The sequence below is a fragment of the Jatropha curcas genome, chromosome 6, assembly GCF_041381405.1.
Source record: "Jatropha curcas cultivar XTBG-Jc1 chromosome 6, XTBG_Jcur_1.0, whole genome shotgun sequence".
NCBI lineage: Eukaryota > Viridiplantae > Streptophyta > Magnoliopsida > Malpighiales > Euphorbiaceae > Jatropha > Jatropha curcas.
In genome coordinates, this window is record NC_143156.1 from 8959138 (window position 1) to 9028060 (window position 68923).

The 68923-nt window shown below is 31.9% G+C and overlaps 3 protein-coding genes across 3 annotated transcripts; 2 read left to right on the forward strand and 1 right to left on the reverse strand.

The window, feature by feature from the left end:
- The first annotated feature begins 22690 nt into the window (after positions 1 to 22690).
- LOC149495511 (desmethyl-deoxy-podophyllotoxin synthase-like) lies at positions 22691 to 25474 on the forward strand. The gene is made up of 2 exons (XM_089723558.1): positions 22691 to 23713; positions 24679 to 25474. The coding sequence occupies exons 1-2, from the start codon at positions 22721 to 22723 to the stop codon at positions 25306 to 25308; spliced, it is 1623 nt and encodes a 540-aa protein (XP_089579684.1). The 5' UTR covers positions 22691 to 22720; the 3' UTR covers positions 25309 to 25474.
- Positions 25475 to 42013: 16539 nt separating this feature from the next.
- On the forward strand, positions 42014 to 45232 carry LOC105639494 (transcription factor bHLH95). Its single transcript, XM_012223573.4, has 3 exons — positions 42014 to 42588; positions 43955 to 44425; positions 44935 to 45232. The coding sequence occupies exons 1-3, from the start codon at positions 42157 to 42159 to the stop codon at positions 45028 to 45030; spliced, it is 999 nt and encodes a 332-aa protein (XP_012078963.1). The 5' UTR covers positions 42014 to 42156; the 3' UTR covers positions 45031 to 45232.
- Positions 45233 to 54134: 8902 nt separating this feature from the next.
- LOC105639489 (U-box domain-containing protein 26) lies at positions 54135 to 55758 on the reverse strand. Its single transcript, XM_089723483.1, has one exon. The coding sequence runs from the start codon at positions 55595 to 55597 to the stop codon at positions 54347 to 54349; it is 1251 nt and encodes a 416-aa protein (XP_089579609.1). The 5' UTR covers positions 55598 to 55758; the 3' UTR covers positions 54135 to 54346.
- Positions 55759 to 68923: the final 13165 nt, after the last annotated feature.

Consider the following 68923-nt stretch of genomic DNA (forward strand, 5'->3'; position numbering starts at 1 on the left):
ATAACAAGTAGCGCTGATTGGCAGGTCTCATTGATTATGTCGACGGACAGCCAAAGCGTCCTCCCTGTTACCGCAAACTGCCCCTAATCCTTTTGGGGGTGGCCCATGGGTATGCGTACCGTTGGACTCACGCGAAACTCTTTGTTTCACATGTGGTTAGGTATATCCATACTCAAGGTTCAAGGTTCCCTTATAAGCCGATTCTCTATTTGAGTCATAACCTATAGAACTTATCCTTTAGGACTGTATGCACCCAATGATGTGAACCATACCATTAAATAGATTATGACGTGTTGTTATGCGCATTCACGACATATCATAAACATGAGGTAAACACAAAGAGAGCATGAAACACTCTTCTCATTCATGCACTGTTGGACAAAAGAGTCGATCTACATCAGTTACCCTGACACACCAACCACTGTACCTAATCTAGCTACCCTTATCCTTACAGGTGCCCACGATCCAAGTGCCCACATCTATGCCAGCCACACCTACAGTACTATCACCAGCTTCACCAGCTTCACCAGCTACACCAGCTTCACCTACAATTTCGATAGCTTTACCTGCACCAATGGCATCGCTTGCTGATATCCAAACCCTCATTGAACAACTGGAGGCCAGAATGGAGGCCAAAATGAATGAGGCCCTGGCCGCCCAGAGGGCCGCCCTGATAGCTGAATTGGGTAATGGGAATGGTAATGGAAATTCGGCCGGGGGAAGTGGACCTGCTGCCTCCAATCAGGGTCCTGCTGCTTAACCGACAAACCCTACCCTAAACCTGGATGATGTGCCCTCCAAAACTGCTTCTGAGCTGGAAGCTCAGAGAGTGAGAGAGAAGCTAGAACTCCTGGAAAGATCTATCACTGCTCTCAAAACCCACAAAGAAGTGGTGGACATGGACTCCTTGTCCTTGTTCCCTGAGGCAAGACTGCCAACCAAATTCAAAATGCCCAACATGGACAAATTCGATGGAACCACTTGTCCTAAAACTCATTTGAAAATGTATGTGGGTGCCCTTAACCCATTTGGATTGAGCAGCGAGCTCCTTGCTTAGTTGTTCCAACAACCTCTGACGGGTGCTGCTTTAAGATGGTTTGTCAGCTTAGCCCGCTCTAAGATGAAAACATGGGAAGACATCTGTAATGCCTTCAATTCACAGTATCACTATAACATGGAGGTGGATGTTACTCGTAGGGAACTAGAAACCACCAAACAGAAAAACAATGAGCCCTTTTCCTCATTCCTTACGAGGTGGAGGGCCAAGGCTGCCCAGATGATTAACCGGCCTTCTGAGCAAGAATAGGTAGACATAATAATAAAGAACCTGCAACCCGTCTACCAACAGCAGCTACAAACCCAGTACCTACCAACATTCCAGTCACTCATTGCCACTGCTACGAAGGTAGAAGATCTGATTCAAATGGGGCAACTGAAAGAAGACTCAGGAACCTCAAAGTACAAGAAACCTAGCCAAGCTAGTAAAGTCCACGAAGTGGCAAGCATCACCCCCACTAACCCTTTGCGTGTGGGGAACATGAGAAATGGCAATCAGTCCAGAAGAACCTATACTGATCTCGGGATGCCAATCCTTTTGGTTTTCCGAGAGGCTGTCAAGGCCAACTACATCAAGCCCTTGGAAGCAAGGCCACCACCAAACCCATTACCAAGAAATTACAAAGCTGATGAATACTATGAGTACCATCAGGGGTATGGGCACAAGACCGAAGCGTGTTGGACGCTTAAGAACCGTATCCAAGACTTGGTGGACAACGGCTCTATTATTCCAAGAAGTAAGCCAAACATTAGCACTAATCCCTTACCAAATCATGGGGTAAATGCTATTGTTGTTGACCAGGAACTGATCGATCCTTTCGAACTGTCCCTAGAAATGAATAACATCTGTGTCTTGGATCTGAATGACCTAACCGAAGAGCTTGATGCTATAACCAGGAGCGGGAGATAATATGAACCGTTAGTTTTGGACAAAATCCAAAATAAGCCCTACCAGAGGGCAGAGGAGCTAAAAGAAGACCCGGTACTTGCACAGCTAAAAAAGACACAAGCTAGGGTATCAATCTGGGAACTTCTAGCTTCATCCTTTCTTCATCGCCAAGCTCTTTGCAAGGCTTTGAGTCAACTTCAGACATCAGTGGAGGTTAGCCCCGAAGTGCTAGTATCCACCCTTACCCAATCATAAAAAATGCAGAGCATCGGGTTCTCTGACGATGACTTACCCAAGTAGGGAGGCAGTCACAACAATGCCCTCTATGTTACCGTCCAGACCAGAGACAAAACTGTGCCCATGGTTATCATTGATAATGGGTCAGCACTAAATGTCTGCCCACTAAGGGTAGCCAGCTGTCTAGGGTTGGAGGAAACAGATTTCACTCCATCGGACCAAATAGTGAAGGCTTATGACAGTACCCGGAGGGAAGTGTTGGGGGTTGCTACACTGAAGTTAACAGTTGGGCCGACTACGATGGAAGTCCCATTCCAGGTAATTGATGTACCGACTAGCTTCAATCTGCTCTTGGGCCGACCCTGGATACATCACACTAAGGCAGTACCCTCATCCTTGCACCAAAAGGTCAAGTTTCCCTATGAGGATAAAGTTATCACCATTCAAGGGGATGACTACAGCCAGCTGAATAAGTCAAAGGGCCAGCCTCTCTTTGAGGTTAACCCTGAAACTGCCAATTTACCCCTTTCTGGATTTCAATATGACACCGTGCAGTTCATAGAGGGAAAGACTGCAAGCTCTCGAATTCTCTTTGATTTCGGGACGGTGCAAATAAACTGTATAGTGCCTCTGATGCTAAAAATGTCCTATCTGCCAGGAATGATTATGGCAAGATCCGAAAAAACATACCCCGCACTGCAAGCATGGGAGTGTCCAGTGAATAAGGGGACCTATGGACTAGGCTACGAGCCTACTGACGAGGACCGGGCTGAAAGAGGTAGAAGGGGAAGGAAGGAGAGTATACAGATGCGGCCTTACCTCTTGACTCTGAATGGTTACTTCTGCAAACCGGGAGAACCGATTCCTTATCGTGGCTTCCAGGAACCATTTCGCTGCCCGACTGCTAAGAAGATGCTGCCTGGGTTAGAGATATTCTCGGATGTCTGGGGCAACAAGCCCGAAACCATAACTGAAGTGGAGGCGGAAGACTTCATGCAGCCTAGTCTCTTTGACGAGGTTGCAGTTATCACCGGAAGTGACGAGAATCGAGACTTGCTCAACCTGATCAAGCCAAGCAGAGGACCTCTCACCAACTGGTACGCTAAGGAGGATCGCACTGCTGATAGACCCCCTCCCGAGTCAAACCAAGAGTCAAAATCTCTAACAAAGTCCTGTACTGAGTTCGAGTCTGACCCCGAGTCTGAAGCCGAGTCAGAGTCCAATTCTAGTTCTGAGTCGTCTGTGTCGGATCTAGAGGATCCAAATTTCAAATTTGATGTAATTTTTGAAGACGATTCCGTCATAATCAATAAAGGCTTGCAAATTCTTGACTACCCTGCGTGTCTATCTTTCCAAGCATTTCCAAGCAAAAATAATCAAATAAATGAAATAAAAAATGAAAAGGAAAAAATAATAATTGGCAAAGAAGAAAATGAACATACATACATTGCATCTGATTGTATGAACAGGGATCAGGTCAGTGAATGTTTGAAGAAGTTTGTCGATTGTTTCATGTGGAAGGCAAGTGACATCACGGGAATCGACCCAGCAATAGTGGTGCACAAGATTCCGATATACCCTGAGGCTAAGCCAGTAAAACAGAAGCTTAGAAGACTGAAGACAGAATGGTCCTTGAAAATCAAGGAGGAAGTTGCCAAGCAACTGGAGAACAAGTTCATAGAACCCATTGCTTACCCGACATGGTTAGCAAACATTGTGCCGGTTCCTAAGAAGGATGGAAAAGTCAGAATGTGTGTGGATTATCGGATTTGAATAAAGCATGTCCGAAGGACGACTTCCCCCTGCCGCATATTGACTTGCTGGTTGACCGAATGGCTGGACATGAGATGGTCTCCTTGACCGATTTTGCTGTCGGATACAATCAAATAATAATGCATTTGCCAGACAAAGAGAAAACGACATTCATCACAGAGTGGGGAACCTACTGCTACAGGGTCATGCCTTTTGGGCTCAAAAATGCCGGGGCAACCTATCAAAGAATGGCGACAACCATCTTCCATGACATGATTCACAAAGAAGTCGAAGTGTATGTGGACGACATGGTTGTCAAATCAAAAACAGCTGAAGAACATACAACAACACTTGAGAAGTTCTTCCTTAGACTTCGAAAGTACATGGCGAAATGTCTATTTGGAGCTACATCCGGAGTATTTCTGGGGCACATGGTCAGTCGGAAGGGCATAGAGATTGACCCTTCAAAAGCCAAGGCCATTTTGGAAATGCCAGCACCAAGGACGGAAAAAAAAGTTCGGGGTTTCCTGGGAAGGCTACAGTACATCAGCCGGTTCATTAATCAATTGGCCGATACTTGTGGTCCGATCTTCAAATTACTCAGGAAAGGAGTAGCGGTTAAATGGAATGAGGATTGCCAGAAAGCTTTCGACCAAGTCAAGCAATATCTGCTATCCCCACTAGTTTTACAGCCACCAAGGCTAGGAAAGCCTTTGTTATTATACCTATCAGTGACAGAAGACGCGATGGGTGCAATGCTAGCTCAACAAGTAGAAGATACAAGGATAGAAAATGCCGTGTATTACTTAAGCAAAAGGATGATAGAATACGAGCTTAAATACAACAAGATAGAGAAGTTGTGTCTGGCTCTAGTTTGGGCCTGTACAAAGCTGCAACACTACCTCTCGTCTTACACAACCTATGTCATTTCTGAATCGAACCCCTTGAAATTCCTTATGGAGAGGCCGATTCTTGACTGTAAGATGGCTAAGTGGGTGTCGGTGCTCGCAGCCTATGACTTAAAATTTGTACAACGGAAGGCAGTGAAAGGCGGAGCCTTAGCTGATCAGTTAGCAGAATTGCCGGTCGAAGACCAAATGCCGGAGGTAGAATTTCCTGATGAAGACTTGTTGAGCTTAGAAAGTGAAGGCTGGGAAATGTACTTCGACAAAGCTTCGAACTACCATGGAAATGGGGTTGGAGTCGTATTCAAAACTCCTTGTGGAGAATACGTCCCAATCGCAGTCAAATTAGATTTCGACTGCACCAACAATGAAGCCGAGTATGAAGCTTGCATAAAGGGGTTAGAAGCAGCCCTGGAGAAAAAAATAAAAATCCTCAAGGTTTTCAGAGATTCCAATCTAATAGTCTCCCAAGCTTTGAGAAAATGGAAAATTAAGGAAGAGCGTTTGATTCCTTACCTACAACGCCTGGACGAATTGGCGCAGCAATTTGAAATTTTATCCTTCCACTATTTGCCGCGAGCCAAAAATCAATTTGCTGATGCTCTGGCTACTTTGGCCTCCATGGTAAATATAGGAGAGGACCAAGTCATTCGACCTCTGACAGTTCGACTACAGAAACAGCCAGCTCATATCATGAATGTGGTGGATGACAAGCCCTGGTATTGGGATATACAGAATTATCTTCAGAATGAAGCCTACCCGGAGGGATCCACTAAAACTGATCAACGGACATTGAGACAGTTAGCCTCTGGATATTACCTTACTAAGGGAGTTTTGTATAAAAGAAGTTGGAACGGTCTGCACCTAAGGTGCGTTGATGAAGGAGAAGCTTAAAACATCATGGATTCCTTACATAATAGGGAGTCCGGTCCACATATGCACGGGATAGCCTTGGCTCGAAAAATCATGAACCTAGGTTATTACTGGTCAACCATGAATGCAGATTGCGTGAGGCACGCGCAGAAGTTCCATGAATGTCAAATTTTTGCTAAGCTGCAAAAGCAGCCTCCAGTCAATCTGAATCCCATTACTTCACCATGGCCTTTCGCGACTTGGGGCATAGACGTGATCGGAAAGATCCATCCAAAGGCTTCCAATGGCCATCAGTTCATCCTGGTTGCTGTTGATTATTTCACTAAGTGGATTGAGGCAGCCTCCTATTCAGTCTTGAACGCCAAGAAAGTAGCACAGTTCATTCGTACCAACATCCTTTGTCGGTACGGAACACCCTTCGAGATCATCACGGATAACGGATCTCACTTTCAAAGTGAATTTTTGGAGCTACTGAAGCAAAAGAAGATTCAGCACCACAAGTCTTCGCCCTATCGTCCATAAACAAATGGGGCGGTGGAGGCTGCAAATAAGGTTATAAAGGTCATTTTGCAGAAGACAGTTCAAAAGCATAGAGCTTGGTATGAAAAATTGCCAAATGCCTTGTGGGGATACAGGACTTCAATCAGAACACCTACTGGGGCAACCCCGTATTCCTTAGTGTATGGTATGGAAGCAGTGTTGCCTATTGAGCTGGAAGTTCAGTCGGCAAGAATTATCCGAGAAAGCCAGATCAGCGAAGCAGATTGGGCTGAGAACTATCATTTGCAACTCTTGGGTATGGATGAAAAGCGATTGCAGGCAATCCACCAAACTCGAGTTTATCAAAGAAGAATGGCGCGGCACTTTAATAAGAAGGTCAAAGACCGAAAACTAGAGGAAGGCTGTTTGGTCTTGAAAGAAATTAGACAGCCAATCATAGACCCACGTGGGAAGTTTTGTCCTCATTGTGCTGGACCCTATGTGTTGAAGAAGATTTTGTCCGGCGGAGCCGTCATCTTGACTGATTTAGATGGGTTGGAGTTCACAAATCCATGTAATTTAGATCAGTTGAAAAGATATTTTGTGTAATTGTAATCGTTTGCATAATGTAAAAATGAACTACATTAGACCTGATTCTCTTCGAAAACAAAAAGAAAATTATATATCAGAGATATGTAGGCAGCCCTCATTGGGTACGGTCTAAACGTCAATAAAAAAATTTCATTCCATTATTCTTTCTTCTTTGCCAATAATAAAAAAAAAAAAAGAAAAAGAAAGAAAAACGCGCTAAGTCGAAAACCCGAAAGGGCGGCTTAGGCAAAAATCAGGGCCCGCTAAGTTGAAAACCCGAAAAGGGCGGCTTAGGCAAAAATGGGTATCTCGCTAAGTCGAAAACCCGAAAGGGCGGCTTAGGTAAAAATTAGAGCTTGAATAAATGAAGTTGGAAAATGCTTGGAAAGTTTAAAAGTCAAAATAACATTCTAAATTAAAAGCAAATAAAGTCAAGCAGAAAGCCAAAGAGTCCAAATAAATAAATAATGGAGTCTAAGCCCAGTCTAAAAAAAAATAATACATCCAAAGCCAAAAAAGTAAAATCTAAAGTCTAAACCAGAGTCTCAAATAAAAAGCCAAAAAGGCAAAACATCCAAAAATCCAAAGCTAACACAAAAAGTAAAAAAAAAAAGCAACAAAGCCCATGAGCCTATAGAAATCTAGGTGCCCCGCCTCCTCCGTGGAGCAGCATCCTCTGAGTCATCTCTAGCAAGTAAGCTCTGTCCAATCTCGCCTGTCCGAGGAGCCAACACAATTTCCTCACCTGTCCCAACCTCCTCATCAGCATCAGCCTGAACCCAACCTTCGAGTACACTCAGCAGTGCAGTCCTCCTCGGTCTCTCAATCGGCCAGACAGCGGCAATGAACCAAGCCCGGTACTCAGGAGAAGTCTAAACACCGGCAGGGTTAGGTAAAGGCCTAACCATACGATGATCTCTAACCCAAGCACTAAGGACAGCACGAGTAACGCCCGGGGTAATGGCCGAATCAGTTGGGATATCATCTACAATTGAGACAGTCTGGTCTATCCCCATTTGCCTCAAAACGCACGAAGCACAGTACCAAGTACAGTGAGTGAAGCCTAAAAGATAGACCCGAGAATGGCGAAAGCTGACCTGGATAAAACGGGTGATGTTGTACCAGGAGATGCACCACAATATCTCATCGGGACCCAACTTAATCAACCATGAAGTCCGTGCATCAGTGGATGGATGTGTGATCAAGATCCTCCGCATACGATACTGAGTGGGACTATAGGGCAAGACAGTAGGAGTAGCAACCACTTGGAGGTGGTCTCTCAACCAAACCTGAGTAATAGATCCTTTCTATTACAAAGAGATGAATTAAGAAAAAGTGATGAAGGAAAATAATGAGGGAAAGTACCTGGAGAATGATAGGAGAGACTATCCAGTCATCGAACCCTAAAGCAGCCCTGTCAAGACTTCTAATAGTCTCTGCCAGCACAATGCTACCAATACAACCCATATCCTCCATTTGCCGAACCATGGGGCAGAGGCGCAAATCCCCAAAACCTGGGTCCTGGTTAAATAAGAAGCCAGCCAATAAACAGAAAACCAAGGCCCGCATCCTCAGCCTCATCCGGTTTGGGTCATCTAGGCAAGCCTCTGAGAATTCGTCAATCAGAGGCAGCAGAATTGCTTTTTGGTCATCAACGATCATAGCCTTAGCTTGGGGTCGGCTAAACTGAAACAGGGTTTCAAATGACCTAACATACCCAATTTTTACCTCATGCTTGACCAAAGGGGCATTGGGGTCACACCCTATAATGGCACAAAACTCCTCAAAGAGAGGGCACATTTCCTCCATCATCGCCCCAAATCGGAAAACGTGGGTTTCAGGGTCCCAAGTTTAATATAGGCCCGTAAAAAATCCCAATCAATTACTACACCCCTAAGAGTAACAATAGGAGAAAGACCGTACCTTCTTAGGTTGATCTTTTCGACTTTGGAAAGACTCCTGGTCCAGCTGTGCATGCTATGGTTGTAAAAGGGATTCATGGTTTTTTTTTTCTTAAAAAAAAAGGAGAAAAGAAGAGAGAGAAAAGAGAAAAATTATGGAAAACTGTTTTCTGGCACGAATCGCGAGAAAGAATAAAAAAAAACTGAAACAGCTTTTTTATATAGAAAGACGCGCCCGAGGGCGGTTGCACCCGCCCTCTGAGGCGGGCATACCCACCTCGAGGGCGGGCAGGCACGCCCGCCCAGCCAAGGCGGGCACGCAAAAAAAAAAAGGGGGGGGCAGCAATAGAATTATTTTTTTTTCTTAACTGAAGTAAATAAACATGCATACACATAAGTTGTTAAGTACTAATCAAGTGCAGGTACAGTCAAAGTTCAGTACAAATTACAGCAAAGAAAATAAGTAAAATCTAAGTATCAGCGATGAGGTTTCCTCCTCCTCTGGTCATCAAAGGCCCGCAGAGTCCAGGCTGAAGTTAGTTCCTCCTGCATACCGAGAACTAGCTCCATCATCTGACTGACTAATCCGACGGGAACCTAAAAAAAAAAATTTTCTTTTAAGTCAGTATCAAGTCTCTTATGAATCCTTTTTGGGAAAGTTTTATTAATCTGTACCTCAGTGATGTCATCAGGAGGAAGAGCTAGGCGATTCACATTTCCCAGAGAGACCTCCCGAAGAGACGAAGTACCATCAGGAGTGTAATAGGGAATGCTGTATGGAAGGTGCAAATTGGCCAAGCCCGGATGAACTGACCCGGTAGCCTCTAAAATAGCCCAGGGAACCCTGAAAGCGCCAACCGAATGGCTAGGGCCAGCCTGAGACGGACCCTCCACCGGAGTGGAAGAAGAGGGACGGGTCGTAGGCCTCCTCCTTGGAGTCTTGGCCGAGGGGCCTGAAGCCCGAGAAGAACGAGTGCCAAGCGGCTGGGAAGGAGTCGACCTCGGAAGACTGTCAAGCCGAGATCCAATAGGCTGCATCAGAAACATCTGGCAAAATTCATCATAATCCCCACTCCGGATAAATTCCATATGCGGAATACCCTCAGTATGGGTATCGGTAAGAATCATCTGTTTGCCCGCTCGCATGTCCTCAGGAGGAGGATGAAGAACGGAGCGGCAGCCCCTAATCTGGAAGTCCACTCTCTCACCCAGATAATAGCATCTCAAGACAGGATGTGACAAGATAACCCGCCGCCGAGACAAGGCCTCTGATCGCCGGAAATGGGGATCAGTCTCAATCAAACTTTGGAGTCGGGCATTCATCGCCCCCACCTCAACCTATGTAAGAGAAGCAAATGTGTTAATAAATCTTTTTTATTTCCACATACTCAAGGAAAATTAAAAGGCACTCACCTGCTCCATGGTACAAGTATCAAAGAAGGTCCGCAGGTCCCCTAAAGACTTCTTGCGTAGAACAGACCGGTGATTTGCTCGGTACCACCTCCAAGCCAAAGGTACCAACCCTAATCCATGATCAGTATGAGTCAGCTCTGGGCGGATGTAGGGAAAATACTCAAAAGCCCAAGTCTGCAAAACGAAGGAAAGAATCAGAGAAAAAAAAAGAGAGACAACACAGAATGAGGATATGTTACCTCCCAGAAATAGTAGGTCCCGCTGAGCTTACAGTGGCCTCGACTCAGATCGCACATATCATCATACATGCGGCTCAGAATAGCGCCGGCCCAGTCGTACTCAGTAAGATGGGCCAAGTCTTCCAAACTCTTCAGAATAGAAGGATTAAACTTCTCTTTCCTGTTAGACCAGAAGGTCGAAGCAAATAGCAGCAACAGAGTGAATCTAGCTACCTGAGTAGCCGTTAGCTCTCCCTGCCTGTGTCTAGCATAAATATCGGGGGCCTGGAGGGATAGCCAGTGTCTCGAAATACTCAGAATAGGGGCAAAAGAGCTAGGTCTGACAATTCGGGGCAGGTCAATCCCTGTCAGCTCCATCATCCGATCAGGGGTGACCTCAGTCCTCCAGTCGTCATACAGCTCGATCGGCCGAGTGCCGAAAGGAATCCCGAAGATCACCGAAAAAATCAGTCGGGGTCATCGTTATCTCACCCCAAGGGAAATGGAAAGTGTTGGTGGTGTCCCACCATCTCTCAGCCAGCGCACCCAGTAGGCTCTTATAATTCTGCCTACCCAACTCAAGATGTATTAAAAAGTCCAGATGAGAGGGACTGATGATGGCTCCGATCGGGTTGTTGTTGTCAAGTATGTCAATTGGGATCTCAGCAACAGAGGACTCGCCTACATCCAGCCTAATGTATGAATCCTAAAAGGTAAAGTGGCTTAAGATTATTCTTTAGTTCCTTACTAAGGATAATGTCTTAATTCTCTCCTAGCATGCATACTAATAAGACGGTAAGTGCAGGAAAATAAAATTTGTCTTTCTCTTCACAGTTTGGCCACAGAGGCCCAAGAAATCACGATTTGGCCTAAGGCCCGAAAATTCACAATCAGGCCACAGAGGCCCAAAATTTTCACCATTTGGCCTAAGGCCCAAATAATAAATAAATGAGAGTGACAGGGAACTGACCTGGGCATAGACACCGGTGATAGAAGCATGAGTGTCGGCGTCTGCTATCACACGAATTTCGTCAAGAGAAATCCCCAGGGATTCCAGAAAATCCTCATCGCTACTAATACTCGAAGAAGTCATTGATGAAGGAAAGATGAGAGAATTTAAGAAAGATCTTTAGAGTAAAAAGATAGAAATGAATGAAAAATGAAAAATTTGAGCTATTTATAAAAAAAAGGGGCCAAAAGGCTGGTCTTCTCGACGCGTCTGTTTTTCGCCTCCAAAATTTATATTTCAGACAACCACCGACTCCCATAAATCATCTTTACGGTGGCCGGTGGGGGGCAACTGTGAATACTCAAATTTTGAGGCTCAAAAAGCCTGTTTTCCCGGACTGCAAACAGTTCGGCCGGGCCGGAAGCCATTCGAGAAGTTCACCAGAACTATGCCAATATGGTACTTGAAATGTCCGAAAAATTATGAGGATCGCGGAACTGGTCCCGGAATATTTTTTGGAGGTCCGGAACTCCCGAAAAAGCCTCCGGAACGAGAAAAAAAGCACACGGGTCGATGTGCCCACCCTCAGGGGTGGGCACGCCCGCCCCCATGGGGCGGGCATGCTCGCCCTCCAGGGCGGGCATGCTCGCCCTCAAGGGGTAGCACGCCCGCCCCCTCTGGGGCGGGCAGGACCGCCCTCGGGTCTCCTTTTTTTCTATAAAATTGGCCCCGGGGCCTCCGTTTTTACTCACTCGGTCTGTGTTGACGGACGCTCCTTCTCCCTTGCGCTCCTTGCGATTCTGTACTATTTTTCTGCATTTTTATTTAGCTTTATTATTTTCTTGTTTTGCTATTTGGTCATTTAAAATTAAATTAATTAATATTCCCTTAACGAGGAGCTTAACCTGGAGTTAAGAAATGGCCGTCGATTAAATCAGGTACATGAACTAAAACTCTGCCTATTTAATTTTAGCATGTCATACATTCTTCTCTTCTACTCCTAATAATTCTATAACTGCATAAATGCATTCATGACATCTTTAGGCAAATAAACTGCCTCAATTAAATAAATTTAGGCTAAATGCCCGGTTAATAAATAATCATGGTATTAAAGCCTAAACCCGACAATATTGGCTTAAAATACCTAGTTAATTAATAGCTATGGTGTAATTGCCTTTATTTCGAACAAATCTAGCTTAAGTCCAATTAATCAATAATTGTGGCTAAAAAAGCTTTAATTCAAACACGTTTTTCTCGGCAATAAATTGCCTACATTACAATTCGGTTAATCGATTTTCGGCAAATACATTGCCTATAAATTAGATTAACTACTTTCAGCGACAAATCGCTTAAATCAATCTTTTGGCAAAATGCCTTAAAATTAATCAACTTATTTTGGCTAAAAGCCTTAAATCAATCATTTTGGCGACAATCGCCTAAAAAAATCATCTTTTGGCAAACTGATTGCCTAAATCAACCTTTTTGACTAAAAGCTTTCAAATTAATCAATCTTTTGGCTAAAAGCCTTAAAATCAATCAATTTTTTGGCGACAATCGCCTAAATAATCATCTTTTGGCAAACAATTGCCTAAAGTAAATCTTTTTGGCTAAAAGCCACTAAAATCAACATTTTTGGCATCAAATGCCTAAAACAATCAATTTTCAGGCAAAATGCCTAAACAAAATGCATAAAGCATACACACACTCATGCATTAAGCATACCCATTCAAAGCCCTTCAAAGAAGGCCTATCGAACTACGTCGACTTTGATCTTCCATTCAAACGGAAGTACGTAGGCACGTTTGGGATTTAACCCCGAGCGGCAAGTCAAAATCACATTTCATTGGTCTAAATCACATTAATCACCCTGCAAAGCATTCATTCATAGGTTAATTCATCAGCATGACATAGTCTCGGGATCCATCTCGGGTTTATAGACCATGCTTTAACATTGGGTTAATTAATCTAGTAATTAGGTTAATTAAAATTAGAGTCAACTTAGGGTTTTTTCCTAGTTTACCCTAAAATAATTAAACAAGGTGGCGACTCACACATCACGTGCATTTCTTCCTTAGTCACATGCATCCATATGCATTTGATGTTTTGGGGAGGGGTTCACAATTAGAAACAAGATTCTGTTTTGAAATGCTATCATAGTTAGAACTTGTCTTTTCTTTAGAAAACGATTCTGAAATTGACTTTAGAATTCTAATCTCAGTTTTCAAAGATTCATTTTCAGAATTCAGATTTTTACATTTTTCTTCAAAGTGTTTCAGATTTTCAGAAAATTTGTCATTGCAATCTTTAAGATCTTTGCATGTAACTTCTTGATAAAAAGCATCTTTCAAATGATTACATTCAGTTTTCAATTTTCTGAAGTCTTTCTTTAGAACTTTATGCTTTCTAACAAGCTTTTCAAATTCAGTGCAAAGGTTATTATAAGTATTTAGAAGATCACTTTCTGATTCAAGTTCAGAGATACTTACATTGCTTTCATCATGTTTTTGGCATATTGCATTTGCTTCACTACTTTCAGCTTTCTGTGTTGAAGTCGGAGTTCTGATTTCCTTGGAGTCAGAATCGATAGTGGCCATTAGACAGATATTCGCAGTTTCCTCCTGGTCACTTTGACTTTCAGAATTAGAATCGTCTGAGTTACTCTAAGCAGCTACAAATGCTTGCTTCAGTTTTTCTTTCTTTGATTTCTTTTTCAGCTTAGGACAATTAGGCTTGATATGGTCGGGCTTGTTGCACTCATAACAAACCACTTCAGAAAGTTCTTTCTCAGGCAAGTTGCTATTTTTAGGTGAAAAGTTCTTTTTGATAAACTTTTTCTGTGGCCTTCCATCTTTTTTATAGAACTTCTTGAATCTCTTAGCAACAAGTGCTAAATCATCACTATCAAGATCAGAAGAACTTTCTTCACTAGAAACTACTTTCAAAGCTAGTCCTTTCTTTTTCTTATCTTCTACAGACAAAGAAGATTTCATCTCTTCTGAAACAAGAGCTCCTATCAAATAATCATACGTTACTGGAGTTTCTTTATAGTTCATTATAGTTCCTATAGAATCCCATTTTTTAGGTTGAATTCTAAGGATTTTCTTAACAAGCTCATCTTCTAAAATTTCCTTTCCAAGAGTTCTCAAAGGATTAACTATATTTGTAAATCTAGAATTTAGTTCAGCTATAGTCTCTCCTTCTCTCATACTAAACATTTCATATTCTCTCCAAAGGATATTAATTCTGGATTCCTTCACTCGGTCAGTACCCTCATAGGTAACTCTAAGTTTTTCCCATACTTCCGTTGCAGACTTACATCTAGACACTTTGTTATATTCTGTTGGATCTAATGCATAATGAAGAATATTAATGGCTTTTGCATTTATAGATATGTCATTCCAATCAGCATCATTATATTCTTCTTTTGTTTTTGGAACTCTTTCATTGTCAACAGTTTTCATAGGAATACGAGGACCAGTTATAACATTCCTCCAGCAATTTATATCAACTGATTTTATAAAGTTTTCCATTCTGGTTTTCCAATAAGAGTAATTAGACCCATTGAATAGAGGTGGTCTAGAAACAGATTGACCTTCTAAAGATGTAAGAGGAAGTAGGGCTGCCATGGGATCTTTTCTCTCAAGCGGTTAAGCTTCGGTAAGTCAAGAGCCAAGAGCTCTGATACCAGATTGTGGGTCCCGTTTATATATGGCACAACCCAAGAGGGGGGGGGTGAATTGGGTTTTCTAAAAAATTAACTTTCAAAAATAAAAATCAGAATTCTATTGCAGCGGAATTAGAAAGTATTTGTGAGAGTTAGTTATCAAGTTTAGAACTTCCTCACAAAGCTTATTGCACGATTAGAAAGACTCTGTGAAGAACAATTATTGCATTTAGAACTGCTTCACAAAGCTTAAGCAATTTTAGAATAACTCTGTGAAGAACAACTATTGCGATTAGAACAGCTTCACAGAGCTTAAGCAATTTTAGAAAGACTCTGTAAACAACAGTTATTACATTTTAGAACTGGTTCACAAAGCTTTAAGCAAGATTAGAAAACTGATTATAATTCAAATTGTGAATTATACTGAATATAGAAGGACAGATTAGAACTTGGTAAAATCACAATATAGAAATCCAGAGTTCTAATGTTCCACATAGATAAAGCTTATTCACGATTAGAATCAGAAACTCATTAACAACATCGCATTTCTAAACAGATTAACAGTTGCGTAAATAGAATATAATCAAGCAGAACTTCAGAAAGTAAAAGAAGATAAACACAGAGATTTATAGTGGTTCGGCACTAACTCGCCTACATCCACTCCCCAAGACGCATCTTGAGATCCTCCACTATGTTATCTCTTTTCAAGGGTAAGAGACAAACCAACAATACAAGGAAATAGATCAACACCTAGATCTAACCTTTATCCCACTAGATTTTCCAAAGGTTCTAGTTAACCTCAACCCCTTCTGTTTTTGCAGAGAACAGAAAATCAAATCAAGACATTAGAATCTCATACAAGGAGAAGGTCGCTTGATAACATATAACACCATAGCTTTTCACCTAAGCTATTACACAAAAGTTTTCAAATAAAGAGCCTGTCTACAACAGATTACAGAATCTATATAGACAGAGAGAAATGCAAATATAAGCACAGGAAGAACAGAAAACGAATTTAGAAAACATATTTAAAGATTAGAACTGCTCTTCAGAAAATATTGTTAATAAATTTTCTTTTCTCTTAAAAATTTTTCTTGAAGCAAAGTGACGAAAAGAAATAGGGGGATTAAAGAGAAAGCTTTGAGAGATTTAAGCTTTAAACAATAGACTCATACTCTTTTGAAAAACCCATTCTTTTTAAAAGAGGAAATGATTTTTATATGAAAAGATGATATTCTCTTTTGAAGTTAACGTTGAGATTATTTTTGCTTTAATGAGCAATAAAGTTTCTGATGTTTTTAAACTAACGAGGCAATGCATGGGTTGCAATTAAAAGGGCTATTTGACCACATTTAATATTCACACATGCAAGGTTTGAAGATGAAAGGTTCAGTTTAAAAAATAGTGTAACATTTATATCAGAAACAGCCAGCTGTATTAGAAACAGACAGCTGTATTAAATCAGAAACTGCTTTTTAGATCAGAAAATACTTTTTGCAGAATTTCATTTAATAGCAACCAAGAATATTTACTCCAAAGATATTTTAGATGAAAAAACGTGAAGAGTAAAGATTTTGGCTATATCCTCTTAATAAATTTATTCAAAAACATTTCAAAACAATTTTGAGAGAGATAAAATAGATTTGTGCTTATAATATTATTTACTCTCTATCCTACAATAATTTCCTAAGACTTATTATAATACTAACCAATAGAAAATATCTTCATTAATCTTCATGGTCTTCAAATAAAAATCTTAGGATATAGGAACTTCATTTCTTCAATAATTTTCAACAATAATTTCTGCATAAAATAATATTAGCACATACAAGAATATTAAATTTATTTTTTTTGTATAATCATCAAAATCTCAAGATAAAATTGACCCTTGAGCCAACAAATAATAATCCCTAAAAATAAAATGACGCCCTAATGAAATTCCTTGCTTAAAAAATTGCAAAACAAAAACTTAAACTAATATTTTATGCTTACAACTAACTAATATTTTATTATTTTGTTTGGCTTTTTATGAATTTAAATTTCTAATTAATATTAGTTAGGAAATTGTTAGATAGTGAATTTTTAGTTAATCTGACCATGACAGAGAATAGAGGTCTAACGAAAATAATATCTTATATATTAAATTAGATACAATTTGATATTAGAGTATTATTGTAACTAAAATTAAAATTCACGGTACTAGGAGAAGAAAATTGAATTCAGAGTATAATTAATATTACTCGCAAAATTTGGGGTATTTTTAATAATTTAGCCAATATTTTTAAATTAATAATTATTAATGATATCTTATAAAGATAATTATAACTTCGGGAGTATTTAAAATTTTTTGTTATATGTCTTACATTTGGAATGCTTACCTTGTGTTTCCTATATAACTGCAATCTCACCCCCAAATATTCTAACATCTCTCTCTTTTTCTCATTCATATAATTCTTTCCGCCGTTGGCTTAAAAGACACTTTCTCTACATCTCATGTGTAATCATCTGCAGATTTAATATAAGACGGAAGAGGCTTCTAGATTTAATAACAATGTCTAAATGTAACATATGTAATATTACGAAGGTGAACATGCAAAGCTTTCTATAGTGGTCAAAAACTAATTTTTATTTTACAAGAATAAGAAGGTGAGTTTCATTATTTTTATTAAATACAAAATATTGCAATTTTTTTATCATCTTTCCTGCCTCTCTATTTATCGCTCTGACTTGTGAAATTTTTTTTTGTCTTTTCTCTGTTCTTTTGCTGGTTTGTCTTTTTGCTTTGTTTCTCTGATCTTTTATGTGTAACAAAAACACAGACTCTCTACAATGGACTTTCCTCTTATTTATCTTTATTCTACAAAGAAAACCCAAAACCTCCACCAAAAATTAGCCCCAAGGCCATGGAAGCTACCAGTAATAGGAAACATGCATCAGCTCCTCGGCTCTCTCCCTCATCGCCGCCTAAGACATTTATCGGACAAATACGGCCCTGTAATGCATCTCAAGCTCGCCAAGTTTCCAATATTGTCGTTTCTTCGCCCGAAGCTGCCAAACAAGTAATGAAAACTCACAACATCATTTTCTCCCAAAGGCCTTTTCTCCTTGCAGCGGAGATTCTCATATATAACTTCAAAGACATCGCTTTTGCCCCTTACGGCGATAGTTGGCGACAGATGCGTAAAATTTGTACGCTTGAGCTATTAAGCACAAAACGCGTAAGATCATTTAGAGGAGACATCAAATTTTATTAGATCAATTTCTAATTTATCGGAAGTTAATATTAGTAAGATGGTGTTGTGTTTATCTAACGCCATTACTTTAAGGTCTGCATTTGGTAAGGCTTCGGAATGCAACGAAGCTTTCTTGTCACTTGTGCAGAAAATTGTAGAAGGTTTTAGTGTTGCTGATTCCCTTTTGTTAAATTTCTTCATGGGATTACTGGGATGAAGAGTAAATTGGAGAAGTTGTATCAAGAAGCCGATATAATGCTTGAAATCATAATTAATGAACATAGAGAAAATAAGAGATTGGGTAGAAGCAATTCTGAGGGCAAAGAAGAAGATCTTATGGATGTTCTTTTGAATCTTCAGTATGGTGATAGCTTTGAATTCCCCTGACGTTAGAAAATAGAAAAGCTGTCATGCTGTTGAGTACACCATATTTAAAATGTCAACAAATAACTGTAACAAATAACTTTTCAAATGTCAACAAAACACTATTTCCGTAATTACATATTTTTCAAAACACCATATTTGTAAAAAGCCCTAAATAACCCGTGTCAAGAAAGAAGCTCTAATGCATATTTGCATTGGCAAACTGAAATGCTGGCTAAGGATCTAGTAATTTCAAGGCCAAGAAAGAATTTAAAGTGTTCCCAAATCCTTAATTTGAAAAGACCAGCAAGGAGTTTAATTCTTTCAATGTCCTCAAAATCATTACCTGCCAAAATGATGTCATCAACATAGACTAAAAAAGGAATAAAGGAATTGTCATGTTTGAGATCAAACATAGAGTGATAAGAGAAAAATTGGAAAACCAGCTTTGACAAGCTCTTGAGAGAGCTTGAAGAACCATTATCTACTGGCCCATTTATGGCAACAGAGAGACCTTTGGAGTTTACAAACCTGATTTGGTTTGGAAGTAATCGATGAAAAATCAATTATGAATAGATGCCAAAGCTAAAAGCAATCTCATTATGGTTATTTTAGACTAGATTTAGTTTAATGTAACATTACATAGTTGATTGCGGTGTTTGGATAAATTTTTTTTTTACTTCATGATGTAATGAAAATTACAATGTATTTCCATTACTTAAAATAAGGTAATAGTCATTTTATAAAAAAATCAATGTAATTGTCATTCCATTACAATGTCTTATTAAATATTGAATCATAATTAAATTTAACATTGAACTCTATTGTTTACGATTATCACTACCACCAATCCACCGCCACCACTACCACCACCACCACTACAACCATCATCACCACTATTGCCACCATCTTCATATCATTATTAATACAAGAAATATTTGAAATAAAAATATATATGAAAATTTGGTCTCATTCAACTTCCAATTGATAAGAATTGTTCAATTATTTTTTCTTGTATAATTACTAACTTTTAGAAAATATTGGCACATGTGTATATAGAGCAATTTTCCGAAACAATAAGGTATCTTAGAAAATAAAAGAAAATAAATTTTCATTTTTGAATCTATTGCAACATGAAAATTTATTTACAGTCAATTCTAATTCTATCTATATTCATTTGTAAATGAATTTAATATTTTAAATTGATTTATAATAAATTGAGTTTAAGTAAAAAAAATATGTACGAAAATCTTGTCTCATTCAATCCTCAACTAATAAGCATTATTCAATTATTTTTTTGTTGCCTAATTACTAGCTTTTGGAAAACATTGGCACATGTTTTACTCTCTATAGTCAATATCAGTAATTACAAGGACCAATTTTCCAAAATAGTAGGTACTTTAAAAAATAAAAGTAAATGAATTTTGAATTTTGAATTTATTCCAAACATGAAAATTATTTATAAACGAATTCTAATTTTTATTTAGAATTCATTTTCAAATGAATTTTACATTTTGAATCCACTTATAATGAAATGGAGCTTCAAATAAAAAAATATGTATGAAAATCTGGTCCTAATCAACCAAGCATGTTCATATATATATATATATATATATATATATATATATATATATATATAGACAAATTTTCTCATGGTATTCCCACATAGGATTTCAAATTAATAACATGTACAATGCCTTAATTGTTTATCTTTATATTTATTTGAAAATAAATTAATTTATGATTTTTTTATTGATTGAATCAAACCATCTTAAATGTAATTAATTAATATAACGTTAGAGGATTACTATCATATTAAGTAACAATTTATATAAATTTTAATGACACATAATTTATAAAGTTTAATGATATGGGCAGTTATTATTTTATATTAAAAAATTAAAAATTATTTTTTTATTAAAATAAATAATGTTAAATATAATTGATTAATTATAGTGTTAGAGAATTACCTTCAAAAAAAAATTATAGTGTTAGAGAATTAATAACATGATAAGTTGATTTATACAACTTTTAGTTATATAAAATAAATTATTTATGCATAGATTTTATATCAAGTTAATTATATTTTTACATTAATTCTAAAATAAAATAAAATAATGAATTTTACCACCTTTCATTTTACTTCTTTTTTTTTTATTTATCTCTATAATTATAAAAATTTTTAATCTATACTCATGAACACATGTCTATCTATTAATTTTGACTCTAATAATTAAAAATACAATTATATTTTTTTGTACTATTGATATATCTTTATAATATTTTTTAATAGTATAATAAAAGAAATTTCATTTAAGAATCTATAAACTTTACATATATTCTTCCAATTTTAGTTTACTTTTTTTTTTTAATTATGCACGGGATATTGCTCTATATATATATATATATATATATATATATATATATATATATATATATATATATATATATATATATATATATATTGTTAATATCACGAGTAACAATATTCTTAAAAAAAAGACGTGTTATATGTTTAATTTTTGAATGAAAAAATACATGTTAATTATTAACATTATTAATCAAAATAAAGAATAATATTATTTAAACAATGTATTTATACCCGCGCACGAAGTGTATAATTAAGTTTGAATGGTGTGGCATAGGATGAAATGACCAATAGCTTAGGTATTGGGTTTTACAAAATAGCTTTAATCCATTGATGAAAAGACTTCCTTTTTTTTCTTTGAATAATAAAAAAAAAAAAAGCATTAAATACAAGCATATGTTGAAAATATATAAACCAATCTTAAAAACAAATAAAGTTAGATCTATATCTTATAATTTTCTTTTAATCTAAAACTTATATATTATATATAATTAATTAAATAAGATATCTGAAGTAAAAATAAATATAAATGTTTCAGCCAAATAAAATAAATAAAATAATATTTTTTGAGGCAAACAAATAAAATAAAATTTGAATAAATAAATTCTTAAAATGTGATTTATATTTCTATTCATGGTTTTTACAATATTTTTGTGTGTATATTTTAAATTTTACAATTTAAAATAATGATATAATAGTAAAAGAAAAAGTTATTTTTCATTGATTTGTCGATCCTCAAGAGGCAAGCCAGGAGATACAGGTATTGGTGGTAAGCTTAGAAATGTTTCAGGTAATGTCTTATGCTTGTTTTATAGATCTGTGGGTTTTATGCACTCAAATGAGGCTGAATTCTTAGTCATTCTAAATGCGATAGAATTCTATGAGTCGCAATATAATAGTTGCCCTTTGATTATTGAGTCTGATTTAAGGAATGCTATCATCTGGGTTACCAGCAAAAATAAAAGATCATGAGAATAGTGAAAAAAAAATTTAATATATTTAATATATTAGTTAATGTTTTATCTTAAGTTCAGTTCTGTCGTATAAAAAGGAGAAGGAACTCATTCACAGATTCATTGGTAAAGAAAAGGTTTACCAGCTACAATACCTTGTTTGGCATACTTATAGTTATAAAATTGTATCTGATATATTTATGTTTTTTTACTGATCAGTAATTTCTTTTCTCCTTTCATGAAAAGAGACTGTTGTTATTTGCTCTTGTATTTTGGATTATTTATTGAGTATAGATTCAGGTTTTTCTTAACTTTGCAGATAGAATATGGTATATGGGAAAAGCCTAATAACTTGGATGTAGTAACCTTGTTAGTTGGATTTTTTCTGAATATGTATTTATTTCTATTTAGTTCTTAAATAAAAATTCTTCTTTGCTCATTAAAAGATGGTGAAACTATTGAGAGAATATAGGAAAGTCCATTTCAATATAATATATAAAATTTCAGTCCATTCCTAGCACAATTATATCACTACATGTATTATGCATAAAGAAACATTACAAAGTAGGTATTAGAAATAATTGGATTTCAATCCCTCCATTTCAATTAAAAAAAAGTAGGTATTACAAAAACTGTCAGACGTATGAGTTTTTTCTTAGAAACTCAAATCTGATTTTTTGCTGAAATTAATGTGCTTAGTTGTAATTAAGGAAGTTGTAATTAATGTGGTTAGGTATTCCTAAATACCTAACTTTTTGGTACAAAGTTTAGCAATGGCTAGACGTTTAACACGTCATCTATTAGACTATGTCACTATAATATCCCTTTCTCTATATATGTTCTATTAGTGATCAATGAAAACGTGAGACAGACTAATGTTTTCTTTCCTTATCTTGTATTTTTCTCTGTTCTTTTGCTGGTTTGTCGTTTTGCTTTGTTTCTCTGATCTTTTATGTGTTAACAAAAACTGTCTCTCTACAATGGAGTACCTGCAACAATTATCTATTTTCTCAGCCTTGTTCACTTTCCTCTTATTTATCTTTATTCTACAAAGAAAACACAAAACCTCCTCCAAAAAATTAGCCCCAGGGCCATGGAAGCTACCAGTAATAGGAAACATGCATCAGCTCCTCGGCTGTCTCCCTCATCACCGCTTAAGACATTTATCAAACAAATATGGCCCTGTAATGCATCTCAAGCTCGGCCAAGTTCCCATTATTGTCGTTTCTTCGCCCGAAGCTGCCAAACAAGTACTGAAAACTCACGACATCGTTTTCTCCCAAAGGCCTTTTCTCCTTGCAGCGGAGATTCTTATGTATAACTTCAAAGGCATCTTTTCTGCCCCTCACGGCCATAGTTGGCGACAGATGCGTAAAATTTGTGCGCTTGAGCTATTAAGCACAAAACGCGTAAGATCATTTAGAGCAATCCGAGAAGAGGAGGTATCAAATTTTATTAGATCAATTTCCAGTTTATTGAAAGTTAATATTAGTAAGATGGTGTCATCTTTATCTAATACCATTGCTTTAAGGTCCGCATTTGGTAAGGTTTTGGAACGCCACGAAGCTTTCTGGCCACTTGTGCAGAAAATTATGCAGGTGTTAGAAGTTTCTAGTGTTGCTGATCTTTTTCCTTCTGTTAAATTTCTACATAGAATTACTGGGATGAGTAGTAAATTGGAGAAGTTGCATCAAGAAACGGACATAATGCTTGAAAATATAATTAGTGAACACAGAGAAAACAAGAGATTGGGTAGAAGCAATTCTCAGGGCAAACAAGATGATCTTGTTGATGTTCTTTTGAATATCCAGGACAGTGATAATCTTGAATTACCCTTGACGATAGAAAATATAAAAGCAGTCATGCTGGTGAGTATAATTAGTGCCTATTGGACAAAATTAACTGTTTTGATAGATGTGAGTTGTTAATATAAATGCTTCAATTGCTTAATCTGCAGCATCTCCTTTATCTCTCTTCGACTCGTGGATCTTATCTTGCCTCCGATTTATCTTAATCTCTAGCCCCTCATATTCATTTCTGCTTAATTTTATGAATGAAGATTGAATAGTTTAGTTTGGTCTTTGCCTATTGCTTAAGTTAATTGAGGCTACATGCACCCATACCTAAATCAAATCCTGCAGTTCTTTTGGATATTTGAAATGCTATAAACGAAAAGCTTTTGAAAGCATATAATATTTAAAACCGCTGCGGTTTATTAGTGAGAAAGCTGTCTTCTTTTGTTTTTAACTTGATAGATAAATAACTGTTGTTAAAATTTTCAATTTTAAATTTTGATAAATATTTGTTGTTTGGTTGGATGCTTATATAAGGGCAAGCAAACTCCAAAAAATAAAAATAAAAAGAAATTTGGAAAAATCGAAGTTTTGGGTCCTCCTTGGTAAAGATCATGTTTTCAATCCTCTCTTTACCCTTTAATTTGGACAGAATGACACATCACGCCCAAGCATATTATATACATTGCAAACTTGGCTTCAGGGAGCCCACCAAAATTTTAAACAAGCTTGTCGGATTGGTGAGTCCAACTGTGTCTGTTTACCCGGCTAAAATCTAAAACATTAACTTTTTTATAAAAACTATTTTAATATTTAAAAGTTATTTTAAATGTTATATTATTGAACACCGTAAAAAATAGTTAAAACACTAAAAGCCACTTGAAAACCAATTATCGAACACGCCCTTAACTAACAGTAGATTTTTTTAATAACAGATACGAGGTTTTATGCTTGAATAATTGTTTAATCGATTTGCAAGTAAAAGTTTATATATATATATATATATATACTTTAATGTCTAATTAATTATTATTTTTTAGGACATGTTCCTGGGTGGAACCGAAACGTCTGCTACACTAATTGAGTGGGCAATGTCAGAAATGGTAAAAGATTCAAGAGTGATGAGAAAAGCACAGGAAGAGATAAGACAGGTATATTATCAAAAAGAAAATATAGATGAAACAAGACTTGACGAATTGAAGTACCTAAAATTAGTTGTTAAAGAAACTTTAAGATTACATCCGCCCGGCCCTTTACTTGTTAAAAGAGAATGTTTAGAGGCAGTGGAGATCGATGGCTATGAAGTACCAATCAACACCAAAGTCAATGTTAATGCGTGGGCAATTGGAAGAAACAGTCGTTACTGGATTGAAGCTGAAAAATTTTTTCCGGAGAGATTTCAGAATAATTCTATCGATTTTAAAGGGAATGACTTTGAATTTATTCCATTTGGTGCTGGAAGAAGGATGTGTCCTGGTATAGCCTATGGAATGGCAGTTGTTGAGCTTGTAATTGCAAATCTGTTATACCATTTTGATTGGGAACAGCCCAATGGAATAGAACCACATCATCTAGACATGTCTGAATCTTTTGGAATTACAGCTAGGAGAAAAAATGAACTACACTTGATTCCCATTCCATACAATCCTTTCCCCAGTCAAGTAAGCTAAAAAGACATTGGATTTTATATATGTTGCTGCATATTTGCAATTGTGATGTTCCAGCTATATAGCAGCTTATGCTTTGAAAATTTTAAAATAAATGCTAGACATTTCAATGTATTTTCTTATGAGGTTAAATAGATTAATGGATTCATATGGATCATTATCTATGTAATAGTTCGATTTTCATAAATAATCTTTTTGATTTAAGTTAAAAAATTGTTAACGTGACAGTAGTACTACAAAATAAATTGAGTAATGAATTGCTTAAAATGCCACAAAATTTTAATTGATACATATCCAAAAAGCATCTCAACATACACTAAGGTACAGTCTAGTGATAAATACATATATAACCTAACAATAGATTCAGATTCGAGTCCTCCTTCCCCAATACTCAAAAAAAGCATCTCAATGCAGTTTCTAACATATATTGTAGTATGATTGATGGGTAGTGGCAGGTCGATAGAATACATTTATCTGTACTATCTATCTATACTATAAATAAATGAGGGAATATGAGATAATGAGATTTGTGATATCGCCCTGAATGAAATTTAGAATATCCTATAATAGACTTAGTTCTAGCTAATTAGAAAATTACATTTTATTAGTTGATTAGATAAAGTTTATTCAATAATTTTTAAATAGATATATATGATAATGACATATTTGAAAATTTTTATATTTTATTTTTAAATTTATTTTTTAAACATTTGATTGTGTTTTTATTATAATTAAAATATTTTATTTATGAGAGGTAATAAAAGAGAAAAAGTATAATTTTTTATGTTGTTCTTTTTGTTTATGTTTGAATAATTTAATTAGATATATATTTTTAAAAATAAATTTTCAAATGTATGAGTGTGTGCATGTGTGAGTGTATGAGAATATGCAATTTTTTATGTCGCCCTCGATGAAGTTTGGAATATCCTACATGAAACAACCTGGAATTTTGTTTTCAAAATTTTTCATTTAAAAATTTAAATAGTAAATTTAACTCAATAGGATAAGGACATTTTCATTTAAAAAAAAATAAATCAAAATAAAAAGAAATCAAAATAAATAATAATAATAAATATATTTCACTTTGTGAATTTTTTTTTACAAAATTTAATAAAAATACTATTTTATATATAGAAACCAAACCTAAAAACTAAATCAAACCCAATAGAAACCCATAAACCAAAAAAAAAAAAAAAAAAAGCAAAAACCCGAAATTGAGCCAAATCCTCCCTAAATCGGACCAAACCAGCCCGTAACCAATTAGAAGTGTCTAGAAGTGCAAAAATTCCCATCGGTTCCTAACTCCATTCTCTCCTTCCCGTTAACGCCGACTCCAGCAGCTCTCCCCTCCCCTTGGTCTCGTTTTTTCGGCGATGCTAGCCTTCAACTAACGAGCGTGATCTCTTCATCTCCTTAGCAACAGCTCTGGTCATTGCTTCCCCTATCTCCGGCTTGCCAGTCTTAGCGCAAAGACGAGAGAGACAGACCCCGATTTGGTATCGCCGGCCGATCTCAAGCAATATATATATATATATAACTCGTTAAGATATTAAAGAAAGTCGTTCCTAAAAATTATAAATGTTATCATAGAAAAAATAATTATTTAAATATATAAATTTAAAAATCTTGTAAATATTATGGAACATTCCAAAAGTAAATAACAAGTAAACAAATTGGAACTCAAGGAGTATAAAATTTAATCAAGTATATTTTAAAAAATCTCATTTTATATATATATATATATATATATATATATATATATATATATTCATCATTTGTTAATTTATATACTTTTACTGGCCTGACATGTGTACATCCATGATCACATTCATTGAACATATCAGTCAAATATTCAACACGTACAAGCATTCACAAGTCCATATTTACCGGACTACATACTTTACAAATCTTCAATAACTTTTATGTATACAATATTCATACCGTACAAAATCAATATCTCGTAGCATGAGAAGTATCTTCCAGCACATGCTGAGTCCTTATAAGTCATCAACGCTTCATTAGAGAGAAAATTTGTAATAGAGTTTGCTTCCCTATGGATTTTTAAATAGTTAAAGCTCATTCCCTACTAAAAAGATCCTTGCAAGACATAATAAGAATACAAATGAGAAGTATCAAGTGCCACTCCTCTCGACCACAAGTATTTTGACTAATTTGGTGAGTTCAGTTGAGGTCTATCCCTCTATTGTGTAGTCCACAGTATTATTTCGATCCATCGAGTCTCTTGATGAATGAGAAAAAAAAGATTATCATACCAAAAATTAACATGAGAAGTAACATCCATTAAACATATAGTAGTAAAAAAAAAAGGTAGAACAACCATTGACCACAAACTTGCGAGAACCAACTTTACTGCCTCCGTACCAATTTGAATATACTTCCAAACATGAGAGGGCCTATTTTTGATATGACATTTTATTGTATTTATGTGACAAATATCTTGCCAAAATGATGCAGAACGGTTACGTGAATGGGAATAAATGATTATACTCCGTCATGAGTTTGATCAATGTCGTTTGATCTGACGAATAATATAGAGAACTAAACTCTCAAAGAGATTTATTGATATGAATAACGATCAAAAGATAATGAATGTGACAATAATACAAAATAACCTATTTATAGTTTTAGGTTAATAGTCATAAAACCCTTAAAATAACATAAAATCCGTAAATAGACAAAACCTTAGTGAGGGAGGCGGCACGGACGTGCTGGATATGGCACGGGCGTGCTGCATATGGCACGGGCATGCCAAGGACTCTCAAGGGCTAGCACGGGGCTTGCTTGGCTTTGCACGGGCGTGCCGACACTCGAATCTTCATGGGCTCGTCAGCACGGGCGTACTTGACATGGCCTGGGCGTGCTTGGACTTCTAAAGGCTAGCACGGGCAGGCTTGGCTGTAGCACAGGCGTGCCTGTGTTCCTTATGCTTGGGCGTGTCTCGCATCCGGGACTCTCAGAGGCTGGCACGGGCATGCTGGAAATGACACGGTTGCGCCTATTCTTCTTGGATTTACAGCGGTCCAAGTCTTCAATATATTTAAGTGCTAGTTGCTCCGCATCAATCCCCTCCACTTCCAAAGAACTCGACCTCGAGTGATCATCATCGGAATAGAAAGGGAACAAACCAGCAACATTAAAAGTCCTGGAAATCTTCATGTCTTCGGGCAGGTTAAGTACATAGGCATTATCATTAATCTTCTTGTGTATCTGAAACAGGCCAATCTTTTTCCAATCAAGCTTCTTCTGTGCTCCACGACGCTCCTTGCGAAGATAAACCATGACTCAATCACCTATGGTAAAAGATTTATATCACCAGTGTTTATCAGCTACAGCTTTATATTTTTCATTGGCAGCAGTGATGAATTGTTGTACTTGCTCGAATGCCTCCACGTGCTTGGTAGCCAAGTTATTAGCTGCAATGTTCATTTCTGCACCTGCTAGAAAGGAAAGAAGATCAAGAGTATAGGCCAGTACCTTCCTGTAGACAATTGCAAACGGAGATACCTTGGTGGAGCTATGGATAGCATTATTGTAAGCGAATTCTGCTTGGGCAAGAGCAAGATCCCACATTTCTTCTTCTCACTGCAAATGCACCTAAGAAGATTACCAAGAGTCCGATTCACTGCTTCAGTTTATCCATCAGTTTGGGGGTGAGCAGTACTGCTATAATTAAGTTGAGTGTTGAATTTCTTCCACAAAGTTGTCCAGAAGTGAGCTAGAAACTTTGTGTCTCAGTCAGATGTGATTGTTTTGGGAATGCCATGCAAGCGAACAATCTCTTGCAAAAATAACTTTACTATGTGTAAGGCATCATTTGTTTGCTTACAAGGGGTAAAATGTGCCATCTTGGAGAACCTGTCTACAATAACAAAAATAGCGTCAGCTCCGGTTTGAGTTCAAGGTAAGCCCAACACAAAATCCATAGATAAATCCTCCCAAGGTTGTTCCAATACAGTCAATAGAGTGTAAAGACCATTTTTTCAGAATTGCCCTTTTGTGTCTGGGAAACAGAACATTTTTGTACTAGCTTTCCTACTTCATTCTTCAACTGTGGCCAATAGAAACAAACCTCCAAACCCGCAATAGTTTTATCACAGCCCAGGTGTCCGCTTAATCCCTCACCATGGACTTCTCTAATTAGTTTTTCTTGAAGGGAAGACTGAGGGATGCATAGCATATTTTCTTTGAAAAGATACCCATCATGAACCTAGAAACCATCAGTAGGCTATTTAGCTTCAATCCTAGCCCATATGTCAGCAAAGTCTTCATTTAAAGCATAGAGATCTTTAAAAAACTCAAACCCCATAATCTCTTGCCTAATGGTAATCAACAAAGCTGATCTCCTACTCAAAGCATCCGCTACTGTATTACAAGTACTTGATTTGTGCTTGATGACATAATGGAAAGTACCAAAATACGTTGCCAATGTGCATGCATCTTGCTCACTTTCTTTTGAGTTTGAAAATGAGTTAAAGCCTGATGATCGGTGTAAATAATGAACTCACGCCCCAACAAATAATGTTCCCAAGTTTTGAAGGTTCGAAAAACTGCATATAATTCTTACCCATAGGTAGACCATTTCTGCCTAGCTTCATTCAGTTTTTCACTAAAAAATGCTATAGGTTTTCTGGATTGTGACAGCACACCACCAATTCCAATCCTACAAGCATCACAATCAACCTCAAACAATTTATCAAAATCAGGTAAAGCAAGAATAGGGGCGGAAGTAAGCTTATCTTTAATCTCTTCAAAACTTCTATTTGCAGCTTCAATCCACACAAATTGACGAACTTTCTCCTTCTTCAAACAGTCTGTGATAGGTGCGACGATGCTGCTAAAATTCTTGATGAACCACATATAGAAGGTAGCAAGACCATGGAAACTACAAACTTCAGTGACGTTCTTGGGACTAGGCCAATTTCGAATGGCCTCAATCTTTCTGTCATCAACATGAATTCCTTTCGTGCTAACAATATAGCCAAGAAATAGAATCCTCTCTGTCATAAAGCTGCACTTCTTAAGGTTGATGTACAACTCATTTTTTTGCAAAGCATCCAACACCCGTCCAAGGTACTGAAGGTGTTCCTCCTCCATGCGACTGAAAATTAAAATGTCATCAAAGTGCAAAACTATATATTTGCGCAAGAAAGGATGCAAAACCTGAGTCATAAGTCACATGAATGTGCTCGATGCATTAGTCAACCCAAACGGCATAACCAACCACTTAATCCTTCCTTAGTCTTGAAGGCAATCTTCCATTGATCTCCCTCCTTGATTCGGATTTGATGATACCCACTACGAAGATCTATTTTAGAGAACATTATAGATCCTGACAGTTGGTCCAACTTGTCCTCCAGACAAGAAATAGGGAATCGATACCGCACCGTGATCTTATTGACTGCCTGACTGTCAACACACATCCTCCAAATCCCATCTTTTCTTTGTATTAATAAGGCAAGAACCCCACAAGGACTAATGCTCTCCTGGATGTGACCCTTCTTCAATAATTCTCTTACCTATTCTTAAAGGATCTGGCTCTCCTTTGGATTCATCTTATAATAGGGCAGGTTTGGTATCTTTGATCTAGGGATGAAGTCAATCTGATGTTGAATGTCCCATAAAGGTGGAAGTGTAGATGGTTCTTCAACGACGGCATGAAACTCATCTAGTAACTCTTTGACTGGTGGTGGTACTAGTGCCCCTTCATTAGAGCTTGTCTCTGGTTTAATCAACAATGCCAATGTACCCCCTGACTTCTCAATTGTACCAGATAATTCCTACACATTGGAAGAAACAACTACTATGGATTTCCCCTCCACTTTAGAAGCTTTGGTAGAAGATCCAGAAGATAAGACAATGATTTCTTGTTTTTCCAAGTGAACATGTATGAATTCTCTCTACGCTTGTGCAATGCATCTACATCAAACTGCCATGGATGTCCCAATATGATGCGTCCCACATCACCCGCGGAGTACATCCTGGGCTAATGTATAAGGCTGGGTTCAGTCCTTCCCCTACGAGCTAGCTTTTGGGGCGAAGTAAGGGGTCCAGATCCATATCATTTGGTATCAGAGCTCTTCCTTCGTAGGGTTGGTGTCTTATGGGGTTCATCAAAACACCGACTGAGGCAGTCGGGTCTTATGGGGGTGGGGATGATGCATCCCACATCGCCCGCGGAATACATCCTGGGTTAGTGTATAAGGCTGGGTTCAGTCCTTTCCCTACGAGCTAGCTTTTGGGGCGAAGTTAGGGGTCCAGATCCTTATCACAATAGTTCTCCGTAGGCATCCATATCCACAACATCACAATTGACATAGTCTGAGTATGACTTTCACATTGAGATGGGAACTTTGCAAACCCGGTTTACTTCAATTATTGGACCCTCTTTAATCCACCCTACCTTGTATGGTGAAGGATGTGGTTCTGTCGATAGATTTAGTTTTTCAACCAGTGGCTTGGCTATCAAATTTTCACAGCTACAACTGTCGATAATGAGTTGGCACACTGCTTCACCAACCCGACATTTAGCTTGGACAATTTTTCTCTGTTGAGTTTTGCTTTCTTGTTTTGTAGAGCACCAAATTTTCTAAACAACAAACGCGACCTCACCCTCTTCTGAGCCAGCCATGGATTCATCATCTTCGTCTTCTACCTCTTCAACTTCAGTCACCTCATCAACTATATTCAACTGTCGACGCCCTTCATCTAGACATATGTTAGATGTATGTCCCAGTTTTCTGCATCGATAACAATAGTCTTTGATTGGCTTCTAATACGGATTCGACTTATTGTTTCTGTCTGTCATGGGTGCCTTTCCCCGGGAATCTTTCTTTTCCTCTGTTAAAGGCTGCTGTGAATTCTGCTTATTAACAGGAGTTGTTGTTCTTGAATTCTGCCCACCAGAATTTCTGTTGAACTATTGATTTTCGGATGAGTAGGATTGCTTGATATTCTCATTTCAATTAGACAGTTGTCGAGGCTGCTAGTTAATCATATCTTCTGCACGTTTGGCCATCTCAATTGCACCAGCCAAAGTGAAAATTGTAGTTACACCCATCATACACATTATATCATGGTTCAGTCCCCTCTGATAATGAGCTACCTACTGGGATTCGGTTTCACAGTTGTCACAATGAGCTTATAATCTCAAAAACTCTTCTATATACTCATCAACTTTTCGATTTCCTTAAAAATAGTCTTGGTACCTGTTATATAAAATTTGAAAGTGATCACTAGGAAGGAAACATTGCTCAATCATCAGTTTCATTAAAACCCAATCTGGCACAGGTTCAATCTTTTGACGATGGCATTCGTTTTGAACAGAGTGCCACCATGCTGCTACACCTCCTTTCAGTTTATAGGCCACTATAGAAACTTTATGTTCATCCTCAACATTCATGACCTCAAAGAACAATTTGACCTCCGCTAGCCAATCAAGAGTACTTTCAATATCTAACGATCCTAAAAAAGGTTGAAGGTCTACATTTATTTTGGATCCATCATGAAAATTTTCACCCTTGTTTCTGTAATCTCGGCCTCCATCATAACGATTTTGACATCTTGCAAAATCTGGTTGTTGCTGATTCAAACCTGCCGCTGCAGCTACAGGTTGCTGGTTGCCCTGTTGAATTACGAGAGTCAATTGTTTAATCTGTTCGGTTAACTTGTCGAATTTCGCCTTATGGCCATGAGTCATGCTTCATGATTGTCGGCCATGGAGATACTTTGCCTTTCAATTGTGATACCAACTAACGCAAAACGGTTACGTGAATGGGAATAAACGATTATACTCTGTCAGGAGTTTTGATCAATGTCGTTTGATCTGACAAATAATATAAGAGAACTAAGCTCTCAAATAGGTTTATTGATATGAATAATGATCAAAAGATAATGAATATGTCAATAATACAAAATAATCTATTTATAGTTTTAGGTTAAAAGTCATAAAACTATAAAAATAACATAAAATTCGTAAATAGACAAAAACCCCTCACTTGGCACGGTCATGCCGACACTCGAATCTTCATGGCCTCATCAGCACGGGCATGCTTGACATGGCACGGGCGTGCTTGGACTTCCAGAGGCTAGCACGGGCGTGCCTGTGTTCCTTATGCTTAGGCGTGTCTCACATCCAGGACTCTCAGAGACTAGCACGACCGTGTTGGAAATGGCACAGCCGTGCCTCTTCTTCTTAGATTTGTAGTGACCCAAATCTTCCATATTTTTAAGTGCTAGTTGCTCCACATCATAAAAGATTCAAATGGCTAGTGCAAAAATCTCTAACTAAGCTTTCTTAATAAAGCCTAGTCCATATTTCCTAAATCTCGGCAACCCAATCCCCATTAATTATATAGATTTTTAAGTTTATCTTAATTAATAAGAACTTGGCGAGCATTAGAAATTGCTACCCATATATAAAAAATTCAGACAAAGCCATTCCATTTCGTCACACACATAAACACAAAAAGGCTATTAGTCTTCTCAGAATAATTGGGTATAGATTTGAGAATTGATTGAATAAAAGTTTCTCACCCTATAATAGATTGAGCCCTAGCTTTCCATCCAGCAAGACATTATATTATTGCATTCTATCAGAAGAAATTGATAAAGGTTTTTACTAACTGGCCATGGATAGATGAAACATAAAGATATACACTAAGATCCATAGTAAGCAGGATATGCAAAATATTTGATAATTCCTTCTTCAATACCTCATAAAAATTGACAAAATGTTTGATACTTCCTTCATCAAAACCTCATAAAATTTGAATGATGAATTCATACAAGTTGATGGATTATCAAGACATGTCAATAACCATAGCAAGTGGAGAACTTAACCTTCAATTTAATTTGAGTAAGTATTAGGAAAGGCCTAACCTTCAATTTCACCTCAAATTTTTTGAGTAGTTGTAATTTCACTCTAAATCAACCTTTATACTCTGAGCACCCTAAACTTACTAGAGTTCCTAAAACTATTTAATTGAAAATCCAACCATAAAAAGTTACGAAAGGAAATAGATGGACTTCCTTAAACAAAATCTATCATAAAAGAAATAACCTTTCTATCTATTATTTTGCACACAATAGCATGGATAAAACATACTACTAAAAAGAATATGTCATCATTATAAACATGCCAAATGCCTCCACTAAAGCCCAAAGCTTCCACTCGAACCCATCTTGAAAAACTTAAGCGAAATAAATCCTATCCTACCTCTTAGACAATGCCAAACTGTAAAAATCATAAAAACTACTATAAGAGGAAAAAAAAAAAGAAGAATGTACATCAACAGAATTAAGTGAACTGACCACCAGAGAAGGAGCCACATTCCAAAATTAGAGGGAACCAAAAGAAAATTTTTAAAATTAAAGGGGCCAAAGCAAATATATTGAATAGTTCAAACATTTCTTAATCTTACTTGTTTTTCGCATACTCACTCTGTTTTTTTTATATTGGAAAATTTTTCATTTTAGGTGTTCTTTTTATGTAAAAAATTTTGCCTAATTTAGTAACTTTAAGAACCATACCAATATGAAAAGTCTATCTGACTCTTATTTTAATCATTTATGAAGTTTTTAGTGTAGGAGATTCTCAAAATAGTATGAGACAAAGATATATAAGCATTTAATGTTAATAAATTTTGGAGAATGAATTTGTTTACATCAATTTTCCAAAAAAAAAAAAAATGTGCTCAGATAGGTTATATGAGCACTGCTTAAAATGGAGTTTGAATAGAAAATGTCATAAAATTTTCAAGTTGACCACGTTTAAAGGAATTCTTATGGACTTCACTGAATATTTAAAAATTTGCGCAATTTTTAAAGTAAGTTTTCAATAATCAAAGGCAGTTGAAAAGTTAAATGAGCACAAATTTTCATATTTCCACTCAACTTTTCCAAATGGAGGGCAAAAAATAAATTTCTCTTGGCAGGTCAGAGCGTAAAACTTCATTTTTGCAACTATTTTGTATTTCTTCATTCCAACAAAGCATTTAAAGCCTCATTAAATATTGAAACATAATTTAAGGTATACATTGATATTACATGATGAATAAATGATATATTAGTGATAATTAGGAAAAAATGACAAAAAAATTGGTTAAACTACTTCCTTAATCTTAATAAAAAATTAGTTGTTTTGTATAAAAAGAACATAGAGGAATTTTTAAACTTAAAAATATCTGAAGTGTTCCAATCAAAATAAAAACAAATAAAGAAAATTTTTAAAAATTAAATTTAAAGATAGATTATTAATATGATTAGATTTTAAAAGTTATAATTATTATAATCGAATATTAAATTTTAAAAATAATAAATGAAATCAAAATATGAAAAAATACAGAGAAAATTAAAAAATCTCTCGAACAAAATAAAATATTAAATAAAATGAAAATCATTCATACAAATATTGTATATTAAATAATAAATAAACAGTAATAATAAGTACTGTAATTCCTTAAATAATAAGCCAATGGTGATTTTTTTTTTTTAATTCATTGGAAGTTCAATGGGTCCAAATAATTGCAGGCTACACAATATAGGGGTCTTACGCTTCATAGTTCACCAAATTAGTCAAAACAATTGTGGTTGAGATCTCTGACTCTTCAAATAAGTAAGAAGACTAACAAGACACTATCTGATTGATAATTTAAGTTGATTTTAATAATTAAATAATAAACATTAATAATGTTTTTTTAAATATTTATCATTTATTGTCATAATAATTAATTGTTGTCATAAATTACATTATACAATCTAAGAGGATGCAATTGAGAAAAATTATATATGTAATCGACTCTAGGGATTTAGAACCAGAATAGTTTCATTAACTTTTATTAGAATAGGGATGCCCTTGAGAATAGAAAGAACAAAAATGAGAAGCTTAAATTAATAAGTTGTTGATTGGAAATCGAATCAACAAATGGTACCTTTTACGAGTAGAAGCTCAATAACTAGATTGTTTGTCCCTAGAGGTAACAAGCTTTAAGTCTCCCATAATCAAAAATTTATTAGAGTTTTAAAAACTATTTAATTAAAAATCCCACCATAGAAAGTTACGAAAGGAAATAGATGGACTTCTGTAAACAAAATTTATCATAAAAGAAACAACCTTTCTATCTATTATTTTGCAGATACTAGTAAATAGAATATGTCATCGTTATAAACAAGCCAAATGCCTCCACTAAAGCCCAAAGCTTCCACTCGAACCCATCTTGAAAAACTTAAGCGAAATAAATCCTATCCTACCTCTTAGACAATGCCAAGCTCTAAAAATCATAAAAACTACTGTAAGAGGAAAAAAAAAAAAATAAGAAGAATGTACATCAACAGAATTAAGTGAACTGACCACTAGAGAAGGAGCCAGATTCCAAAATTAGAGGGAACAAAAAATTTTTTTGCGGCTCCCTCCGCCCCTACTGACCATCGCTAACTATACTCAGTTAACACGCCCTCTCTCGGAAGGAGGATTTATAATAGATTCATGTCTTTTTCGAAGCAAATTCTGACCAGTATACAATGGCAAAATAACTCCATCTGAGGTTATTGGGGATTAGAAAAATTGTCCCAAAGAGGGAGAAACTTGATTGGGAAAAAACAAAAACTAATGGAGGAGGTTTTTTCAAACGTCCCACCACTTTACAAGTACTTTGCAAGTTTTGCGTTTTGCGCAGATATTTATGTGTTGTTTGAATATTTTTTTATTATTGAATTACATTGATACAATATTTATTAATATAATTATTATCTGCATGCTATATAAATATCCATTATTCATGTTTTCTAATATTTCGAAAATTTATTGTTATGTTTAATAATTAATATTTAATAAGAAGTTATTATTATGTTTAATAATATAGAAGATAGTGTAAATTAGATTAGGTTTGAAATGTTATTATTATCATTAATAAACATTATTATACGAGAAAAGCTGACTAAAAAATAACCAAAAACCAATTTAAGTGTCGAATTAAATTTTGGAAAAATAATTTAAAATGACTAATTATCAATGTATATGTGACTAAAAAATTAATTTTAAATGATAGTAAATAGAAGATAATGTAAATTAGATTAGATATGAAATGTTAATAATACTAATAATAAATATTATTCTTAACTTAACAAAAAATAAGTGTCCAATCAAAATTCTCAGGAAATAAAAATTATAAAATTCCTAAAAACTGAAATATAGAATACTAGATACATACTGAGTCTGAGACACTCTCTTTATTTCAATTGTATATAATTGATTTGACTACTTATCAGTAGTGTGCAAAAAGGTTAGATTCAATACATAAATTTACCCTTTACTCTTCACAAAAAAAATTTATAATACTCTTAATTTTTATTTTGATCCATTGAACATGTCAATTTATAAAATTACATTTATTAAATATTTTAATTGATCCATTGAATAGTCAACTTATAAATAATTACATCGATTAAATATTTGTTTTATAATTAAAAATTTTAAAATTATTATTTTAAAAACTGTATTAATCGCATATCAAATCAATATTTTGCATATAAGAATCAAAAACCATAAAAATTGTTATTACCGGTGTATGTGAAATTATTACAAATTGTACAATTCAAGATGCCACAATATTAAGGTTAAAGCCAACACAAAATTTTTTTATTAAAGTTCATGGATTAAATTATATATCCCACCAAAGAAGTTAACTGTTAGATTGATGAAGTTTGTTAAGGAATTTATTTAAAATATTTAAATAAATATTATATATTATAGAGAGAAAAATGAGTTTTCATATTTTATCAATAATCAAATTTTATAGATTAATTATTTTAATTACATAGTTACATATATGATTACAAATTAATGATTTTTTTTTTTTTTTGAGGATAACAAATTAATGAGTTCTAGTTTAATAGTATTAATTAAAGTTTTTCTTTTTTACTTTTTTTTTTTTTTTTTTTTTTTTTGGAAGGAGAGACTATTATGCAGCTCATGCTCAAGTTATCTTGCATTTACGAGAAATTGCAAAATAAGAATCATAATCCGTGCTATCCTATTTTGAACTATTTCCATTATAACCATATCAAGGAATTTAAGAACCTTCCAACTTAAAAATATGTGGAAGCATCTTGAATTAATTTATTATAACTAAACTAAAATTTAGTGGTAAAACAAAAACAAGATTAAGGGCACTGACTCTTACATTTTGTTTGGATTAGGTGTGTAAATGAGTCGAATGGAAATCGAATATATCAGTTCAAAAGCTTCGTTTGATGGCATTTAATTTAGTTTGAGCTCAACTCGAAATTCGATAAGCCTGAAAATTTGAGGCTCGAACTCGATTTGTGACTTAAGTTCAACTCAAAAAATTTTTGAGTTCAATGCTTAAAATTCGAGTAAGTGTAAAAGAAATATTATATAAATGTATATCTAATAAAAGTTCATAAGACTTGACAAGTTTTCGAGCTAAACATCACGAGGCTCAAGCTGACTCGAGCTATAAAATATTTTATATATTATCTATAAAATATGGAAGGAAAATAAAGAGAGAAAATATAAAAGAATTTTTCTATTGATGTTTAAATATTTGAGAGAAAAATAAGAAGGGAAAATGATTTTATGAATAGTAGATTATAAATTTAACGTTTACTTTTTTTTTTCAAAAAAGAACAACAAATATGTATAAAATTGTAATTTTAATTATTTTCCTTCCAAATGGGAGAAAATGGCATATGAATCCCATAATTTATTCTCCCTCTATATTTTCCTTAATTCCATATTTTCTTCATTCCCAAATAAGTGAAGGAAAGAAAATTGGTATTATTTTCCTTCTTAATTTTCTTTCCTCTCATATTTTCCACCAATCCAAACATAGTGTTAAAAGTCAATAATTTAATATGTACATAGTGAAAATACATAACAATTATACAATACAGGCAAACAAATTAAATTAAAAAAAAAAAAAAAAACATTTGGCTAATATGTGACCCTTTGTAATCAGTATATTGCAGTGTTAATACTTACCGTTGCTCTTATAAATAACGAGTACAAGTCACACTAGCAGGTAACATCTCTTTATAAAGAAAGCATCGGACTTGATTTTTTATTTTTTATTTTTCGTAAGGCCCCCTTTAACGTACATTTATTTAAAATATAAAATTCTTTTTTATAATTAAATTTTAAAAAGAATTCATCTTTCAATAAATTTGAATAAGATTTATTTATAAATGAATTTTTATTTTTATTATGATAAGCTTGAAATTTTAAAAAATAATAGAATGTTACATAATTTTGTGTTTAAAATAAAGTTAGAATTCAATGCAATATATGATAACAGCTTAAAAAAAAAAAGAAAATAAGAATAAGAGAGATGGAAAAGGAAAAGAAGGCGAGGCTCAATAGCGAATTTATTAAAGGACCTAAAAGAGAGAAGAAAAAGGAGAAATAAAAAAAAAGATTATTAACATTTTAGTTTAAATGTTTAATGGCATAAATTTTGTGAAATTTATTTTTAAATTACATCAATTTATGGAAATTGATTTACTTGTAATCGTTGAATTCATAAAGTTCAATTAATATTTCTTTTTCAAAAGAAAACAAATAATACACACACATGAAATAAAGACTGGACATACTCTTTATTAAATATATGAAATAATTTTGATAAAGCATATGCTAACTCATATATATTTTCTTTAATTTGAAATTAATATTTTGACATTATTAGGTATTGGTAAAAATTATTTAATATTTATAAAAAGGTTTATAAAATAAAAATTACCTTTAAATATGACAAAAAAATCTCAATCAATTTAAAATGACCGAATATATAAATTTACCCCTAAACTTTGTTATTTTAATATTGTGACAACCCCAATTTTTATTTTAACTTATTAAATACTTCAACTTATAAAATCATATCTATTAAATATATTAATTTTTAAAATTATTTTATTAAAAATTTCAATTTGCAAAATTAGATCAATTTATTAAAAAGCTAAAATTTATATAAATTATTATTTTAAAAATTATATTATATATAAGTTGATATTTCATGTATAAAAATTAAAAATTTTAAAAATTATTAATGTTAATATCGAAAATTATATAATATTACTTAAATTTATAAATGATTGATCGTCAAATAAAGAGTAACAACGTTAAAGTTGTTAGGTTCCGTAATTTAAAATGGGAATGTTAGCTGGTCACCCTAATAAGTAGGCTTGTAAAATAGAGATGAAAGGACGATTTGACGATTTAAGGACAATGGAAGGGATATGTTAGGTTTTGTTGCAGGCGAGTGGGACCATGGGCCATCATTGTTGTAGGACCCACATAAAAGATGGAAATATTAAATTAAAATTGTCTATACACCGAGTAAGTACTTGTTCACATGTATAACCGGTTCATTGAACCGCCGGTTTCGATTCACGAAATCAAAAGTTTAAATTTTTAAAATATTAAATCTGAATTGGCTCTTGAATCATCGATTTTTGTCCAATTTTGATTTCGGTCTGTTTCAGCGCAGTTTCAATGAACCGACGGTTTCATTCACAATTTCCGGCGATATTTGCTTTTTTTTTTTAAATTGATTTTAATGTTATATCTTTCTTTTGTACATATTAATATGAATTTAAAAAATATTGGTAAATTTTATTTTAAATAAATTTTAGAATGCTTATACTCATATAGGAATAAAATTAATTAATTTTATAAAATAATCAAATAAATTATCACTATTTTTATAAAATAATCAAATAAATTATCACTTTATTTTATTTAAATGTTATTAATTAAATAAATTATAAGAAAATTTTAAAAAATGCTTTAAAAGAATGTAATTTTAAACTTAACAAACAATTTAAAAGGGTAAAAAAAAGTTAAAAATAATATAAGTTTAGTTTCTCTCTTTTTTTATCATTTTACTTTTTAGATTTTTAACTTTTAAAGTAAAGAGTATTTTAAAAAAAAATTATTAAGTAAAGTTTATCATGTAGTATAATATTGTTGAGACTTTTAGAGATGCATAAAATAGGCTAAGTGATTATCATTTTAAAAATAAAAATAGAAAATTTTCGATTTGAATCAGACTGAAACCATCTGTTCCAGTTCATATTTTAACATTCGCATAATCTTTAATCAGCCCTTGAACCGCCGGTATCAATTTAAAATTTTGAACCGCTGGTTCCAGTCCAGTTTTGATTCGTCTACAGTACGGTTCGGTTCCGATTCAAATCAAACCGGTGGCCATGCCTACTTATTCATAGATCAAGCCAATCGAATAAAATTTTTAAAAAATCGATTATTTTAATTTTTTATGAGATTTACTTGTATATCTTATAGATTAAATATATAAAAATATTTTTTTAAAAATTAAAATAATAATATTTTTTATTATACATTAGTAAAAAGATAAAATAAAATAAAATATATGAATAATTTTTAGAAAATTTATATTTTCTTGAATTTGATATATAGGTAAAATCATGCAGCTAGTATTGGTAAAATAATCTTAAATGGTAAGAAATACACTTATTATAATAAAAAAAAATTATTTTTCACTATTTGATCTATGGATAAGTACATAAACGGGTCCTTTCAGAAAGTTTTGTTTATTTATATATTTTGTTTGTTTTAGCAACGCGGTTAGCATATAAATAATTTTCCGTTTTTGTTTCAAGCCTCAGTAACGGCATTGCCTTATGATTGTATTTTGGCTTTGGCTATCTCCTTTGCCACCCTAATCATATCTCTCTCTCCTCTTCCCTTTGCCTCCTTTTTAAACGCCTCTTTTCTCTTCTTCTTCACATATCATCACCAACTCCCTTCTCTCTTCCTTTCTCTTATCTATATCCATGTCTAAAGAAGGTTCTGAGCATATAGAAACCTTCTTATGGGAAAACCAAACATGGGTTTTTTCCAATTTGGATAACAATAATGATACTGGTAATAACAATTCAGGCGGTAGACAGCAGAAATCATCGGTAGCTGAGACAAAGAAGTTGCAGGTTTCAAGAACTAATAGCCAGACAGATCAAGGAACCACGTCGTTAAAGAAGCGAGGTGGCCGAGGAGGGCAAGTTCAAAGAAATTCTACTTCTAAAGGAAGTGAAGATAGTGATGAGGCTAATAATAAAGAAGATGGTGACCGCGGTGGTGATGGTGGTGGTGGTGGTGGTGGAGAATCAGATCATGAAATACATATATGGACAGAAAGAGAGAGGAGAAAGAAGATGAGAAACATGTTTGCTAATCTTCAAGCTTTGCTTCCTCAACTTCCTTCTAAGGTAAATTATATTAGCTACCTAGGGTTTAATAACCATTTCTTTGATCTTCTTCTCAAGTTTTTATGCAATTTTTATCTCAAGTTCTTATCTTTAATTTTTTTTTTTTTTTTTTTTTTGTAAATTTTGTTTTAAAAAGAAAATTAGAGAAATTTCTGTCAGATTTGAATTTTTAATTTTTTTATATTAGAAAAGAAACATTCGGCAACTCCGCTTGTCATTCAGTTTTGAAGAACAAGCTATCAGCATTTTTATCTTTAAGAAAAGAGTGGGTGCCCTTTTAATACTTGAGTTTTATAGCTAAAAGTGAATCTTTTTTGTTTCCTTCCTTCACAGGCAGTTAGAGAGTAGCTAGGTTTCCCATTACTTTTCTTTTTTCTTTTTTTCTAGATATATCTTTTTTTTTCTCATCAAATTAACAATTTTTGAAACTAATTACTTTATTTTTTTTTTCAATAACATGGCAACATATGCATGAATAATATAATTATAAGCACTTAGAGGGTTTGAGCTCCTGGTTTAATCTATTTGTTAGTTTCTTCTTAAGTGAAATCTACAAAAAAAAGCTTGGTAAGTTCAAATGTCTAAACTGCACTAAAGTTTTGAAGGGTGAAGGTATAGATTAAATGTGTATAGGTTCATTCATGATACATTTATTGTGAATTTCTTTCCGAATTTATGGATCTCTATCTTTATTGCAAGAGAGAGAGATCGTAATCTAACATTATAAGATCTTCTAAACCCCAAATTGAATAGATAAAATTTTTCTAGATGGCAAAATATGAATAATTTGTCATTTAATATATATTAAGGGTCAAGTTTAAGAGAAGGGATAGTGATTGTTCCTTATCTTTCAATTGATTTATGCCATAAAAAACATATAATCAACTAACAAATTAAATTTAAATTATATATGTATGTTCATTATGCAATTTTTTATGGATTTCTTTCCAAATTTATACTATTGTAAACAGAAAAAAAAAATTATAATTTAACATTATCTTCTAAAATCCCAAATTGAATTTTTAAACTTTATATAATTGTAAAATTAGATAATAATGCTCCATTTTTGTCATTTATTTTTTGAGTATGATCTCCTATATAAATATGCACACACTTAGAAGAACGTAGCTAGTTCTAATTATTACAAAATGTATTATATACATTTTTTTTAATAGATTCATATAATATTACAGATCGGTGTTTAGGGATATTTGTGTATTATCGTTCTCTATTTCATGTATATTTACTGAAATTATTACGTACATTCAATATATTTATATTTTCTAATTCGAATTTAAGTATGGAGTGCATATTTTTATGATAATACTCAAAAAATTTATATTTATTTTGGGAATTTTCCTTACAGGTTGACAAATCAACCATTGTTGATGAAGCAGTAAACTACATAAAAACCCTAGAACAGACTCTAGAAAAGCTACAGAAGCAAAAGCTAGAAAGGGCACAAGGTGGTACAACATTCTGTTATGAGCCATCTATGAGTATGATAGCCCCAGAATATGTAGCAGAAACAAGAGAGGCATTCTTAGCTGATCAAGGAATAAAATCTTCTAATAACTTAACAAATATTTTAGCAACAAAATCTCCAAATGTAGTATTACCTTCCAGGTATCATCATCCCGTACAATTCCAAACATGGACATCTTCTAATGTGGTCTTGAACATTTGTGGTGAAGAAGCACAAATTAGTGTATGTTCATCGAAAAAGCCTGGCCTTTTCACTACTATCTGCTATACATTGGAGAAGCATAACATAGAGATGATTTCTGCTCATGTTTCCTCTGATTGCAATCAAATCATGTACATGATTCAAGCACAAGTAAGTTTTTCTTTTATCATCTGGAGCTTATATAAACCTAGCTACTTGTACTATGTATATAGTCATTTTAATTTTTCCTATTTTAATTTTTTTGATTAAGTTATTATGAATTACACGATGATGACTTTGGTGTAAGGGTAAAATTACTCGACCTTATAACTTAAAAGTTACGTGTTTGAGCAATGGAAAAACCTCTCTTTTAAAAGCTTCGTAAATATGAGATGTTTCGTGCACTGAGTTACCTTAAGTTATTAATTTCAACAGATTATATAAGCAATACAATTGAATGTATTTATCTTCTTAGCATGTATTAATTGAAGTGGTATAAAACTATAAGTTCTTTTCTTGAAATTGTGGATTATCCAAGATTTGGAGCCTAATAATTAACCAAAAAATGGGAAAATTATGAATTACAAGAGTAAAGAGAAATATGGTGCATGTCTTGTACTTGTATTCATATCTTCTTTACCTTATACTTGGAAACTTACATGTTAAATTCTTATAAGCAGGTTAGAGGAGCTTCTGATAAATTTACAGAGACAATTCCAGTGGAAGAAATATACAGACAAGCTGCAGGAGAGATAATGTGCTGGGTGAGTCCATGATCATACATGCATACATACATGTATATGTAGTGAAGTAGCTAGAGACCTAGAGAATCCATGCTAGGGCTTTTTCACCATTTGATCTTACATATAGGAGTTCATGATAAATTATATATATATAAAAATATGTAAGTTTGAGAGATATTATATATACAGTTTTGAAGATTTATACTTAATTACAAATGAAATTTTAATAGTTATATATTAATTTCAACTTCAATGAGTTTAATTCTTTTTCATTATTCTTTCCTTTTGTAAGAGATATTGGATTTCTTTCCTAGGGTTACAAAATTAGATACAAAATAATTGCGGGAAACAAATCCCTCACAAATGTGTGTAAAATGGTGTTTATGACATTTCCTCACTAGTTAGAATATAATTATATGATTTTCTTCATTTTTTCGTAAATAATTACTTGAGAAAGGTATGTCAAAAAAATTATGTCCTTCGCATTTTTTTTTTATTTCTGGGTTTGTGAATTATTTTTTAATAAAAAAGAAACACGTCTATTTTTATTCTGTTAAGCATTAAAAGTTTACTACTTTAACACCGTTATTTCATATTTATGTAAAACCGATTTAATGATACCACGTGTCAATTAAGCATTGAGATCTTAAATGTCAATGTCAATACCAATTAATATTCATTATGATGATTGCAGAATCGCTATTTTAAGATTGCCCAATGCCGATTTCAATTTTGTTCTGGTTTTGGAATTATTTTAAATTTTTTAAAATTCTTTTTAGATTTTTAGCTAGAATAAATAATAACAATAAACATTACTATTGAAAATTACTAAGCCAATTTAATAAAAATTCTTAAAATTTATTTTTAAAAATTATAATAAAACAAAAAAAAAATAAATTGGGAGTTTCTTTAAAAATGTGTTTTTTTATAGTTTTAAAGCAGAATTACCAATTTCAGTTTCCGAAAAAAAAAAAAGAATTAAAACCGAAGTTTAAGTATGCAGTTTCAGTTATAATTTGAAACCAAGAACTACTGACCATAGTTTAGTGTCGGTTTTGATTAGTTTGGTTTCAATTTGATTTTGGTTTGAACCAAACTGTGGTCATACCTACCAATTAATGATATTAAATTCTTAATTATTAATAGAATAAAGCACATCTTTTCTGTCAAAACAAATTTCACTAATTTTAAAGGTAATGTGTGAAATCACATAATCTATTTTTGTATTTTCTTTAGTGAATTAATTTTCTATTATGTGCATTTTTAAGAAGGAATAGAAAATTGATTGAAGTTAATTAACAATAATAATTTTGTTGGCATGATAATAATAAATATTGGGAAGAGAATTATATCAATATAATTGTACACCTAAACATGGAAAATCGGCTGAATGCATAATTTCCTCCTTCTAATTTGAACAAAAAATCTTGTGGCTTCCTATGATTTGCGAATTATGCATTATAACCTTTTATTTCTCTTTTTATATCTATTACAATATACCTCGCTCAAGCTATCATTATATGTGAGTTGTACTCGTTTTGAGCCGGTAAAAAATGGTCTGATGTAATAGTAATTGTCATAAATTAATTCCGTATAATCTAAATAACCCTGCTAAAGATCTGAACAGGTCATGTCATGTCCAAGACAGCCAAATAGTATCCTATACAAAAGCATGATGTCCAATATAGCAAATTAAAAAGAAATTATACAAATCAATAAGTAGATTTCATCTAATACCAATTCTAAACTAACGGTATTCTTCCAAAAAAGAAATTTTAATGTAATGGTTTTCAGCCCAAGTATTTAATGGCAGCCCAAAGCCCAGTTCATTTTTATGGTTATCAAAACTAAAAGGACAAAGCCCATATCTGGTTCGGCGCATACGATACGAGTTCGGCCCATATCTTCTTTCCCATCCCACTATTTTGTAGGTATCGTCTCAACGTTGTTCTTCAAGTTTTAACTAATAGGTGATAACATTGTTCTTCAACTCGTTTTAAGCTAAACCAATCAGATGTTGACACTTAATTATACTCGAGCTTTTAAAAATATAAAACAACAGCATCTCATAAGTAGGCTTGTCAATACTGCTTAAAGATATACTCGAGCTCAAACTTTGAAAACTAAATACGAGCATGGCTTGCTTATAATTTTAGTTTTATAAAAAAATAATTAATTATTTTTTAGGCTTGAATTCAATCTATTTATTACAAAATTAGATAAGTCGTGTAAATCATATATTAATAATGTAAATGGCCAGGATTGGGGTAAAGATAAAAGATAAGCGCTAATCAAATTTTTTAACATCACGTGTTATATTATTTATAAATTTATATATCTGTATATAATTTTTTTGACAGCAAATTTAATTTATTTTATTAATATGTTATAGATCTCATGATATTATCTGCCTCTGTGTGCAAAAACTATAAGATTTTGCAATAGTATTATTTATTTCTAAAAAGAAATACCAAAGTAAATTAAGGATACAAATTGGTGGGCTGGGCCTAACCCACTTTTCAGATTGCGTTTCAACATTTGAAATTTATCCTTGAAATGCTGATTTTAAGAGCAACTCCGGTATAACTGTGGATTGTAGCTTACGTCGCATGTTAAATAGAAGATGTTAACAGTAAAATGACTATAAGTCTATTTATAAATATTAAATTCGAAAGGTTTTTCTAATGTATCTTAATCAGAATAGAATTTTATAATGATTTGTGTATTATTTTTTAAAATTATATCTAATTAAAATAAAAATAAATAAATTGAGCGTGAGAAGTTTTAAGGTGGAAGGAGATGATAGAAAAAGAAAATAAAATTAATAATAAAAAAAGAATTAAATAGCTGAGTCACACTGTCTAACAGATCTTCTGAAAATAGAGGGTATGGTTCATAGTGTCCAACTGTAGCATCGGAAAAGATATTATTATTTAACTGTCTATTTTTCTAATTTGACAACTAAATAAATCACAATCTACCATCCCGTTGGAGTTGCTATAAGAATCAAATTCTGATTAACAAAACTAATGAACAAACGAGAAAAGTTATCAAACCTTTGACTTGTACAACAAAAGTTCCATAAATCATGGCAGGAACAGAAAGGATACCATCTACGTTGCCATAAAGCAACAGTGGTGGTCATGAAGACACCACCCACCTCAGAGTGGAGAAGATGGAGTCGTGGACGGCAGGTAATATTATTGCTTTCAGATCAATTTTTTTTTTTTTTCATTATTTTAAAAACTTTTCATATTTTGTTATTAAATAATTAGTATTATAACATATTTTTTTATTTTAAGCCAAATTTTAAGGATTTTTAAATTTGATTGAAATCAAAGATAGAGATGCAAATCAAAACTTAATATTACAGCACAAATTTTATAATTTCTCAGTAATATAAACATATATTATATTTATACTTATAACTGTAAAAAATGAAATTATAAACTATCCTTTGCATGAAATATTTGTAATTAAATTTTAAAATACATATGATTCTATACTTCATTGAATGGTCAAAGTAGGGCATGATTTCTTTTTCACAATCTCCCTTCACTCCACGACACTCCGTTTTGAATTGTACCCATTAAATTCTTGCACTTAAATTTTTTTTTTTTTTTTTTGCTAAATTGAACCTTTATTTAACTATTATTTTAGAAACTTTTTCTCAAAATATTCTTCATTGACTTGAGCATGGTGTGGCTTATCATTTTTAGTTTGTTTTATTTATTTTTTTTCTTAAAAAAAATCAAAGTGAGTGGTGAATTACATTGAGGAAGCATGGATTGGTGGGTGCCCATATGATTATAATGAGTGCTTCAAAGGGGTTTTTGATTGCATAGAAGGAAATGGTGAAATTGAAATTCCAAATTCAAAAAAGGTTAACAGAAACAATAAATGTTGGGTCCCAAATGTTGCATATCATAGGGGTCATAAACAAAAATGAGTTTTCCTTTTGTTTGTGTGAGCTGTGACTTTAAGTGGTAGGAACTAAAGTTGAATTTGGAGGCATGTGAGTATTACAAGTTGCTATTGCAAAGATTATAAGACCAACCCATGTGAGTGTATGGATTTTATTCCACAAACATGTGACTCTATCATCTCTTTACATCTTATAAATACCACATACCATTGCCTATTTCAATTGTGGGACCTCAAGGACTCTACTTTGCTTTTGTTGCTTTGCATGCCACAATACTTCTGTATTTGAAGGAAAAAAAAAAAAGTCTGTAGTTATTTTTTTTTATATATATATACTTTCACGAGATGTTTAGATCTATGTTCGTATTAACAGTCCATGATAAATCCGATTAATCCCTTTCACTTTAGAGGCAAAAGGGCTAAACTCGCCTTATAGTAATAATTGAAAATAATTTGAAATTTTATTTTTAAAACATTTATTGTACTAACCCATTTAACCTCCACAAATAAAACATTTTTTATTTTATGTTTATTGTTGAATTTGAAAGATACATAGATAATAAGAAATAAATTGTGGCCATCACTTGAAATGGATGGTGCTTGTCATATGGTTGGTTCTAAACTATAGCCCGTGAAGGATATTTGATGATTGGGACTCATTTTCTCCTGATAGAAATTTATTTTTCTTAAAAATAACTTAATTTTCTATATTAATAGAAATATTTTATTCATTATTTGATTGTTTAATTTTAATTTAAAGCTTTAAATATCAGAACATATAAAGATTATTTTTGAATATGTCAAAATAAATATATATTTGCCCGTCTTTTTGTCATGTTTAACAACATCTTTTCAAATGGCTTTTAGTTTTTGATTATTCAATTATTTATAATTTATGTCACATAACATTTATAATGTTTGATGATGAAATATTACTAGAATATCCTACATCTACTAAAACACCTAATTTTACCAACACGACATTTAAATCAAAAAAACAATACATTAATTTACCATATATTATTTATGATTCTTCAAATTTTGCAGGGATAAAATGAATAATTTTATAAATTTTAATCATATGTTACTACAAAAGAAAATCAAAATTAATTACAAGTTACAACAATTTCATTTTTCATCTATTAAAATTTAGAAATTTCTCGACACCAAAATATTAAAAAAATTGATTTGTAAAATTAATTGAATTTCATGTCATAATTAATCATGATCAAGAGTAGTTTTCTAACTAGAATCATGATTGGATTGAAAAATAAACAAAAATCATGACCCAAGAGAGTTACAAGTCGAAACAAGTCATGATCATATCTAGACACTTGAGCAACGCGCAATGATATATATAAGTGTTTGAGTCAAAACTTAGTGAAGATGAATAATAATAATAAAAATGGCTCTTCCATCAAAACATGAGAAGATGAATAATAATTACATTATGACACTTCTTTGCTTTAGACTGCAAGCAGAGGGTATAATTCTACTGAAAGAGAGACAAAATGGGTAGCAGAAATGGTCTAGATTTTAAGGTACAAGGTCCTAATATTTGATTGTGATTTGTAAGAACCTCTTCCTTGGCTTCTTCTTCACCATTTATCACCTGTGGTCCTTTTTTTTTTTTTTTTTGGCTTACACCATTCTACATTGTGACCAACAGGCCCTGTTCCTACACTATGCACCAAATTAAGAGGGAAGGAGGTGGCACAGATAAATAGGTTTGAATTTAAAATATGATTTAGACTTGTGATGAGGTCCATTCATTATTAAAATCACCATAATTTACCGTACAGAAGTTTAAGATTTTTTTTTCTTTTAAACGAGATCAAGAATTCAATATTTATAAATAGAGCAAATACCCACTAAAAACGCTTTACCTCCTATCATATTGACTTTATTAGAAGCACGATTTAATTCTAGCCCAGTGAATTAAAATACATGATAGTCAACACCAAAAAAAAAACTTTATATATTCTTAACTCTCCGCCAATGTGTGATTCTAAGACCATCCCAGGTGATAGGTGTAGTCACAGAATTGGGTAATTTGGTAATTATGGATTTCATTTTCATACAAGGCTACTAATCAGAGGAAAAAGATTCACAAGCCCAAATTAAAAAGTAAAAGCTGAATGCTTTGGGCTTTAAATTTATTACTGGAATTCATTTAAGTTTGTGATGTATATATAAACTTTACAATTTTCTGAAAATTGTATATTATATTTAACCATCAGTCAATAATAAAACTTGATATTTTCTTTCAAAAAAAGAAATAAAACTTGATATGAAAATCCGTAACTTTTTATATTATAAGACAAACATTCAATTAGTTAATTTTCTTTTCCAATTTTATATTTATTATACTAAATTGAGTTTATTTAATTGATTCATTGGTTGAATCGATAAAACGTAAAATAGATCTGGAAATAAATTCCCTAATTAGGTCAATTTTCAAATCATCCAATCATTATAAGATATAGAGAGATACTTATCATTTTCACCTTTCCTGTGTTAAGGCTTATTTTTCAAATGTTTAGACTTATTGAAGCAACCTAGTCTTTCCAAAAACCATGGGCATAAACTGGAAATGTTGTCAAACCCATAAAAAAGATACATTGCTATGATTATTTGGTATGTTGTTATTTGCTTATGTGGAGTGGACATAATGTCAAAATTGCCAACAGGGCATTTTTATGTCAAAATTCAAAATTTTAATGTGTTTTATGACTATTTTTTTTCTTACATTTATATATGTCATGATTGGCAACAATTTCTTATTTTCTTGGTTCGGTCAAGTACAACCTCATTATTACACTAACTCATTGCTTCAATATGTATAATTATGATCAAAATGCATAATGTGTATATATTTGAATTGTTTTTTTTTTTTTTTTAAGTATTAGGGAGGGATTCGAACTTCGATTTATTGTTAGGCTGTACATGCACTTATCATTAGACTATACTTTGATGTGCTATATATTTGAATTGTTAAAATCTATAGAATTTGTCAAAATTCATGGAATTACAACTTCAATTTTAAAGAATTTTAGGGGTGTGTATTGGATTGGAATTGTGTTAGATTTTAAAAGAATTGTTGAGTTTGACGGAATTGAAGGATTTCCTGGGATTTCCACATATTCTATTAGAATTCTACATCGAGTTTTATGGAAGTGGTAAGACTTTTTTTATAGATTTTGATTGACTTTGATGGAATTACAATAATTTTTATATATCCAATCAAAATTAATTTCAGGATCTAATTAAACAAAATAAAAAGTTTTGGAGTCCAATTGAAAAATTAAAAAACAATGGGGGACAAAAAAATAAAGTGCATCATCTTTCCAAAATCGTTTTTTCTTTATTAAAACCTTACCACTGTCGAAATAGTGAAAGACCTGCAATGACCAGTGTTGTCAGCAGCCATTCTGTGCTCCCAGAACAGTCACGATGTGGTCGGAAGACCACGGGCTTCCTATCTCTTGATTGAATGGTGATCGTCTCGTCAAAAAATCGTAAGTTTATATATAAATAACCGAAAACCAGTGACCACTGCTAGCCAAAACCTACGCCAGCCGTTGAAGCTCGCGAAAGGAGGTGGTGCACATCGAAACAAGCCCGATGAACGGACTGCCGCTTGTGGCTCACGAAGCCTGCGATCTGGCCACAGTAATAACAGACTGTATTCTTTAGTTCTTCAACTATTTCAAAACTTTTTTAATTTTTTTATTAATTAAATCATTATTTAATTGAAATTAAAGCATAAAAATTTCAAAAAATAATCAAATTAATTTTAAAAAATTTGCAGTAGCATTAATATTAATTTTTGTTAAAATATCATTAATTATCAACACATGCATTCATTGAAACTAATCCAAGAATTAATACATTATTTTACGCTATAAGGAATATGGATGGAAGTAGTATGGGTATTTTCGAATATCCGCTCCGTTTCAATCCGTTTAAAGAGGATATATGTAGTTATAAATGGGTTTAGAACGGATATAGATAGTGAAATTACCACTCGTAATGGATATGGGTTAGAGTACGAGTATAAATCTTTGGATACCCCTACCCATTAACTATCATATTAAACAAGTTGGGTAGTGGTGCATGCCGGTGCCTTATCGATTATTAGTAAAAAATATATTTTAAATAAATTCGAATTTAGATAATTAAAGATTCGCAGGTGTGGTACATTAAATGAGTTTTGGACACATACAGTAGTAAAAATTTTAAACAGATTTGAATACGGATATTTAAATAGATATTTAAACGGGTATAAAATGGATACAAGTAATAAAATTTTAAATGAGTAGTTTAAAATTCACAGGTATCCGCCCGCTTTCATCCTCATTTAATGAGTGTATTGGATTAAAACTCTGATCGATTTTAAAAGATTTTTGAAATCTTTGGGTTTGATAATGGATTTATGAATGACTCTTTTAATCATACTTAGCACTCTAAAATATTAATAATTTTATAAATTCCTTCCAAATCAAGAACTCAAATTTATATAGACTTTTAAAAAGTTATAATCGAATAACATCAGATTTTTGTAGATTTTATAAAAAACTAAATTGAATACCATAAAATTTTAATACTTAAAAAAAAAAATCTGTTAATCCAATACTTCACCCTATTTTGTTTAGTATACATATAAAATGTATTGACTTCAATTGTATTTTTATAAATAGAAAGAACTTTTAAAAATTTCTCATTAATTAAAATAAGAGATTTGGCAAAATCTCGCGGGTCAGGTAGGATTTTAAAACCCTCCAAAATAAAGGATTATGATCCACGAGGGATTTTGAACAATCAATCTTACTTATTTTATTTATAATTTCCGATCTCGCTTACAAATTAAAGCCTATTTTTTCTCTCTCCCATTGAAAAATTATGAAATTAGATTTTGTCCTTTACATAAAGTGGGGGAAAGCAAAATTTCTAAAAATTTGAATTAATTCAATTTCAAAAATCAAATCAGAAGATATCTCTAAAATTTAAATCTGATTTTTGAGGGAAAGTCTGTGAAATAGCTATTAGCCATTTGTCGCTAATCTATTGCTCTCTGCAAAACCACAAAGTAGCTGAATTTAAATAAAATAATTCAGCAATTAACAAAATTAAAGTTAAATTAAATAAAACAATATCAGATCTAACTTTTCATTTGCTTTTCAACTTTCCTTAATAATAAGAAAAAAAAAAACTTTCTAACAAAAATTCTTTCATACACAATTAGATACACAATTACAAAAATTAATTCTCATCTCTCTATATACCAATCTAGAATTTCAATTTCTTTCTTTTTTTTCTTGTCCCTTTTAATCTAAAAAAAAAAAAAAAGTTCTTTTTCTAAAGAAAAAAAAAAAAAAAAAACAGAGACTGAAGTAGGAGAAGAAGAAGAAGAATCAACCATCCATCAAAAGGGAACAACCTCACTGCAAATAAAATCATCGGAATTGGCAGAAGAATCCTCCGGCCACGAGTCCCGAAGCAATTTCAACAACATCTGTGCCTTTCTCTTTGCTCTGTCTGTACAATCGCTCTGCACCAGCAACAAAAGCTGTGTCAATATTCCGGCGCTTACTGCCTCTCTCTGGCTTTGCTCCGATGACGTGCAAAGCGCCAAAAGTGCTCCAGCCGCATACTCCGTCGCTCTGTCTGATATTTTCAATATCTTCTTTACCAGCAAAGGAACTGTTAGCGCGTGCCCTGCAAACGCCGTGCAACCTGTTGGCACTCTGCATAATAGCTCTATAGTAGCCAGCGCTCTCTCTGCGTCACATTTATCGAAATCCGCCAGCCTATCTATTAAAATATCGGCTGCTCCGGCCGAAACAGCCTTGTGCCTTGTCTGCTTCACCAGACACAAGGCAAACAGTGCTTTAATCCCAATTTTGAGTGCGCGAGGATAAGAGATAGGATTTTTTAACATCTCTATTACTCCTTCGAATATTTCGTCTACGCTACTGATTTGAGCGCGAAGATCTGACGATTTTGTTCCGGCAACAACAATTTCAATTAGGGCAGCTGAGTTAACTCGGACTTCAATTGAGATGTGGAACAGAAGATTTACTAAATAATTTATTCTCCCCGAGTCTGAAGCTATGCACACACAATCTGACTCGCTGAGTGGAAACATGATAAGCAAAGCCAACGCCTCGTGGTTCAAATCGGACGAGTTGGAATCCGTACAATTTGCGAAGACAAGATTAATGAAAACTTCGCGTGCGTTATGAGAGGAAATAACAGACCGGTTCTTATCCGAGTCACGAGCGAGACCTCTGAGTCGACGAAGAGCAGAAAGACGAGACTGATAAAGATTCGACTCAGAAGAAGCTTGGTTCAACAAAGACCGAACCAGACTCGGTTCGGCGGGTTGTTTAGGAGTCGGAATACGTTCAACACCAAAAGACCGGTTGGCAACACACCAATCTTGAATTAACCGGCGAAGAGTATGATTAGGGATGAGAGTGAAATCAGTGAGCGGAACACGAGTGACCGGACACGTAGTATTACCGGTAGCAACCCAAGACTCGATGCTGGAACGGTCGTAAGTTTGACCGGTACTAACGGTGACCGGATCACGCATAAGCTCAAGCGAAATCGGACACCTGAAATGGTAAGGTACTTGAACACTTAAATCCAACGGCTCTAAACTCGCAGGCATTATTTGTGAAGAATAAAAAGAAAAATGAAAAAGAAATAATAATAATAATAATAATAATAATATGTAATATGTACTGAAAGCCAAATCTGAGGAAGTCTGCAAATTCTCTTTCAGATTTGTTAGGCTTTGGGGTTTGGTTTTCTTTCTCTTATATGATTTTGATACCAAACAAAGGTATAAGAGGAGAGGTGGTGGGGTGGGGTGAAGGGCAAGCCACACGTGTGGTGGTGGCAATTTCCTACTTGGAACCTAACCTTAGTTGGATATGCGTGTGAGTAAAAGAAAAAAAAGGGGTTTGGTCAAATGAAATTGTGTGACTAATGGGTCCCACAATTTCAGCCCTAAAATCTAACTCCTGTTTACATCAAACAAGGTAATGTGTGACAGATTGTTTAATTTATTACTGTCTTGAGATTTTGATTGAGCATCATTAATAATGGAGGGTTTTGGGTTTTGCTATTTCATCCCTTCACTCTTTTTTAATTATGTAATTTTCCCTGGATATAAGTTATTTTTTCAAATATCGAATTAAATTCCTAACCTTATATGGATTATTCGTTAATCTTTACCACTACAATCACTTCTTATAATTTCTTTGAAATCATATTATGAAAATCAATTTAAACGCATAGTCGATATCGAATAGCAAATGAGTGTTGATGTTTAGTAAAATCAATAATATATTTTTTTTTATTTTAGGAGAATATATTATTTTTTATTTTAATATATTATATAAATAAAAAATATTAATTAAAATTTTAAAATAATATTTAATAAAAAATTTATTTTTAAATAATTAATAAAGATAGTAAAAAATATTAATTTGAGAAAAAAAAAAAAAAAAAGCTTCCTCTCTCCTGGCAAGCAAGACGAGATTAGACTTTCTTTGAATTCTTTCTTAGCCTTAGATAGATATATAAAAAAAAAAAAAAAAAAATTAAAACATACATGGTTTTATAAGAAATCAAACACCATCTAAATCAATTTTCAAAATGCTTATAAACTTAGTGAGATATGCAATTTGCACGAGTTGTTTTGATAATTTATAATCTATAAATACATGTCAAAGGTATGTCCTCTCAGTGAGTTGTTTTATTAGTGTATATTGCATTTTATAATTCATATTTAGCGTATTACTAAAATATTTGTTTTCTCGCATACTGCTTTATTAAATTATTGAATTGTAGAAATTATATTGCACATTAAAATTTATAATTCAAATAATTTAAATATTATATAATTCTATATAAATAAAATTTTATGATTCAAATAATTAATATATAGATACATATTATTTATAATTTAATTATTTAATAGTAAAATATAATTTAATTATTGTTATTATTATTAAATATTAATTTTAAAAAATATAAAAATAAAGGAAGAATTAAAAAATATCTATATAAATAAAAAATATTTTAGTTTAATTTAACACATATATAACTTAAATATAGAAAGTTTTACGCAATTTTAAAAAATTGAAAAGAAGTTTAAAATTTTCTGAAGAGATAATTATACATACATATTTTATATATATAATCTAAAAAAAAAATCCTAGCATAACAGAGGACTTTTAGATGACTAGCTCTTCTGCTTGTTAAAATATATATTTTTTTAAATATAGGCATTATTCTTATTAGTTTTTTTTTTAAACTGCAATTTATGATTTTATGAATATCTTATATAAAACCACAAATTACAAGCTAAATACTTATAATCTAGTTGTTGGATGAAAATCAAATATATCGAATATTAGTTACATAACTCAACTGAACCAAACACCTTCTAAATCAATCTTCGAATTGATTATAAATAGAACATTATTGAAATTAGAAATAGGCAAGTACAATGAAAATTCTTCATTATAATTTAATTTAGAATTTAAATTATAATATAACCTAAATTTTTGAGGATATAATTTTTGATGGGATTTCAAGTTGAAATATTGACATCATCGTGTTGAAATTTGTTATGTTGGATATGATTGTATTGAAATGATGATTAATACTATGGTATGATTATAATGTTGTTTCTTATTATGTAATATATAATAAAAATTGATAACTATTTGTTATAAATCGGTGCTATTTTTATCAATTTTGATTGTAGTTTAAAATTGATAGAAAAACTGTATTTATTTTCTTAATATACAGAGATAACTTATCGAATTAAGATTTAAATGTACCGATAATTTTACTAAATTTCCCTTAAAGAGAGATTTTATCTTCATCAACCATACAATAAGATAAATCAAATAGAGAATTGTTCAAAATCTCTTAACATTCATAACCCTAAAATTTCCTTATTATAGTATTATTTATAATTTTCTAACTTTTTATTTATTTTTTTCACGTCATCACTTTATGTGTCCATTATGGATGTTGACGGCAACAACATTATGTTAATACATCCTTTACAGCCTGGTGGTGTGTCAAATCTTTGCTTTAATGGATCAAATGGTAACCTTCTAATCTACAAAGTTTCTACCCTTTAAGCTTTTGCTCCTCCAAAAAGCCTACCAAAAGCTTTTTACCACATTTCATCATTGAAGGTTAAGGTAAAAGTTTTTTTTTTTTTTTTTTTCCTTTTCTTTTCTTTGTTGGTTTTCTTACTAATTGTTTTTTTTTTTTTTATATATATATATTTTTGAAGCTCGAGAGAAGAGTGATAGTCGGTTAAAATTTTTTTAATAGTGGCGAATCTAATTAATAAATTCAGTTAGAGATATAGTCCATGTTTACGGTCCGTTGGATAATAATTTTATTAATAAAATTTCATTTTATTATATTAAGATTGCTATTCCTATAGTTATATATAGATATATATCCTACTAAAATAAATAAATTATAGATAAAAGCAAGTTTACTACTACCTTATTTTTTTGGCATACGCATTAAAAGATAGAAAGATATAATAGGGACATCTTCTCTTACGGTATAAATCAATCAACATTTTCCTCTCCAATCAATTTTACTTTAAATATTAATTATTATAAGTTTCAATTAATACATCAATTTTCCTTGAGTTGGGGTTTATTAAATAAATAATATTTGTGTTGATATGATGTATTATCTTTGCTAAAATATATTGAAAATTATTCAAAGAAAGAAGTTAATGTGTTTAGAGAATTAAATTATTAAAAAAAATCAATCAAATGTGCTCTAATTCGTTTTTTCACATCATGTAAAGGAAGTGGAGAGTGAGACGTCTTGACTTGAGTTCTTTGTACTTCACCTATTCCCGTAATGATATTCCGGTTCATTGAATCTTTCATGAATTGAAAAAATTAAAATAATGAATTATCAAACATTCATCTTCTCATCTTCTATATTAGAAAATGAACCTCTTAAATTAATCTCTTAAATTAATATGATTATTTAAACCCAACAATTGTATTCTAAGTGGTTGTTATAACAAAAAATGTCGTGTCATATAATATTATTTCAATTTATTGAGTTTCACAATGAATAAAGAAATATAAGTATTTAAATTATTATTAAGAAAATGTTAATATTCAAAAGATTAAATAAACATTCATAAGGTTTATGTTTTTGAAATAATTCATAAGCTTTGTTTTAAGGTTAAGGTAAATTTGGATTGTTCTTAATAAAGTTTATAACATCTAAATAATATTTTTAAATTAATTTTCATAATAACTAGTAGAATTATGTTTTTTGGAAAAAAAATTCTATTTTAATATTACATAGACTTTTAATATTTCAAAAAAAATTAAAAATGAGATAAATTAAATAGTAAAAAAAAAATCCAGAATAATGCAACAAAATCACATTCAATAATGCTTAAACATAATCTTAAATAATATATTTAAAAAATTGCATTTTGGTGATAGATGCAAGTTTGCTAAATAAAGTATCTTCTTGAGTTCAATTATTATGGTCAAAGACACGAGGGCTCTTTGATGGGACAACGTAATACGACTTTGTTGGTTAGAGGGACAAGCTTTCATGCAAATTGGGGGCCAAGAAAATAAGTCCTAAATTGTAATTGTAGAGAAAGATTAGGGGGTGCAAATTAAAATATGGAAAATAAAAGAATAATTATTGGATTGAAAATTGTCCGTTTATGTAAATATAAAAAGAAGTTGAGTTGGGGGCAGTCAAAGGTCAAAGAAGAACAGATAAAAGAGAGGAATGTGCGGGTCCAGGTTGTCCCTCCGCCACTTTATTCCGGGAAAGGAAGGAAGGAAGAAAAAAAAAAAAAAAAAGAAATATTTGGTTTTGTGGATAACATTAATAGAAGGTGGTGGTGGTTTCGTGATGGAGGTGGGTGTGGGCCCTACCTTGTAAGTGGACGATGTTGATTAGGTGGAACCCACTTTCTTATATTTTTTTTTCTTTTAATTTTATATATATAGATAGTCCAAAAACGCAAATTAACCAAATATAATTTATATATATAAATTTGTTTTTATGTAAAATTAAATTTATTGAGGTTTTAAGTTTTAACTACCCATTTTCTTTATTCATTACAAGGTAGAATATGATAAAATAATACTGACGACTACTAGGAAACTATTTTCCTGAATTTACTAATTTGGTAAAAAATATTTTGTGTAACACTTCTCTAGACTCAGTAAATTGGTGAAAATATTTATGATCGAAAGTACTCGAACTCGATGCCTCCTACTCTTTACAGAGACAATAAGAATAACTAGACCACATTTGATTAACATATGAATAGCTTTATTAATTTAAAATTTGTAAGAGAAATTAAACATTTATCTTATATTAAATCTAAATTTCTTTTATTTATTTCTCACATGATGAATTTAAAATTATTTAATTTTTATTCATAATACATTTAATTATTTATCATCTTAAAATAATTATTTTTTATTTAGTATTACTAATTCTGCATACATAAATCTATTTTCTACTTTGAGAAAAAATAATTAAAACAAATTACATAGAAACTAATTCATAAAAATGGAAAAAAATATAATTAGCAGTTGAAAGATATTTTATGTAATACATAAAAGTTAATATTTTTGCAATAAATAGTGAGGGAATGATCCATCGAAATTCTCGAACCTAATAATATCTTACGACAGGTGAAGATATTGTAATTTAGGGTATATGTAATGCCTATTACTAGAAGATTTTTGTAATGTTATAATTGTAATTTTTATGTTACAATATGTGTGAATCTGCATCCAATATTAAAACTTGTAATGGAAAAAAGAAAAAAAAAAAAAGATTTCGTTTCTTTATTCTAAATAATTTAGCTTTGGAGACAACAACATCATCCTCTATTGCATATAAATTTAAATTGTTTTATTATTTTTATTTTATTTCATTTTCTTGAAAATGATAGGAGTAAAAATACTTGGTATCCATTTAAATAATATATGAATGAATTCCACATGCATTATTTTGATACAAATAATATAGAAAATATTTTATAAAGTAATTATCTTAAAATATACTTATATAGGACGGAGACAGTAGCTAGCATCAAATTTAGAGTATGCACACATTGGTATTTAATTCATAAATCAAAATCAAATCAATCAAATTAAGTTCTTCTGTTTCATTCAGGTAATTAATTCAGAAATTTTTATTAATTTGAATCAATTTTTGAAATAAAAAATTTAATTTGACTGAACCAAATTTATGGTTTAGGACCTGTTCGGCAAAATTAGCTGATTTAGTAATTGTAAAAATAGAGGTAAATTGGGTAAAATGGAAGGGTAAAAGTTAGAACTGATGTAAAAACGTATGCCTTCGGTGGATTTGGTATTTAGTATGTGAAATTCTTAACAAGCTGTTTGAGTAACTTTTTATAAAATACTAAAAGTTAAATATTATATGAATTAATTTATTTAAAACGCTACTTTTACCGAACAATATAAATGATAACATTTAGCGTTTTGATCAATTACAAGTACTAAAGGTTACTTCTTAAAAAAACTCTTTGCCAAATACCGTCATAGTTTTAGAATCTTCATCCCATAATTTGCTAAGTTGTGTTAAATGATTAACCGAATCTAATTAATTCGAATTAAATTAAATTAAATTAAATTCAAATCATTTTTTTGCTGACTATATTACAATTCGCTTTTCATAAAAAAACAAAATTGAGTAGTTTATAACTACTAGGGTTGTGCATGGTTTCTGAGATCCGAATCGAACCGAAAATTTTAGTTCTGATTCCAGTTCTTATAAAAAATTGTATTGAAATCGCACCGAAATCGCACCAAAATTGAATCAAACTGAAAAATCAATTTGTCCATATATCTTCTTTTTTTAATATTTCAGTATATTATGTTATTTGTAGTAAACATTAAATTTTATTATTTGAAAATAAAATCTTTATTAGTTTGATACTCTTTAATTAATAATATAAATGAAAATAAATTAAAATTATTTATCCCACATAAAAGATTAATAACTAATGATTCCCGTCATCTCTTATTATATATAATATTTTAACAATATAATAATTCATAAATGTTTGTACAATATTTTACTATATCTATAATTTAAATAAAAAGTGTTTTTTAATTATAAGTGACACATTGTTAAAGAACTATATTAAAAAGTACATTATACAAAACTAAATTGCTATAATATTTTGAGATAATCTTATTTGATCGGTCATTATTTTTTAATGTATATCCTACTACATTATGAGTCTTTTTTTTAATTAACATATATTGTAATTTTAATTTAATATTAGAATATTTTTATATAAAGGAATCTTGTAATGTATTTTAAATAATAATTTTCAATGGAGGAATTAGGATTTGAATCAAAATCAAAATCAAAGAATCAAAATCGAAAAACCGTATCAAAACCGCACCAAAAATTTGATTTGGTTCGGTTTCAATTCCAATTTCCAAAAATTAAAGAATCAAATTTTAGTTCGGTTTTAGTTTTTCTTCAGAATCGGACTTGCACAGCCATGATAACTACAAGCATAGAAGACGGGAGGGATACTAGAGACTTAATAATTAATACACTTAAAAAGTACTATAATTAATAGTTAATATACTTAAAAGTATTTTTAATTCTAATATATATATATATATATATATATATATATATATATATATATATATATATATATATATATATATTGATTTGGAGTTGAGGACAGGGGTTGAAAATTGAATAATAGCTTGATTTCTTTTTTGGGCACCTATTAGGATTTTAAAAATTTATATTTATAAATTAGAGACTAAAGGATTAGGTCTAGAGATTGGGTTGAACATTATTCTAATATCACTTCATTATATAAAAATAGAAAAATAGAATTAAGTACATAAAAGCAGCATTGCAAGTAATTCGTAGGACAAAGTGTAATATAAATTAATCACCTGTATTTATTTTAATCTAAACAAAACTTATACTTTAATGTTATTTAGATAAAAAAATAGGTATATAATGAGCATAATCAACGTGCAATGCACGTCATAAAAAAGACTAATCTATATCTAGATAAATATATAAAAGCTCAACCAAATTTACTTATGTGGCATGATATTATGGAACATAATTGGCGATGTGGAATTTTATTATTTTTAAAATTTTTTATTTTAATTTTCCAATTTGAAGAAATGAAATTATAATTTTTTTTTTATTTTGTGTATTCAATAATTAACAATATATAATAATCCAAATAATAGGTTTTTTGTATTGACATAGAACACTAATTAGTTTTTTCAATAAGTTTTTTCAATAACTAATAACCATGTCATAAATTGATGTAATATTTTGTTATTTTATAATTTAATAATCCTCTAATTCTTTTAAAAAAAATCTTAAACTAGGTATATAAATACTATGTCTCCTAATTTATCATACAAATTCTTATTTTCTTTTTTATGTTAAATATATTTTTAGACAGTGATAAAAATTTATACTTTGAGCAAAGACACCTATGATCGTCAAACAGTCTTTCTCGTCCTCTTTTCTCTCTTGCCTATGTAACCCTAATATTTATACTTTGAGCAAAGACACCTATGATTGTCAAACAGTCTTTCATCCTCTTTTCTCTCTTGCCTATCTAATCCTAACATTTATACTTTGAGCAAAGACACCTATGATTGTCAAACAGTCTTTCGTCCTCTTTTCTCTCTTGCCTATCTAACCCTAATATTTGTTTGAACTGCTGATGTTTATCAATGGTAAGCCCCTACTTTTCTTTTCTTTTTTTTTTTCTTCTTGCTCCTGATCTGTTATTCGTTTTTAATAAACTTAGATATATTTTTTTTTTCTAATAAATATGTTTTTTTCTTTGTTTTTTTTTATTGTTGCATATTTGGAGTTCCTTTGTCTCTTCTTCCGTGAGGGTTTAATTCTTTCTTTGTGAAGGTTTGTCATTAAAAGGTATGATATTTGATTGGAGAATTTAGATATTGTTTTACTGATGTTTATCTTCAATCAAGAGAGCATGGTAGTGTGGTATATTCCTCCATTGATGCTATTAACTCATAGTGGCATAAACTAATTCGTGTACGTCATATGCAATAAATTTTGGAAAAGCAATCCAAGCATAAAAAATCCGTAGAAGTTATTTTGTCATTCAAATCAATTAAAGGACCAGATGCTACTATGAAAATTTATATCAGTCAAGGTCATCTTCAAGCAGAAAAATCCAATATTATTTTTTTTACTTTTAGTTTTATGATTCAAAAAGATATAGATAATTCTTTTATTTTTAAAGGATTAACGAACTTTCTATTAATTATGATAGTAAATTTTATATCTGGTTTAATAGAATATTTGTAATACTTGATTTTTTTATTAATAAATTATATTTCTAAAAAAAAAAAGACACATATGATTAACAATTTCCGAAGTTTATTTATTTTTCCATTCAGATAATTATATGGTTTGAGTAATTATTTTTAATTTGTAACAGTAATTTTATGTTTATTTTTTTTTAGTTTAATTAAAAAGGTGAGTTTATTGTTTCTAATTTATTAGTGTAAAATTCTTTTATCATTTTTAAATTTATAGAAAAAATTGGATTAGTTGTTTTTGTTCTCAAAGTCAAAGAATAAAAAAAGGGTGAATGGCAAATATTATATCATCATATTAATTTATTTATATTTTTCAATCAAATTTAATTCGTAGGTTATTTATAAGTACTAACCCATACATTGTATGGGCATATGACCAGTTTGAATTGATAATTAGCAGCAATTAATAAATTAATCAGTGGAGCAGTGTTTCAAAATTAGCGGCTAACAATTATTATTATTTTTTTAGTATGAAAATTTGAATTTAGATCTATTGTCAGATCGTATATGCACTTATCACTATGTTATGCCTTGATTTGCAGCTAACAATTATTCATTAGCTGTTAATTTTCAATAAATTATTTAAGTGTTATAGATAGGATGTCAGTTTCTGTTGAATTTTCACGCAGCTATGATGGAAATATTTTCGCATTTTATTTTTCCATATTTGATTTCATGTTTTTTGCGTTTTCATTTTACTAGAATTCTAATATTTTAATATAAAAAGAAATTTTTAAAAAAATTAAATAAAATTTAAGTCATTAATTTAATTTAATTGGACTAAAATTAACAGTTGAATTACATAAAATACATTAATAACTTATACTCTAAAATGTTATGAAGCTCTTTTATTAAAAGTAATTCAAAATTTTCGATAATTTATTGGACTCCATTTCACCTGTAAGGTTTGGTTGGATTTCGAAATCTAGAGACTTCACATAAATCCGAACATGAAAATAAAAAAAAAAGAATAAAAATAAATAAAAAGGCCTTGGGCAGAAGATTATAAGTAGCAAATAAAATGTGGTATGTTTGGGGAATTAAAAAGGAGTTGAGAAACAAGAACTGAAGCAGCACTGGCATTTGCAGCAAGTACTGAGGAACAAAAAAAGGTTAAAACAAGTAATAAGGCGGTGTCGTTTAGTGTAATATGCACGCGTGTGGAGTTTCGTTAAGACCCAAATGTCTCCAGTCAACCAGGCAAGATTTGCCGGTACAGCCCAACACATTACACACACACTGTCTTCCTATGCACGTGCTCTTTCTATCTCGCACGTGTTTCCAGCTCATTTCTCTTACCAATTTTGACCGGTTACAGTCTGGGTCTTTTGTTTACTCTTAAAGTACGGAATTCTCAGTCCTTTCTCTAAGCAACATTTATCCAATGGTTGATTTGTTGCTTTGAACGATAAATTCTTGATATGTGTGCTCTTTATCCATTCTCTTTTTATTTATTTATTTATTTATTTATTAGTATTATGTTTTAGGTTTATTATTTTAGTGTATCTTTCTTATATATTATAATAGTAGAATCAAATAGTAATATTAAAATCCTACCATAATGGAGTTGTAAGTTTGAATTTTAATGGAGAATTGCATAAATTTAACATTTTAAATTTTATTTAAAAATTTATCATATTTTCAAAATTACTAATTATGATAATATTGCATATCTCTTTATCCTAACAACAATAATTTTTAAACTTTTTATTTTTATGAATTAATTTAATTTTGTAAGTCAAGCTATTTAATAAAATGTTGCATTTATAAGTGTTTATTAAGCACAATTTTCTGAATAAAATTAAGTAAAAATTGAAGGTGTTACAATATTTATTTCGATAAATATAAGTGTCAACTTACACATTTAGCCAATTTTAATTGAAGTGAAAATTAATTAAAAATTACACAAGCCAACTTAACATTTAATGTTATGGAATACTTCTTCCGTTTCAAAATAAGTGTCTTTTTTAGCTTGACCCTTGGATTAAAAAAATACAATTAATAGTCTAAATTTGACAAAATTAGTTTATAAAATTTTTTTTATAATAAGGTTGAATTTATTTTCGTAAAATAACTTGCAAGAAAATAACTTGCTGAAAAATATTTTCATGGAAAACATTTTCCTTAAAAAATATTTTCCAAATAACTTATTTTCCATTGTTTGGTTGTAATATTGAAAATTAATTAAAAATATTAAAGTCTTTATATCATAAGACTATAAAAAAATATTAATGATAATAGAAATTTTATAATTTAAAAATTTTATTGTTAAATATGAAAAGAATGCAAAAATATATATATAAATTATGAAAGCAGCTGGTGGTGGTAGTCGATGGTAAATGATGACCAGTAGTAGTGACTATGATGATTAATAAATTAAAAAATATGCATTTATATAGTTTGTCAATGTCCGAAAAATGTTTCTCTCTGAAAAATGGAAGTTGTTTTCCCTAAAAAATGACTTATTTTTTTAAACACCCCAAACAACAGAAAATTGTGAAAAATATTTTTCTATAAATTATTTTATGGAAACAAACGGAACCTAAGTGAGTAATTGAGAGATAATTGTATTATGAGTAGAATATTAAATAAATAAGGGTAGATTAGAAAAAAAAAATACTGGACTTCTCAAATTATAAAAGTTACATTTATTTTGGAGAAAAAAAAAGGTGATATAATATTTTTATCAATTTTTCAGTTATAAAATTCAATTTTTTTTATATATATTATATTTGAATAGCATCAGTTTATATTAGAGTGATACTAATATTTTTAAGCATTATTCTTAGCTAGCTAACAAATTCTCTATTAAAAAGTGAAGCATACAATAATACAGCTATCAACAAATTCTTGGCTCGATACTAAAATCTGAGTCTATAAAGATAACAAGCTGAATTTAAAAATTCGACATGCGCACAACACAATTTGAAATTTTATTTTTATTTATGAGGGTACCCCATAAATAAATTCTTAGACACCATAAATCTATCAGCTCGGTTCATTTCACGCCTCTATAGATAATTCTCCTGAGGTTAATATCAAATCCCTTATAGTAAGTAATTAAAAAAAAGGAAATTTAAATAGAATTCGTAACTGAATTCTCATTTAAAAGTTAAAATAAACCAAACAAAAGACAAAGATTCTTAAGTTTAGTGTATACAGAGACTACATATACTATACAAAAAGTTGTATTTAATTACTATATAGCAAGTTGCTGTGAGTTGGAACTATACCAATATTGTTCTCGAATGTGATAATTTAATGTGGTGCAACTGGCGAGTTGGGCCCTGTTCTATCTACCTGGATTCTTTTTCATTCTTTGTCATTAACTAAAGATTAGATTTTGTTATTATTCTTCTTTTAATTATTCGGTATTCGAAGCCCAATGATCCGTTTAATTCAGATTCGCGCTGGATAGACCTATAAATAAAGATAAAACGCTCCATTTCGAATATTTAAAGGGATTCCATATTTAGGGCTCGAACTTAGGACCTCTGGTTAAGAGAAAATGGATCTCTATCATTTCATGTCACAATTGGACTAGATTTTAGTATTAGTTAGTGGATTAGTAATGAATCAACTCAATGTTTTTCAAACTAACAAAAAAATCGAATGGAGTAGTTCAATGGCAAAGAGTACTAGCAGGTTGATCACAATGACTTAAGTCATAGGTTTGATCCTCCGCAATACATACTCTCTCCGGACCAGTCCCTTTGCCTTTGAGAGTCGAGCGGGTATTAGTAAGATCTTTGAACTGTTAAAATAGACAAGAGTCTGAATACCTTTTCAAAGTATATATAAAAAATAAAAAAGCAAAGAAAAAGCCACCTAAGCAATTTAGGGGAGGTTCCATTTCAGGGAGGTTCCGAGTCACTTAATATACATTTCTTAATTAAGCATTTTCAACTTTTTTTTTTTCTCATTTGTGTTGGATTGGCTATAAGTCCCATCCATTTTGTTCTAAAGAGTAGTTGCCTAACCTTTTTCACTAATTAATACTTAATTAGTTAATTCAAGTCTAACCCACTTTTTTTTCACAAAAAAAGTGATCAAGAGCTCATTTGTGCATATAAAAAGCAAATTTTCTATCAACTTTTCTTTTCTTTTGTATGTGTGCGTTTATATTTATATATAGCTTAAGGGCTGTAATTGATAAATCAATTGACTTAATGTCACATCTATATATATAAAGTTTACTTATTAGATTCCATAATCTAACAATTTCTACACAAAGGCCATCCTCATTTGACATAGACATATGCATCATGTAGTCTCTTTTTCATTTTATAAAGAAAATTTATTTATTAATTAATAAATTAGTAAAAGGTAATTAAGATGCCCTTATCAACCAACCATTATTAAAATGAGTGGTTCGATACTTTTTTTCCTTTAAGTGATGTCAATGGTTCGATCCTTATAGATGGAGTAAATACTCACTAGAAGCATTTTTCCCTTAAGTAGGCTGACCCAGTGCAAGTAAGATTTAGTTGTAATCTATTGGGTTAGGGATATCTGTGATTAAGAAAGAAAAAAAAATATTGCCTCTTGATTAAGACAAA

Bases quoted from the DNA above. Each gene is read 5' to 3' on its own strand.
- LOC105639489 (XM_089723483.1), bottom strand. From the start codon at position 55,597: ATGCCTGCGAGTTTAGAGCCGTTGGATTTAAGTGTTCAAGTACCTTAC.
- LOC149495511 (XM_089723558.1), top strand. From the start codon at position 22,721: ATGTTTTCTTTCCTTATCTTGTATTTTTCTCTGTTCTTTTGCTGGTTT. The intron at 23,714-24,678 runs GTGAGTATAATT...ATTATTTTTTAG, and splicing joins ATATAAAAGCAGTCATGCTG to GACATGTTCCTGGGTGGAAC.
- LOC105639494 (XM_012223573.4), top strand. From the start codon at position 42,157: ATGTCTAAAGAAGGTTCTGAGCATATAGAAACCTTCTTATGGGAAAAC. The intron at 42,589-43,954 runs GTAAATTATATT...TTTTCCTTACAG, and splicing joins TTCCTCAACTTCCTTCTAAG to GTTGACAAATCAACCATTGT. The intron at 44,426-44,934 runs GTAAGTTTTTCT...TCTTATAAGCAG, and splicing joins TGTACATGATTCAAGCACAA to GTTAGAGGAGCTTCTGATAA.